This window comes from Salvelinus fontinalis, chromosome 6, assembly GCF_029448725.1.
Source record: "Salvelinus fontinalis isolate EN_2023a chromosome 6, ASM2944872v1, whole genome shotgun sequence".
In the NCBI taxonomy this organism is placed as follows: Eukaryota; Metazoa; Chordata; class Actinopteri; order Salmoniformes; family Salmonidae; genus Salvelinus; species Salvelinus fontinalis.
Window position 1 is genome coordinate 9,885,732 of NC_074670.1, and position 72,089 is coordinate 9,957,820.

At 44.2% G+C, this 72,089-nt stretch overlaps 2 protein-coding genes across 2 annotated transcripts; one reads left to right on the top strand and one right to left on the bottom strand.

Moving 5' to 3' along the window:
- Positions 1-7,723: 7,723 nt before the first annotated feature.
- LOC129856785 (platelet-activating factor acetylhydrolase IB subunit alpha1-like) lies at positions 7,724-8,275 on the top strand (the record flags this gene model as incomplete). The annotated part of the gene is made up of 1 exon (XM_055924498.1): positions 7,724-8,275. A coding segment is annotated over one exon (333 nt), but the record flags the coding sequence as incomplete, so codon positions are not given.
- An 8,849-nt stretch (positions 8,276-17,124) lies between these two features.
- Positions 17,125-31,373, bottom strand: LOC129856988 (hemicentin-1-like). The gene is made up of 17 exons (XM_055924825.1): positions 31,157-31,373; positions 30,468-30,767; positions 29,449-29,730; positions 28,918-29,193; positions 28,504-28,779; positions 27,241-27,492; positions 26,860-27,135; positions 26,362-26,613; positions 25,925-26,200; positions 25,212-25,463; positions 24,816-25,091; positions 24,318-24,569; positions 23,880-24,155; positions 23,166-23,417; positions 18,720-18,998; positions 18,224-18,481; positions 17,125-17,834 (listed from the first exon to the last, which is right to left on the bottom strand). Exons 1-17 carry the CDS (start codon positions 31,209-31,211, stop codon positions 17,755-17,757), a joined length of 4,170 nt encoding a protein of 1,389 aa, XP_055780800.1. The 5' UTR covers positions 31,212-31,373; the 3' UTR covers positions 17,125-17,754.
- Positions 31,374-72,089: the final 40,716 nt, after the last annotated feature.

Here is a 72,089-nt window from a genome sequence, read left to right on the forward strand (position 1 = left end):
AGCGGTGTCGTTTGACTTAGCAAACGAGGATCGGATGTCGTCGACCTTCTTTTCAAAATGGTTGACGAAGTCGTCTGCAGAGAGGGAGGAGGGGGGGGGAGGGGGAGGAGGATTCAGGAGGGAGGAGAAGGTGGCAAAGAGCTTCCTAGGGTTAGAGGCAGATGCTTGGAATTTAGAGTGGTAGAAAGTGGCTTTAGCAGCAGAGACAGAAGAGGAAAATGTAGAGAGGAGGGAGTGAAAGGATGCCAGGTCCGCAGGGAGGCGAGTTTTCCTCCATTTCCGCTCGGCTGCCCGGAGCCCTGTTCTCCCCTAGGTACACTCCAAGATACGTAAACCCTCCTTTATACCATTCCAGCCCCTCTGGCAAAGCAATGATCCCTTCAGAACATTTTCCAATCTGTCAAGCACAACCTTTTCCCCAATTTACCTTTGAAGTGGATATTCCCCTAAACCGATCAACCACGAGACTCAAACTATCCACCTCTGCTTGATTTTTCACTAAAATAACTACATCAGCATAAGCTGAGAGACGAATAGGAGGAATATCCTCTGAAAGGTACGCCCCTTCAATGTGACTTCTAATGCTATTTAGTAGTGGCTCTATAGCGATGGCATATAACATTCCTGTCAGAGAACACCACTGCCTAATACCTCTACACACTTTAAATGGAGCACTCAAGCCACCGTTACCTTCCAGTACACTTTCAATGTCACCATATATATCACCCTGATCATGGCAATAAAACCAGAGCTGAAACCAAACGCCTCAAAAGTGTGCCATAAGTATTGATGTTCAACTCGGTCAAATGCCTTTTCCTGATCAATTGAAATTAGACCAGCATCCAACCCAATAGCCTTAGAGACGTCCAAAAACTCCTGAATCAGGAAAATGTTATCCCCTATCTGCCTGCTAGGTCTTATAATCAGTGCACAATAAAGCCACCGTTACCTTCCAGTACACTTTCAATGTCACCATATATATCACCCTGATCATGGCAATAAAACCAGAGCTGAAACCAAACGCCTCAAAAGTGTGCCATAAGTATTGATGTTCAACTCGGTCAAATGCCTTTTCCTGATCAATTGAAATTAGACCAGCATCCAACCCAATAGCCTTAGAGACGTCCAAAAACTCCTGAATCAGGAAAATGTTATCCCCTATCTGCCTGCTAGGTCTTATAATCAGTGCACAATAAAGCCACCGGCCTCCAGTTATTCACCTCCCTAGAGTCACCCTTTTTTGGCAGTAGGGTGAGGACAGCCCTCCTGCAGCTTATCGGTAGTAACCCTCCGGTCAAACTATTGTTAACTACTGTTAGCCAATCCTCTCCCAACATGGCCCAAAAAGACCCAAAACAGTCAATGGGAAGCCCATCAATGCCTGGTGCCCTTCCATTTTCCATGCCTTTTAATGCAGTGTATAGCTCCTGGAAAAACAATGGTTGCTCTAGCTCAACCTGAGCTAATGCAGCCAGCAGTGGGAGTCCATCAAGGAACTGTTGTGTCACTGTTTTATCCTCTTTGTACTCACACTTGTAGAGCTCAGCATAGAACTCTACTGTCCTCTTTCTAATTTCACTAGGGCTAGTGAGCTCTTGTCCAACAGCTGATTTGAGGCAACGAATAATTCTTCTTGGTCCATTCTTTTTCTCTAAACCGAAGAAAAATTTGGATTAGGCATCCATTTCAGAGATTCCCTGAAACGTACTTCTCACCAATTGTCACGTTCCTGACCTATTTATGTTAGTTGTTATGTGTGTTAGTTGGTCAGGACGTGAGGTTGGGTGGGCATTCTATGTTTTCTGTTTCTGTGTTGGTTTTGGGTTACCTGGTATGGCTCTTAATTAGAGGCAGGTGTTTGGCGTTCCTCTAATTAAGAGTCATATTTAGGTAGGCGTTGTCACAGTGTTCGTTGTGGGTGATTGTCTTCCGTGTCAGTATGTTTGTTCGTACCACACTGGACTGTAGCGTTTGTTTGTTTCGTTTCATTTCGATGTCGTCTGTTTCCTGTACGTGAGTTTATGTTTAGTTATGTAGTTTATGTTCAGGTTTCGTTCGACGTCGTTTTCTTGTTTTGTAGTTTGAAAGTGTTTTGTATTTGTTTTCGTGTTGCCATCATCGTTGTTAAATAAAAGATGGCTTATTTCCCTGAAGCTGCGTTTTGGTCTGAGGATCCTTCTCTCCTCACCTCATCTGAGGATGAGGAGAGCACAAGCCGTTACAGAATCACCCACCACGCTAAGACCAAGCGGCCAGGAAAAAATAAACGGAGTAAGGGACAGAAGAAGGAGCAATGGACATGGGAGGATTTATTGGATGGAAAAGGTGTCTACACATGGGAGGAGATCCTAGCTGGTAGAGATCGCCTCCCATGGGAACAGCTGGAGGCACTGAGGAGAGCGGAGGCTACCGGAGAGAGGAACCGGAGCTATGAGGGAACGCGTCTGGCACGGAAGCCCGAAAAGCCCGTAAGTAATTCCCAAAAATTTATTGGGGCGGGGCTAGGAGGTAGTGGGCCAAGGGCAGGTAGGAGACCTGCGCCCACTTCCCAGGCTTACCGTGGAGAGCGGGAGTACGGGCAGGCGCCGTGTTACGCAGTAGAGCGCACGGTGTCTCCTGTACGAGTGCATAGCCCAGTGCGGGTTATTCCACCTCCCCGCACTGGTAGGGCTAGATTGAGTATTGAGCCAGGTGTCATGAGGCCGGCTCAACGCGTCTGGTCTCCAGTGCGTCTCCTCGGGCCGGCATACATGGCACCTGCCTTACGCATGGTTTCCCCGGTTCGCCTACATAGGCCGGTGCGGGTTATTCCACCTCCCCGTACTGGTTGGGCAACCGGGAGTATTCAACCAGGTAAGGTTGGGCAAGCTCAATGCTCAAGAGTGCCAGTACGCCTCCACGGTCCGGTATTTCCGGCACCACCTCCCCGCCCCAGCCTAGTACCTACAGTGTCTACACTATGCACTAGGCTACCAGTGCGTATCCTGAGCCCTGTTCCTCCTCCACGCACTCTCCCTGTAGTGCGTGTATCTAGCCCGGTGCCTCCAGTTCCGGCACCACGCACTAAGCCACCTGTGCGTCTCCAGAGCCCTGAACACACTGTATCTTCTCCCCCTACTAATCCTGATGTGCTTGTCCTCAGCCCGGCGTCACCAGTGCCGGTACCTCGCATCAGGGATAGAGTAGGCTTTGAGAGTACAGTGTGCCCTGTTCCTGCTCCCCGCACTAGTAGGAAGGTGCTTGTCATTAGCACGGTGCCTCCAGTTCCGGCACCACGCACCAGGTCTACAGTGCACCGTATCCGGCCAGAGCCATCCGTCTCCCCAGCGCCATCTGAGCCATCCGTCTCCCCAGCGCCATCTGAGCCATCCGTCTCCCCAGCGCCATCTGAGCCATCCGTCTCCCCAGCGCCATCTGAGCCATCCGTCTCCCCAGCGCCATCTGAGCCATCCGTCTCCCCAGCGCCGTCTGAGCCATCCGTCTGCCATGAGCCTGCAAAGCCGCCCGTCTGCCATGAGCCTGCAAAGCCGCCCGTCTGCCATGAGCCTACAGAGCCATCCGCCAGACAGGAGCCGCTAGAGCCGTCAGCCAGACAGGAGCCGCTAGAGCTGTCAGCCAGACAGGATCTGCCAGAGCCGCCAACCAGACAGGATCTGCCAGAGCCGCCAACCAGACAGGATCTGCCAGAGCCGCCAACCAGACAGGATCTGCCAGAGCCGCCAACCAGACAGGATCTGCCAGAGCCGCCAACCAGACAGGATCTGCCAGAGCCGCCAGCGAGCCATGAGCAGCCAGAGCCGTCAGAGAGCCATGAGCAGCCAGAGCCGTCAGAGAGCCATGAGCAGCCAGAGCCGTCAGAGAGCCATGAGCAGCCAGAGCCGTCAGAGAGCCATGAGCAGCCAGAGCCGTCAGAGCGCCATGAGCAGCCAGAGCCGTCAGAGCGCCATGAGCAGCCAGAGCCGTCAGAGCGCCATGAGCGTCGAGAGCCGTCAGCCTGCCATGAGCGTCGAGAGCCGTCAGCCTGCCATGAGCGTCGAGAGCCGTCAGCCTGCCATGAGCGTCGAGAGCCGTCAGCCTGCCATGAGCGTCGAGAGCCGTCAGCCTGCCATGAGCGTCGAGAGCCGTCAGCCTGCCATGAGCGTCGAGAGCCGTCAGCCAGCCATGAGCGTCGAGATTCGTCAGTCAGCCATGAGCTGCCCTTCAGCCTAAAAAGGCTAGATACCCAGAACTGCCCATCAGTCCAGAGCTGTCTCTCTGTCCGGAGCTGCCTTTCAGTCCGGAGTTGCCCCTCTATCCTGATCTCCCTCTCTATCTTTATCTACCTCTATATTCTTATCTATCCCTCTGTATTGATTTATCTCTCTGTCCCGGTGTTGTCCTTATTGGGTATGTTATTAAGAGGATTTTGTGGGGGAGAAAAGAGGGTGGACATTCTTGGAGGGAGGAAGCTAGGATGGATTATGGTGGGGTGGGAACCGCGCCCGGAGCCTGAGCCACCACCGTGGTTAGATGCCCACCCAGACCCTGCCCTAGTCCTTGTGCTGGTGCGTCCGGAGTTCGCACCTTGTGGGGGGGGTACTGTCACGTTCCTGACCTATTTATGTTAGTTGTTATGTGTGTTAGTTGGTCAGGACGTGAGGTTGGGTGGGCATTCTATGTTTTCTGTTTCTGTGTTGGTTTTGGGTTACCTGGTATGGCTCTTAATTAGAGGCAGGTGTTTGGCTTTCCTCTAATTAAGAGTCATATTTAGGTAGGCGTTGTCACAGTGTTCGTTGTGGGTGATTGTCTTCCGTGTCAGTATGTTTGTTCGTACCACACTGGACTGTAGCGTTTGTTTGTTTCGTTTCATTTCGATGTCGTCTGTTTCCTGTACGTGAGTTTATGTTTAGTTATGTAGTTTATGTTCAGGTTTCGTTCGACGTCGTTTTCTTGTTTTGTAGTTTGAAAGTGTTTTGTATTTGTTTTCGTGTTGCCATCATCGTTGTTAAATAAAAGATGGCTTATTTCCCTGAAGCTGCGTTTTGGTCTGAGGATCCTTCTCTCCTCACCTCATCTGAGGATGAGGAGAGCACAAGCCGTTATACCAATGCCCCCTGTGCTCTGATACCCAGCAGGTCTGCCAACGCCCCCTGTGCTCTGATACCCAGCAGGTCTGCCAACGCCCCCTGTGCTCTGATACCCAGCAGGTCTGCCAACGCCCCCTGTGCTCTGATACCCAGCAGGTCTGCCAACGCCCCCTGTGCTCTGATACCCAGCAGGTCTGCCAACGCCCCCTGTGCTCTGATACCCAGCAGGTCTGCCAACGCCCCCTGTGCTCTGATACCCAGCAGGTCTGCCAACGCCCCCTGTGCTCTGATACCCAGCAGGTCTGCCAACGCCCCCTGTGCTCTGATACCCAGCAGGTCTGCCAACGCCCCCTGTGCTCTGATACCCAGCAGGTCTGCCAACGCCCCCTGTGCTCTGATACCCAGCAGGTCTGCCAACGCCCCCTGTGCTCTGATACCCAGCAGGTCTGCCAACGCCCCCTGTGCTCTGATACCCAGCAGGTCTGCCAATGTGGCTTTTTTTTCTCTTGAGGGCCTAAATATGGCCTCGATTTCCTGTGGTCTCAACCAACGTCAGGAGTTCCGTTATTTCAAACACTAGGGCGTTCATTGATCTGGTGATGTCTCTGGTGACATTCATCGTGTACTGATTACAGAATTGTTGAATCTGGATTTTCCTTATATCCCACTACTGTTGACGGGATACAAAACTGGCCTTTTGAGATCTCCACCTCTTCCAGAAAAAACATTTCCTGAAGTGAGCATCACTCAATAAATGTATATTAAAATGCCAGTATGCACTTTTGGGTTTTACAGCATTAATGAACATCACCTCTGTTATTTAACAATGATCAGAAGATCCAACTGGGGTTATCACACTTGATTTACAGACCTGAGATTGATGCTCAAAACAATAAAACCTATCTAATCTTGCCAGAGAGATGGTGTTCTCCCTCACATGGGCCCATGTGTACTGCCTCCATGTTGACTCTGTCAAATATCACACAGTTCTTGTGTTTTTATTTATTTATTTAACCTTTATTTAACCAGGTAGGCAAGTTGAGAACAAGTTCTCATTTACAATTGCGACCTGGCCAAGATAAAGCATAGCAGTTCGACACATACAACAACACAGTTACACATGGAATAAACAAAACATACAGTCAATAATACAGTAGAAAAATAAGTCTATATACAATGTGAGCAAATGAGGTGAGATAAGGGAGGTAAAGGCAAAAAAGGCCATGGCGGCGAGGTAAATACAATATAGCAAGTAAAACACTGGAATGTTAGATTTGCAGTGGAAGAATGTGCAAAGTAGAATTATGGGGTGCAAAGGAGCAAAATAAATCAATAAATACAGTAGGGGAAGAGGTAGTTGTTTGGGCTAAATTTTAGATGGGCTATGTATAGGTGCAGTAATCTGTGAGCTGCTCTGACAGCTGGTGCTTAAAGCCAGTGAGGGAGATAATTGTTTCCAGTTTCAGAGATTTTTGTAGTTCGTTCCAGTCATTGGCAGCAGAGAACTGGAAGGAGCGGCGGCCAAAGGAAGAATTGGCTTTGGGGGTGACCTGAGAGATATACCTGCTGGAGCGTGTGCTGTAGGTGGGTGCTGCTATGGTGACCAGCGAGCTGAGATAAGGGGGGACTTTACCTAGCAGGGTCTTGTAGATGACCTGGAGCCAGTGGGTCTGGCGACGAGTATGAAGCGAGGGCCAGCCGACGAGAGCATACAGGTCGCAGTGGTGGGTGGTATAAGGAGCTTTGGTTACAAAATGGATGGCACTGTGATAGACTGCATCCAGTTTGCTGAGTAGGTGACGCAACACAGCATGCCTTGTGGAGATTGAGCAATGGAGAGTTGACCCACATCAGCGGCAAAGGTATGTATACACGAAGACAACACTTTAGTACATTACATTAGAGTTGATAGTACACTACTCCTTGTTCAGATTTAAACCCTAATGGCTGCACAGACCCATGGTCCCAAGCCTGTTCCTGGGCCAAAAAGCACTTTCAGTATCAATCATTCAACATGCTTTTAAATCAAGTGGTATGAATGAAACTGCCCACCAAGTTGATGTTTGTGTCTCTGCCTCCACCAGGTTGTGGTGCTGTGGGTGGGCACCAATAATCATGGTCACACTGCAGAACAGATCTGTGGAGGCATCATGGCCATAGTCCAACTCAAAGACAAGCTGACTTTGCAGAGGACACACTGATTCTGTAGCCGCTGATGTTGTGACTTGTTTATTCAACACTCGTTGCTGTAGGATTAATATATAAGTGCCCTCTCAGAGAAGCTTGTTAGACATTTCTCTTGGCTTCTGTTCTGGAGATGTTCTCCTTGAATTCTTGTAATAAACTGAAAGGATTTAGATTAATATGATTGACTGCGCTCCGTTTTGTTCACCTGGAAAATCCCCTTTACAACCATTAACCTTTTTGATAGCACAAACTTAAATTATGAACTGCATACTTTATGGACTCCATTATCATTGCTAACCATATTGGCACATTTGTCCTTTCTAGCATGGGAATCTAGTGACTACAATGCACAGGAGGTTGGTGGGACCTTTAATTTGGGAGAACGGAGTTGTGGTAATGGCTGGAGCTGAATCAGTGGAATGCTATCACACACATGGTTTTCAGGTGTTTGATGCCATTCCATTTGCTCCATTCCGGACATTATTGTGAGCTCTTCGCCTCTCAGCAGCCTCCTGTGCTATCATGTATGTTTCCAACCACAGGGAGTGCTACCCAGGGGTAAGATGCCCAACTCCCTGCGGGAGAGGAATGCCCAGGTTAACAAGCTGGTTCAGGAGGCTGTGTCCTCTCTCCCCCACGCCTCCCTCCTCAATGTGGACCCCGGCTTGGTGCACTCGGACGGCAGCATCTCCCACCAGGACCTGTATGACTACCTCCACCTCACCCCGCAGGGCTACCAGGCTGTGTGCCAGCCGCTACACGCCCACCTCAAGGGCCTGCTGGAGAAACAGGCTGATAACTGAAGGCCAAAGACCAACTGATGGAGAACTGATGGCCAATGACCAAATGACTCACTACATCAGAGGTAAAAACACTGGTCCTGGAGAGCCACAAGAGTACAGGCTTTTAGCACATTCACTACTTTAATAAGAACACTTAGTATTTTAGTACAGCCTTTTGTTCCATCCCATGATTCAAATAATATCTAGTCCTTGATTGGTTGAATCACGTTTTATGTTTTAAATACTAGGTTGGAAGTGTAAGTAACCGACGCTGGTGATGAGAAGCAGGTACGGAGAGCCAACATATAATCAGGAACAAACGGGTAACAATACAGGCACAGCTTCAGCACACAGGTGAACAAGGACATGCGACAAGCAATGCTGCAGTAGGGAACAGAGTGGGAAATCAGACAGATATAAAGGAGGTAATGACAGAGGTGATTGAGTCCAATCGCTGACGCACGTGACGGGGAAAAGCAGGTGTGCGTACTGTTGGTGGCAGGAGTGCGTAATCCTGGGGAGGGAGAGCGGGAGCAGGCGTGACAGGAAAAAATCCTGCTCTAAAAAGGCTTTCCTGAACCAGGGTTGGTAACCACTGCACAACTCTATTCTATGGGACGATACTGTAACTTACCACCAAAATGGCTGAGTAGAAGACCACTAAGCACTAATAGGATCAAACATCTGTGTTGCTAGTCAGATTTCACTGCTTATCACCAACTGAGATTTGATTGAGCTGATTTGAGAGATTATCCTTCGCTTTAGTTTCATGCTGTATGGTGGATATGATGAATAATATGCCAGGATCTCTCCTCTGGTTGATAGATACATTATAAGAGCTTCCCCACAAAGGTTAGGAGAATCTGAAAAGCTACCATACTAAAGGTTTGTTTTGTTTCCTCTGTCAAATAACCACATTTCCTGTCTTTTTCTCTTAACTTTGAAAACATGTACAGTCCTATTGATCTGATTTGGTTACTAATAATATAATTTAAAATCCCTTTAATGGTGTCATGTGTTTAAACACGTAGACCATTCACGGAGACGGTGCAATAAGGCATCAGTTCGCTCTACTGTTAAAGCATTACTAATTTCCTGTATCTGTTTACCACCGTTGCTATTTATTTGTGAAGATTTACCCTGAATGTCTTATTTTGGCTGCACACATATGGGGAAGGGTATGGTGAATGATGAGGGCATTACAATGTAGCGCTGAGACTGGTGGGTATTTGGCTTGGATATAATACTATAGTCAGTGTGTATGGATGTCTTGTACAGTAGCTGGCTTATACTTGTCTTGCACTCTTTATTCAAAGGCAGTCACCCCACGAGACCCAAGACTCCCTATAAAAGGCTGCTTTGACTGTTTGTATATGTACTGTGTATGTAGGCCTACCAGCCTCTGCACTTGACCATGTTTGTGTTGTTGATCTTGAATGGTGATTGTCAAAATGCAGTGCATTAAAAACAATGAAAGCTTGCAGTGTGTGTGGACATTGCTTTGTTTGCAGCTTCCAACCACTGAATTGTGTCTGCATGATGGCTCTGCTAAGAAGTTTTTTTTAAACCAAAATAATTGGTTTAAACCAAAATAATTTTTAAACCAAAATAATTGACTTTTAGCTGTAGCTTGTCAAAACATCCAGTGTGTTTGATTAATGTACTCAAACTAATGGGTGCAGCAAGAGTACACTTAAACACAACAATGGAGTGATGCATTGGATTGGGATGACCAAACAGTTCTATACCTGCATGTGATGTCCTGAGCACATCCAAGATACGGTACCTGTACGAATTCATTTATGCCTGAGCAGAGAACCACAAGAGAGATGTCTAGTGACACACTGTACTGTGATGAGACATTGGGCCCACTTCTTCGTATGGTTAGTTGGCGTTGTCAGTTGTTAAAAAGTATTTATTTACCCGTTCCACCATATAGCTTCTAACATGCTCAAGAGACCAAGTGCAAATATCTGTTTTTAAGTTGGTCTTCAGAGAATCAGAGATATCATCGACATGGGGGTGAATGATCCAGCCAATCCAGCGTAGCGGTGTGGATCCCAATACCGTGACTGATTAATGGAATCCAGCAAGCATCAAACCATTATGCCGTGAAAGAATGTTCATGTCCTGTAATAGTCAATGTGAGATTTGACTAGGTGCAAACAGAACTTCTCTAACCCTTTCACACAAACTGTCATTTTAGTTTGTCCTAATCGCTTGAATGATGATCTGGGCAGCAAATTGACCGATCAGATCAATGATACTTTTATTTCCTCATTACTTTGCTAGAGGAATATTTGATCATTGTCTTAATGTTTGCCAAGGAAACGCAATCAGTGTCTGGCTGAGAGTTTCAAGCGGCCTTCAAGTCTTCAGGTGAACATTCAACCTTAAGAATGTTATTTGTTTGCTCTGATAAAGTATATTTATTGAACATAAGCCATGAAGAGTCATGAAGAGTGTTTTGCTATAGACACTTTGACAGGTCAGTATCATAAAGGGCCCTCATCCACCTGTCAGGCTGACTTCACTCATCAGTAGCAGTATGTGTAGGTAGGTGTTGTTTTGGCCAACGTCCACTCTTTCCAAAACGCTTGGCGTATATAACACAAGCCACAAGGCAGGTGTTGGTTTAGTTAGAGGCACGCGCTTCACACAACATGGCCCTTTCATCTCAGACTGAGACACACGTCTATATAAAGGGCTGAGGTAACTGCAGAGGTTAGTTGTTCATTCAGTAGTAGCTGCAGAGGTTATATTGCACATTCACAAGGATATTGTGGCCATAGGAATGGGATTAAAGATGCTAATGCTGTTCTGTGTATTGGCATTCACCGGTCAAGGACAAGGTAAAGTATGGAATATTCTGTTTGATTTACTGTTGAATGTATTTGGCTTCATCATGTACAGTGAGTTAGGTTACACATAATACAACTGCTACTGGTGTGCATTATTTGAAGTGTCTGTGAAAGCACTACATTTAACTCTTAACTCATAGGGAGTCTTATAGACAAATTGACATGTGAATTTGATTGTTTCTTTCTGATGTTTTGAGTGTTTCATGAAGCGTTGCAGACAGACATAGCCATCTCATAGTAGTTGCATACAGACATCCATCATACATTAATATTCACCATACAGACATATCCATCATACAGAAATATCCATCATACAGACATATTTATCATACAGACATATCCATCATACAGAAATATCCATCATACAGACATATTTATCATACAGACATATCCATCATACAGAAACATCAATCATGCAGAATAATCCATGCATTCGGAAAGTATTCAGACCCCTTGACGTTTTCCAGTTTTTGTTATGTTACAGCAGTATTCTAAAATGTATTAAAATGTTTTTCCCCCTCATCAATCATAAAGACAAAGCGAAAACAGGTTTAGACATTTTTGCAAATAAAATACAAATTAAAAACAGATACCTTATTTACATAAGTATTCAGACCCATTGCTATGAGACTCAAAATTGAGCTCAGGTGCAATAATGGCGCCAGAGGGGATGGCTGCTATTTTACGGGCTCCTAACCAACTGTGCTATTTTGTTAGTTTTTTCGCATTGTTTGTAACTCATTTTGTACATAATGTTGCTGCTACCTTCTCTTATGACCGAAAATAGCTTCTGGACATCAGAACATCATGACAATGATGAGACAGCCTATAGGGGGGAGGTTAGAGACCTGGCCGTGTGGTGCCAGGACAACGACCTCTCCCTCAGTGTAAGCAAGACAAAGGAGCTGATCGTGGACTATAGGAAAAGGAGGCCCGAACAGGTCCCCATAAACATTGACGGGGCTGAATAGGAGCGGGTCAAGAGTTTCAAGTTCCTTGGTGTCCACTTCACATCACAAACTATCATGGTCCAAACACACCAAGACAGTTGTGATGAGGGCACGACAACACCTTTTCCCCCTCAGCAGACTGAAAAGATTTGGCATGGGTCCCCAGAACCTCAAAAAGTTATACAGCTGCACCATTGAGAACATCCTGACCGGTTGCATCACTGCCTGGTATGGCAACTGCTCGGCATCTAACCGTGAGGTGCTACAGAGGGTAATGCATATGGCACAGTACATTACTGGGGCCAAGCTTCCTGACATCCAGGACCTACTGTATATACTAGGCTGTGTCAGAGGAAGGCCCAAAAAAGTGTCAAAGACTCCAGTCACCCAAGTCAAAGACTGTTCTCTCTGCTACCGCACAGCAAGTGGTAGCAGAGCACCAAGTTTAGGACCAAAAAGGCTCCGTAACAGCTTCTACCCCCAAGCCATAAGACTACTGAACAATTAATCAAATGGCCACCAGGACTATTTACATTGACCCCCGGCCCTTTTGTTTTTACAGTACTGCTACTCGCTGTTTATTATCTATGCATAGTCCCTTTACATATTACCTTGACTAACCTGTACCCCAGCATATATACTCGGTACCGCTAACCTCTGTATATAGCCTCGTTATTGTACGGAATTGTCTTGTGTTACTTTTTCATATACAGTTGAAGTCGGAAGTTTACATACATTTAGGTTGGAGTCATTAAAACTCGTTTTTCAACCACTTTCCAAATTTCTTGTTAATAACAAACTACAGTTTTGGCAAGACGGTTAGGACATCTACTTTGTGCATGACACAAGTAATTTTTCCAACAATTGTTTACAGACAGATTATTTCACTTATAACTCACTGCATCACAATTCCAGTGGGTCAGAAGTTTACATAGACTAAGTTGACTATGCCTTTAAACAGCTTGGAAAATTCCAGAAAATTATGTCATGGCTTTAGAAGCTTCTGATATGCTAATTGACATCATTTGAGTCAATTGGAGGTGTACCTGTGGATGTATTTCAAGGCCTACCTTCAAACTCAGTGCCTCTTTTCTTGACATCATGGAAAAATCAAAAGAAATCAGCCAAGACCTCAGAAAAAAAGTCTGGTTCATCCTTGGGAGCAATTTCCAAATGCCTGAAGGTACCACAATCATCTGTACAAACAATAGCATACAAGTATAAACACCATGGGACCATGCAGCCATCATACCGCTCAGGAAGGAGACACATTCTGTCTCCTAGAGATGAACGTACTTTGGTGCGAAAAGTGCAAATCAATCCCAGAACAACAGCAAAGGACCTTGTGAAGATGCTGGAGGAAACTGGTACAAAAGTATCTATATCCACAGTAAAACAAGTGATATATCGACATAAACTGAAAGGCCGCTCAGCAGGGAAGAATCCACTGCTCCAAAATTGCCATAAAAAAGCCAGACTACGGTTTGCAACTGCACATGGGGTCAATGATCGTACTTTTTGGAGAAATGTCCACTAGTCTGATGAAACAAAAACAGAACTGTTTGCCCATAATGACCATCGTTATGTTTGGAGAAAAAAGGGGACGCTTGCAAGCCGAAGAACACCATCCCAACCATGAAGCATGGCGGTGGCAGCATCATGTTGTGGGGGTGCTTTGCTGCAGGAGGGACTTGTGCACTTCACAAAATAGGTGGCATCATGAGAAGGGAAATTATGTGGATATATTGAAGCAACATCTCAAAACATTAGTCAGGAAACTAAAGCTTGGTCGCAAATGGGTCTTCCAAATGGACAATGACCCCAAGCATACTTCCAAAGTTGTGGCAAAATGGCTTAAGGACAATAAAGTCAAGGTATTGGAGTGGCCATCACAAAGCCTTGACCTCAATCCCATGTAAAATGTGTGGGCAGAACTGAAAAAGCATGTGCGAGCAAGCAGGCCTACAAACCTGACTCAGTTACACCAGCTCTGTCAGGAGGAATGGGCCAAAATTCCCCAAACTTATTGTGGGAAGCTTGTGGAAGGCTACCTGAAATGTTTTACTCAAGTTAAACAATTTAAAGGCAATGCTACCAAATACTAATTGAGTGTATGTAAACTTCGGACGCACTAGGAATGTGATGAAAGAAATAAAAGCTGAAAAAAATAATTCTCTCTACTGTTATTCTGACATTTCACATTCTTAAAATAAAGTGGTGATCCTCACTGACCTAAGACAGGGAATTTTTACTTGGAATAAATGTCAGGAATTGTGAAAAACTGAGTATAAATGTATTTGGCTAAGGTATATGTAAACTTCCGACTTCAACTGTATATTTTTTTAACTTTAGTTTATTTTGGAAATATTATGTTATCTCTATTTCTCAAAATACATTGTTGGTTAAGGACTTGTTAGTATGCATCTCACGGTGAGGTCTACACCTGTTGTATTCAGCATGTGACAAATTACATTTGATTTGATCCTGTTTCCATTGATCATTGTTGAGATGTTTCTACAACATGATTGGAGTACACCTATGGTAAATTCAATTGATTGGACATGATTTGGAAAGGCATACGCCAGTCCATATAACGTCCCACATTTGACAGCGCATATCAGAGCAAAAACCATCCCATGAGGTTGAAGGAATTGTCCGTAGAGCTCAGAGAGAGGATTCTGTCAATGCAGAGATCTGGGGAAGGGTACCAATAAATGTCTGCAGCATTGAAGGTCCCCAAGAACACCGTGTCCTCCATCATTCTTAAATTGAAAAAGTTTGGAACCACCAAGACACTTCCTAGAGCTGGCCGCCCGGCCAAACTGAGCAATCAGGGGAAAATTGCCTTGGTCAGGGATGTGACCAAGAACCCGATGGTCACTCTGACAGAGCTCCAGAGTTCCTCTGTGGAGATCGGAGAACCTTCCAGAAGGACAACCATCTCTGCAGCACTCCACCAATCAGGCCCATATGGTAGAGTGGCCAGACAGAAGCCACTCCTCAGTAAAATGCACATGGCAGCCCACATGGAGTTTGCCAAAAGGCACCCAAAGGACTCTCAGACCATGAGAAACAAGATTCTCTGCTCTCATGAAACCAAGATTGAAATCTTTGGCCTGCATGCCTTGTGTCACATGTGGAGAAAACCTGGCACAATCCCTAAAGTGAAGCATGGTGGTGGCAGCATCATGCTGTGGGGATGTTTTCAGTGGCAGGGACTGGTTGACTAGTCAGGATCAAGGGAAAGATGAACGGAGCAAGGTACAGAGAGATCCTTGATGAAAACCTGCTCCAGAGTGCTCAGGACCTTAGAATGGGGCCAAGGTTCACGTTCCAACAGGACACCGACCCTAAGCACACAGCCAAGATAACGCAGAAGTTGCTTTGGGACAAGTCTCTGAATGTCCTTGAATGGCCCGGACTTGAACCCGATCAATCATCTCTGGAGAGACCTGAAAATAGCTGTGCAGTGCCCCTCCCCATCCAACCTGACAGCGCTTGAGAGGATCTGCAGAAAAGAATGGGAGAAACTCCCCAAGTACAAGTGTGCCAACCTTGTAGCGTCATACCCAAGAAGACTCAAGGCTGTAATCACTGCCAAAGGTGCTATAACAAATGACTGAGTAAATGGTTTGAATACTTATGTAAATGTGATATTTCTTCTTTTTTTTTTTATACATTTGCAAAAAAAAAAAAAAAACAGTTTTGTCATTATGGGGTATTGTGTGTAGATTGATGATGGGGAAATTTTTTTTTAATCAATTTTAGAATACGGCTGTAACGTAAAAACAAAATGTTGAAAAAAATCAAGGGGTCTGAATACTTTCCAAATGCACTGTACATATCCATTCTGATCAACCTTTCTCTCTCTCATCCTCTCTACCAAGGGATTCCTGAAACTGATGAACAACGTTACGGTGTCAGTGCCGCTACAGGTATAGTGTAGTACCCAGGGAGAGTTGGAGACCAGATCAACCCCCCCAGACACCATGACAGACTGTGTGACTGTAAGGGTGAGTGATTAGGAACTCAGTGCTATTTGTCCAGTAAGTGGATACAATCCTAGCCTGCTTGTCACTCTGTTTCTGACAGCCCATGATAGTAATGTTTTTGGATGTCAAATGGTTGGCAGAAACTGAATGGTACTCAGACTAATACAGCAGTTTGCTTTGTGTCACTCAGGGAGGAGGAGAGAGGGTTTGAGTGGAGGCTGCCTCTGCCAGGAATCCTACCGCAAGCCCAGGAAGGCTTGTGAGTAGTCCTGTGTTTCTGTAACACTAACAGCAGTACATTGAAGAGTTTCTACAACACTTGTTACCATGGACGCTCCCAAAGTCACCAATCTGTGTATCTCTCTCCCATCCTCTCTGACCTATACGCAATCCAGTTGTGGCAATGTGCCTAAGGAAAGGATTCCAGAATCATTGGAAATGCCAGAAGATCATGGAAATGGTAGAGATGTCAAAGGGTGATCAAGGCAAAAACTTAATGAGTATCCCAATTTAAAGAGTTGACCTTTAATAACTACTTTATAAACCTTGTAACCATGTTTCGTAATCTCATGTTGCTTTCTCAAGAAATATGACTAGTTTAAAAAATATATATATATTATATAATTATAGTCCTTTGTAATACCTTTTTTTAATGTGTATGTGGAGTGATTTCCAATGTATTATTTTAGCATTTTATCATTAGATTTTATATTTCCTTTTGCGTGTATCATGCAACTCTAAATCCCTCTGTTGCTACTTCATTAGATCCACATTATTTCTGTGTTTTACCCCCTTTTCTACCCGATTTCGATCTTGTCTCACGCTGCAATTCCCCAACGTGCTCGGGAGGGTAACGTCGAGTCATGCGTCCTCCGAAACATGACCCGCCAGTCCGCACTTCTTAACTGCTTAACAAGGAAGCCAGCTGCACCAATGTCTCGGGGGAAACACCGTTCACCTGACAACCAAGTTCAGACTGCAGGCACCCGGCCCGCCACAAGGAGTTGCTAGAGCGCGACGAGCCAAGTAAAGCCCCCCCCCCCCCCCCCCCCCCCTCCGGCAAAACCCTCCCCTAACCCAGTCGACGTTGGGACAATTGTGCGCCGCCCTATGGGACTCCCAATCACGGCCAGTTATGATACTGCCCGGGATCAAAAGTGTGTCTGTGGTGAAGCCTCTAGCGCCTGCGATGCAGTGACTTAGACCGCTGCGCCACTCAGGAGGCCCAAGATCCACATTTCCTCACAGCAATTCTGCCGATAAAGAAATCAACCAAGATTGCACCATTCAGTAGGACAGGTGTGAAAAGACAACACTTTATTTAAGACAATAATTACTGAAGAGGAAATATAAACATAAGACAAGAGCACAAGCCTTCCTCTCCTCCGAGAATTTACAAGCTTATGCAAAAACAAGCCATATTTTACATAAACACCAGTTAACTGTACTATCAATTGAAATGTTTACCTTTAAGGTATTTACAAGTTAAATACACCTGAATTTGTACTTAAATAACAGAGTTTACATACATGATCAAACACAGAACAACACAGAAAGGGACTTAGTGAATGGACTCCAGGGCAACAGTCAGTCACAAGGGCAGTGAATATCTAAGAACTTGTAGAAACAGAACTGCTGCTGCTGAGCAGTGGATGTTTGCCCCTTCAATTACCTTGTTGAAGACCAGTTTTTAAAAAGAATATCAGTTTATAGAGATGATTGACATAAAAACACACAAAACCCAGCCCTATAGTGGCAAGATGGGGCAATTACAATATCAACAAAACCACTTATTTCTATCCAGTCCTTTTTCAGATCAGTGAGGGGAGTCAGTGAGGGTAGATGGAAGGGAGTGATTGGCTCCCAGCCAGCAGACAGACATGCAGTGTGCTTACTGTGGTGGTCTCAGTGGTTGCTCAGAGGCAGAGAGAGAGGGCTAGCAGGGCCGTCAGCATCAGACCAACTCTGGACAGGAATGGAGGGGCGGGCGAGTGGCCTGGGGGAGAAAGAAGAAAGGGAGATAAGGGGAACAAAGAGATTGGGAGAGGGGGGGACAAAGATAATGGGAGAGGAAGGGGACGAAGATAATGGGAGAGGAGGGGGACGAAAAATGGGAGAGGAGGGGACGAAAAATGGGAGAGGAGGGGGACAAAGCGAATGAGTGAGTACGTTTTTTGAAAAACTGTATTTGTTTTTATTCCTGTCTGTACCCCCCAGTTCAGAAAATTTCTGTATTGCATTTCCATGATGTATGAAAATTATCCCTGCACAAGCACGTACGAAAACTAGAACCAAATTAAAACCAACATAATAAAAACAACTTTGTGACATTTAATTACTCAGTACGTCCCACCTAGGTCTTACTGCAATAGCCCACCCACTTACCAGTGACATCCAGACTAATGGTCTTGGACATTGAGATGTTGGTCACAGGGTTCTTGGCCACACAAGTGTAGTCCCCTGCATTCTCCAAGGAGGCGATAACAGCCATCAAAGGACCAGTCCCTAGCACTGATTGGTTGTTGAATATCCACCCGTACTCGCTGGTTGGCCGGGAGTCGGCAGAGCACTTCAGCGTGACTGTGATTACTGAGCCAATCACCACTGAGACTGGGCCAGAGACGTTCACACTCAGAGGGCCATCTACGGAGAGAGAGGGGGGGTCATAATAGGGAAATGTCTAAAAAGGATACTTGGGACATCCAACTCTTACATCAACCCATAGATGTTGAAATTTAAAACAGTTAATGTCAGGGTTTAGGCTAGGGACATTCCAAGTATCCCAGATAGCACTAACCATCATACCAGTGGTGGGTTTCTGACTGTTTCTACATTATATAAACATGCTTATTTTAAATATGACTAAAACACCAGTACTTACAGTTCACCAGTAGCTGGTATTTAGGGCTGGTGTGTGGACCAAAGAGGTTGGTGGCAACGCACTGATAGTTTCCATCGTTAGACACCTTGACTGGACTGAAGTGCAGAGAGTTGTTAGAGATGGTGATGTCAGAGTTCAAGGTGTTGTTCAGGACCAGAGACCGGTTGTCCTTCATCCAGTAGATGGTGTCATAACGCCCGGTGACATCACAGGTCAGGGTTAGGTTGTCAGATGATATTGGTATTTTGTTTCGTTTCACCATCACTGACTTTATAGCCTCTGTGAGGACAGAGGAAGTGTATTGCTTTATGTACAGTATCAAGATTTGTCATTTGATCAAATGTTTAGTTCCAGCGATGCAATAGTTGGATACATAAAACAAATATATATATATATATATGTGTGTGTGTGTGTAAACTCAGCAAAAAAAGAAACGTCCCTTTTTCAGGACCCTGTCTTACAAAGATAAATAACTTCACATATCTTCATTGTAAAGGGTTTAAACACTGTTTCCCATGCTTGTTCAATGAACCATGAACAATTAAAGAATATGCACCTGTGGAACGGTCATTAAGACACTAACAGCTCACAGACAGTAGGCAATTAAGGTCACAGTTGTGAAAACTTAGGACACTAAAGAGGCCTTTCTACTGACTCTGAAAAACACCAAGGAAAGATGCCCAGGGTCCCTGCTCATCTGCGTGAACGTGCCTTAGGCATGCTGCAAGGAGGCATGAGGACTACAGATGTGGCCAGGGCAATACATTGCAATGTCTGTACTGTGAGACGCCTAAGACAGCGCTACAGGGAGACAGGACGGACAGCTGATCAACCTCGCAGTGGCAGAGCACGTGTAACAACACCAGCACAGGGTCGGTACATCCGAACATCACAGGTACAGGATGGCAACAACAACTGCCCGAGTTACACCAGGAAAGCACAATCCCTCCATCAGTGCTCAGACTGTCCACAATAGGCTGAGAGAGGCTGGACTGAGGGCTTGTAGGCCTGTTGTAAGGCAGGTCCTCACCAGACATTATCGGCAACAATGTCGCCTATGGCCACAAATCCACCGTCGCTGGACCAGACAGGACTGGCAAAAAGTGCTCTTCACTGATGAGTAGCGGTTTTGTCTCACTAAGGGTACTGTTCGGATTTCGCGTTTATCTTCAAAGGAATGAGCATTACACCAAGGCCTGTACTCTGGAGCGGGAGATATAGGCCATTCATCGATCGATTTGGAGGTGGAGGGTCCGTCAAGGTCTGGGGCGGTGTGTCACAGCATCATCGGACTGAGCTTGTTGTCATTGCAGCCAATCTCAATGCTGTGCGTTATAGGGAAGACATCCTCATCATGTGGTACCCTTCCTACAGCCTCATCCTGACATGACCCTCCAGCATGACAATGCCACCAGCCATACTGCTCGTTCTGTGCGTGATTTCCTGCAAGACAGGAATGTCAGTGTTCTGCCATGGCCAGCAAAGTGCCCGGATCTCAATCCCATTGAGCATGTCTGGGACCTGTTGGATCGGAGAGTGAGGGCTAGGGCGATTCCCCCCAGAAATGTCCTAGAACTTGCAAGTGTCTTGGTGGAAGAGTGGGGTAACATCTCACAGCAAGAACTGGCAAATCTGGTGCAGTCCATGAGGAAGAGATGCACTGCAGTACTTAATGCAGCTGGTGGCCACACCAGATACTGACTGTTACTTTTGACCCCCCTTTTGTTCAGGGTAACATTATTTAATTTCTGTTAGTCACATGTCTGTGGAACTTGTTCAGTTTATGTCTCAGTTGTTGAATCTTGTTATGTTCATACAAATATTTACACATGTTAATTAAGTTTGCTGAAAATTAACGCAGTTGACAGTGAGAGGACGTTTCTATTTTTGCTGAGTTTATATATATATAAAACAAATGGTTGTACGATCTGATGGATTGTAAAATACTGTTTTATATTACTGTTTTATATATTTCCTGTTTTATATCATAATATCCTCTTAGTATGAGTTTTTATATCTTTAGAGATTAAAAGTAGTGTTGGGTTCAAACTCTGTGTATGAGAAGAGTTTAATTATTTAGTGGACTGCAGTGTACAGTAGGAATGTATACTCCCAAGGCCTCTCCTGACTGATGAGAAGTCCTGTGATATGCACGGAGGAGCACACATAAATCCTGACTGATGATATGCACGGAGGAGCACAGATAAATCCTGACTGATGATATGCACGGAGGAGCACAGATAAATCCTGGCTGATGATATGTGCACGGAGGAGCACAGACAAATCCTGACTGATGATATGCACGGAGGAGCACAGATAAATCCTGGCTGATGATATGCACGGAGGAGCACAGATAAATCCTGACTGATGATATGCACGGAGGAGCACAGATAAATCCTGGCTGATGATATGCACGGAGGAGCACAGATAAATCCTGGCTGATGATATGCACGGAGGAGCACAGATAAATCCTGGCGGATGATATGCACGGAGGAGCACAGATAAATCCTGGCTGATGATATGCACGGAGGAGCACAGATAAATCCTGGCTGATGATATGCACGGAGGAGCACAGATAAATCCTGGCTGATGATATGCACAGAGGAGCACAGATAAATCCTGACTGATGATATGCACGGAGGAGCACAGATAAATCCTGGCTGATGGAAAAGCACATCTTTGTGGAAGGAGGGGGTGAGAGCTCAAGGTATAAGTGAACACTGCACTGTACTGAATTGATGTACACTGCTCAAAAAAATAAAGGGAACACTTAAACAACACAATGTAACTCCAAGTCAATCACACTTCTGTGAAATCAAACTGTCCACTTAGGAAGCAACACTGATTGACAATAAATTTCACATGCTGTTGTGCAAATGGAATAGACAAAAGGTGGAAATTATAGGCAATTAGCAAGACACCCCCAAAAACGGAATGGTTCTGCAGGTGGTGACCACAGACCACTTCTCAGTTCCTATGCTTCCTGGCTGATGTTTTGGTCACTTTTGAATGCTGGCAGTGCTTTCACTCTAGTGGTAGCATGAGACGGAGTCTACAACCCACACAAGTGGCTCAGGTAGTGCAGTTCATCCAAGATGGCACATCAATGCGAGCTGTGGCAAAAAGGTTTGCTGTGTCTGTCAGCGTAGTGTCCAGAGCATGGAGGCGCTACCAGGAGACAGGCCAGTACATCAGGAGACGTGGAGGAGGCCGTAGGAGGGCGACAACCCAGCAGCAGTACCGCTACCTCCGCCTTAGTGCAAGGAGGTGCACTGCCAGAGCCCTGCAAAATGACCTCCAGCAGGCCACAAATGTGCATGAGTCAGCATATGGTTTCACAAGGGGTATGAGGATCTCATCTCGGTACCTAATGGCAGTCAGGCTACCTCTGGCGAGCACATGGAGGGCTGTGCGGCCCCACAAAGAAATGCCACCCCACACCATGACTGACCCACCGCCAAACCGGTCATACTGGAGGATGTTGCAGGCAGCAGAACGTTCTCCACGGCGTCTCCAGACTCTGTCACGTCTGTCACATGTGCTCATGTGCTCAGTGTGAACCTGCTTTCATCTGTGAAGACCAAAGGGCGCCAGTGGCGAATTTGCCAATCTTGGTGTTCTCTGGCAAATGCCAAACGTCCTGCACGGTGTTGGGCTGTAAGCACAACCCCCATCTGTGGACGTCGGGCCCTCATACCACCCTCATGGAGTCTGTTTCTGACCGTTTGAGCAGACACATGCACATTTGTGGCCTGCTGGAGGTCATTTTGCAGGGCTCTGGCAGTGCACCTCCTTGCACTAAGGCGGAGGTAGCGGTACTGCTGCTGGGTTGTTGCCCTCCTACGGCCTCCTCCACGTCTCCTGATGTACTGGCCTGTCTCCTGGTAGCGCCTCCATGCTCTGGACACTACGCTGACAGACACAGCAAACCTTTTTGCCACAGCTCGCATTGATGTGCCATCTTGGATGAACTGCACTACCTGAGCCACTTGTGTGGGTTGTAGACTCCGTCTCATGCTACCACTAGAGTGAAAGCACTGCCAGCATTCAAAAGTGACCAAAACATCAGCCAGGAAGCATAGGAACTGAGAAGTGGTCTGTGGTCACCACCTGCAGAACCATTCCGTTTTTGGGGGTGTCTTGCTAATTGCCTATAATTTCCACCTTTTGTCTATTCCATTTGCACAACAGCATGTGAAATTTATTGTCAATCAGTGTTGCTTCCTAAGTGGACAGTTTGATTTCACAGAAGTGTGATTGACTTGGAGTTACATTGTGTTGTTTAAGTGTTCCCTTTATTTTTTTGAGCAGTGTATTTTGCTGTACATCTTCACTGAGTAAAGATTTGAAATGTTTGGGCTCTTTTGTATAATAAGTATGTTTATTGTAATTCTTATCAGATTGTAAATGAACACAACAAAGCAAAGAATCTGAAGTCTAGCTTACCAATGACGGTGAGCATCTTGGAAGCAGTGCTGTTCCTGCCATTGATGTTGTTGAAGGCCACACAGGTGTACTCCCCATGACTGGCTAAGGTCAGTGGGCCAGTCTCGTACACTGAGCCAGTTGCTACCTGGGAGCCGTTGAAGAACCAGCTGAACTGGCTGGGAGGCTGAGAGGAGGCCAAGCAGTTTAAGGTCAAGTTGTGTCCTGTTTCTCCTATTGCTGGTCCCGTTATAACAGGCATCTCTGGTCCATCTATAATACAAAAGACAGTCAGCTAGACCCAACTTCTGACTGTCACTCAATAGAGGTTATTGGCCAGAAGGTCAAGGGTCATCAAAATATTTGAATGATGTTAAAGGTGGGATCTAAACATTTACATTGACTTTACTACAATATTTATTAAGGAAGTTCTCAAAGATTCCACCTTAAGCCGTGGGGTTAAAGTTGAACTTTATAGGACTTGTTAACTACGCTCTTGGAAAAAAAAGGTGCTATCTAGAACCAAAAAAGGGTTCTTTGGCTGTCCCCACAGAATAACCCTTTGAAAAAACCCTTTTGGTTCCAGTTAGAATCGTTTTGGCTTCCATGTTGCACCCTTTCCACAGAGGGTTATACATGGAACCAAAAAGAGTTCTACCTGGAACCAAAAAGGGTTCTCTTATAGGGGCAGCAGCAAAACCATTTTGGAACCCATTTTTCTAAGGGTGTACTCACAGTTCACGATCAGTCTATAGTTTGGGCTGGTCATGTTACTAAGGGGGTTGGAAGCAGAACACTGATAGTCTCCGTTGTCAGAATGCTGGACAGAGTTGAAGGTCAGTGTTTTGTTGTCCATAGAGAAGTCTGTTCTGTTGTCAGCATACAGAGGCCAGCCGTTCCTCATCCAGTGAATGGAGTAAACCGTTCCAGCTGTGTCGCAGGTCAGAGAGAATCTCTCATTCAGTATTGGCTGGGCTCCAATGACTTTCACCACGGTCATGGTCACAGGTGCTGTGGAAAGTAGGTCAAATGGTTTTTCAGCACTTTATATCTCAACTTCCATCTAATTATACTGTAGGTTCAACAGCACATATACTGTCTAAAACCAAATGAACACAAACAAAGTAAAGGAAGTTTTAGTCCCTTGATTTTAAGTAGCAGTTACTGACTCACCAATGACGGTGAGCATCTTGGAGACAGTGCTGTTTCTGACAGTGACGTTGTTAAAGGCCACACAGGTATATTCCTCACGACTGGCTAAGGTCAGTGGGCCAGTCTCGTACACTGAGCCAGCCGCCACCTGGGAGCCGTTGAAGAACCAGCTGAACTGGCTGGGAGGCTGAGAGGAGGCTGAGCAGTTGAAGGTCACGATGTATCCTGTCATCGCTATATCCGGACTCATGATAACAAGTCTCTCTGGACCATCTGGGAAACACAAAATAATGAAGATAGAAGTATTATATTAGCTATTGGAACTGCCATTAGTGCATTGGCTTGGTCTGACCCCAGCAATACCCAACCATCCCCTTGACTTTATTATATTGGTGTCAGAAGTGGCATCCAAACTTACCCCAACTCCATTACTATGAATTCCATCTTGCGCTCATTATAGGTCAAATGTAGAATTTAATTTGCAGATAAGTTTGGTTTTGGGCAATAATAACTACTCACAGTTGACGATCAGTCTATAGTTTGGGCTGGTCATGTTGCTGAGGGGGTTGGAGGCAGAACACTGATAGTCTCCGTTGTCAGAATGCTGGATGGAGTTGAATGTCAGTGTATTGTTGTTCATAGAGAAGTCTGTTCTGTTGTCAGCATACAGAGGCCAGCCGTTCTTCATCCAGTGAATGGAGTAAATGGTTCCAGTGGTCTCACAGGTCAGAGTAAACATGTAGTCTGCTACTGGCTGGGCACCCATGACTTTCACCATGGCCATGGTTACTGGGACTGTGAAGAAAACATCAGTGTCACAATAATATTGACTACATTCACAATCACTGTATGTATGTTGGAAGGCCTATATCTACATGTACAAGTTAAACAGTTTGGATGTCTCTTCTGTCTTACCAATGATGGTGAGCATCTTGGAGACAGTGCTGTTTCTGCCAGTGACGTTGTTGAAGGCCACACAGGTGTATTCCCCATGACTGGCTAAGGTCAGTGGGCCAGTCTCGTACACTGAGCCAGTCGCCACCTGGGAGCCGTTGAAGAACCAGCTGAACTGGCTGGGAGGCTGAGAGGAGGCCAAGCAGTTTAAGGTCAAGTTGTGTCCTGTTTCTCCTATTGCTGGTCCCGTTATAACAGGCATCTCTGGTCCATCTATAATACAAAAGACAGTCAGCTAGACCCAACTTCTGACTGTCACTCAATAGAGGTTATTGGCAAGAAGGTCAAGGGTCATCAAAATATTTGAATGATGTTAGAGGTGGGATCTAAACATTTACATTGACTTTACTACAATATTTATTAAGGAAGTTCTCAAAGATTCCACCTTAAGCCGTGGGGTTAAAGTTGAACTTTATAGCACTTGTTAGCACCTTTTTTTCCAAGAGCGTAGTTATCTAGAACCAAAAAAGGGTTCTTTGGCTGTCCCCACAGAATAACCCTTTGAAAAAACCCTTTTGGTTCCAGGTAGAACTGTTTTGGCTTCCATGTTGCACCCTTTCCACAGAGGGTTATACATGGAACCAAAAAGAGTTCTACCTGGAACCAAAAAGGGTTCTCTTATGGGGAAAGCAGCAAACCCATTTTAGAACCCATTTTTCTAAGAGTGTACTCACAGTTGACGATCAGTCTATAGTTTGGGCTGGTCATGTTGCTAAGGGGGTTGGAAGCAGAACACTGATAGTCTCCGTTGTCAGAATGCTGGATGAATTTGAATGTCAGTGTATTGTTGTTCATAGAGAAGTCTGTTCTGTTGTCAGCATACAGAGGCCAGCCGTTCCTCATCCAGTGAATGGAGTAAACCGTTCCAGCTGTGTCGCAGGTCAGAGAGAATCTCTCATTCAGTATTGGCTGGGCTCCAATGACTTTCACCACGGTCATGGTCACAGGTGCTGTGGAAAGTAGGTCAAATGGTTTTTCAGCACTTTTATCTCAACTTCCATTTTATTATTCTGTAGGTTCAACAGCACATATACTGTCTAAAACCAAATTAACACAAACAAAGTAAAAGAAGTTTTAGTCCCTTGATTTTAAGTAGCAGTTACTGACTCACAAATGACGGTGAGCATCTTGGAGACAGTGCTGTTTCTGACAGTGATGTTGTTGAAGGCCACACAGGTGTATTCCCCATGACTGGCTAAGGTCAGTGGGCCAGTCTTGTATACTGAGCCAGTCGCCACCTGGGAGCCATTGAAGAACCAGCTGAAGTGGCTGGGAGGCTGAGAGGAGGCTGAGCAGTTGAAGGTCACAATGTATCCTGTCATTGCTATATCCGGACTCATGATAACAGGTCTCTCTGGACCATCTGGAAACACAAGGTAATGAAGATATTGATAGAGATTAGCTATTGGAACTGCCATTAGTGCATTGGCTTGGTCTGACCCCAGCAATACCCAACCATCCCCTTGGCTTTATTACATTGGTGTCAGAAGTGGCATCAAAACTTACCCCAACTCCATTACTATGAATTCCATCTAGCCTTCATTACAGGTCAAAATTAGAATTAAATGGCAGATATCAAGTTTGGTTTTGTGCCATAATAACTACTCACAGTTCACGATCAGTCTATAGTTTGGGCTGGTCATGTTACTAAGGGGGTTGGAAGCAGAACACTGATAGTCTCCGTTGTCAGAATGCTGGACAGAGTTGAAGGTCAGTGTTTTGTTGTCCATAGAGAAGTCTGTTCTGTTATCAGCTAACAGAGGCCAGCCGTTCCTCATCCAATGAATGGAGTAAATTGTTCCAGTGGTCTCACAGGTCAGAGAGAATGTCTGGTTCAGTATTGGCTGGGATCCCATGGCTTTCACCATGGTCATAGTGACTGGATCTGTGAAGAAAACGTTAGAGTATCACAAGATATTGACTTCAACCACTGTATGTTGAATGGCCTATATCTACAAGTTAAACAGTTTAGATGTCTCTTCCGTCTTACCAACAACAGTGAGCATCTTGGAGACAGTTCTGTTTCTGCCAGTGACGCTGTTGAAGGCCACACAGGTGTATTCCCCATGACTGGCTAAGGTCAGTGGGCCAGTCTCATACACTGAGTCAGTCTCCACCTGTGAGCCATTGAAGAACCAGCTGAACTGGCTGGGAGGCTGAGAGGAGGCTGAGCAGTTGAAGGTCACGATGTGTCCTGTCATTGCTATATCCGGACTAGTTACAGCAGGTCTCTCTGGTCCAACTATTAATAAACACAAGACAGTATGGTTAATCTTATGGTTTTACTATTTTGACAAAGTTTAGTAAATAAGTAGTCTTCCACAATCCTTGGCTTGTGCAAGTCGGAACAGCTGTTAGGAGCAGGAGCCTTCAGTATCTCCTGTTTCTTTAGCGTGTTGCAGCTTGATTTACAAGTACATCCCCTGGACAGGTCGCTAGTCAATCACAGGCCTTTACCCCCAAACTATATCCTTAATGCTGAGCGCCAAGTAAAGACATATTGGATCCTATTTTTACAGTCACTGGTATGACTCATCCAGGGATCAAGCTCCTAGTGGTGGAAAAAGTACCCAATTGTCATACTTGAGTTAAAGTAAAGATACCTTCATAAAACATGACTCAAGTAAAAGTGAAAGTCAGCCAGTAAAAAACGACTTGAGTAAAGGTCTAAAAGTATTTGGTTTGAAATCTACTTAAGTATCAAAGTAAATGTAATTCCTAAAATATACTTAAGTATCAAAAGTTAAAGTTAAAGTATAAATCATTTCAATTTCCTTATATTAAACAAATTTGACTGCATCATTTTCTTGTTTTAAAATTTTACGGATAGCCAGGGGAACACTCAAACACCATATACAAATCAAGCATTTGTGTTTAGTGAGTCCGCCTAATCAGAGGCAGTAGGGATGACCAGGCATGTTCTCTTGATAAGTGCATTAATTGGACCATTTTTCTGTCCTGCTAAGCATTCAGAATGTAACAAGTACTCTTGGGGTCAGGGAAAATGTAAGGAGTAAAAAGTACATCATTTTATTTAGGAATGTAATGGAGTAAAGGTTGTCCAAAATATAAATAGTAAAGTAAAGTACAGATACCCCCAAAAACTACTTAAGTAGTACTTTAAAGTATTTTACTTAAGGACTTTACACCACTTCAAGCTCCCAACCTTCTAATCTCAGGGTGGACACTCTTAACTACAAGGCCATTGAATTGGTTTTATCAGACAAAGACTACCAGCTCTTGTAATACTCACAGTTCACCACAAGCTTGTATGTCATGCTGGTCAGGTTGCTAACATCATTAAAGGCCTCACAGAGATAATCTCCATTGTCAGAAAACTGGATTGGGTTGATAACCATTGTGTTGTTGTCCGTAGAGAAGAATGTTCTGTTGTTTAGGGAGATGAGCTGGCCGTTCATCAGCCAGTGAATGTAGTCTACAGGTCCAGTCACCTCACACCGCAGAGTGAAGGACTGATCCAGTATCGGTAGATTCCCATCACGGTTCAACGACACCGCTGATATCGGCTCTATGGTAAAAAGAAGAGGAGAACTTCACTCGATTGGTGGTAAAAAATACCATGATATAACATTGTATTCATAACCATCAATAATCAAATATTCACTACCAACTATATGACATTTCGTAACGATGAATGTTGCCTTACCCACAATCTTTATCATTGTGCTCATGGTGGCGTATCGGAGTGTGACATTGTTGTAGGCTAAGCAGGTGTAACTTCCTGTCTGGTTCTCTCTGGTGTTCTGCAGGCTGAGCTTCGGGCTTTGCTCATTGAGGAACGTCCCATTAAACCTCCACTTGAAGGACTCAGCGGGTTTGGACTGAGCGGAGCAGGACAGAGTGATGACAGAGCCCGTCTTGTAGGCTGTATGTCCTATGGTCATCTCAGGAACTACCATCATGGTGAGGTTACTTGGGCCATCTATGGGAGGAACAAATAACAATGAAGTGTTGGGTAAACATTACCTAGAATATGTTTCTGTCCTGCTCTACTGAATACAGTCTACTAATGATCTCTCCAAATAATGACCTGGATCATGTGATCACAGAGGAATGGTTTGAGATGAAAATAGGCATATTACATCATTACATGGAATGCTGGATGTCAATGACAAGGTACAATCCATGTCTGTTGTGTATGATTAATGTACAGTATACTGCATACTCTGATACTCACATCTAACATTGAGGCCAATGGGCTGGCTGGTGCCATCGCTGATTCCATTGATGACCTCACATCTGAAAGGCCCTTCATCGTATCGTGTCACACTGACTATGGTAAGAGTGTTGTACCCAACACCAAGCCAAACTCTGTCACTGGCTGTGACCTCTGAGCTGCCATTCAGCCAGCGGTAGGAGAGGGAGGTGCCAGAGGAGACAGAGCAGGTGAAAATTGCAGTGTCGTTTAATTCCACTAGATCAGTGGCATTGGCCCTTAGAGTCACGTTTGAAATGGGCTCTGTGGGTGAGAGAGTAGATGGCAGTCAAGATAAGATGGATGTGTCTCAAGAAAGTTTTTTTTGTGTCTTACTGAATTACAACCATATAGTTGATATTGCTTTCACACTGTAAAACTTGTTTTGGAAATCAATCTAAATATGCTATTTTGTTTACTTATCATGGAGACTAAGTTTCAGGATTGAGCCTTGTAGAGCCCTTAGTCTCTTTGCACACACATAAAAAGTATTGTGTATGTCTTGAAAAGAACAGTTTGCTCTGTGATCTGTTCAGGTTCATTCTTTTCAAAGGTATTATTTTGGCCAACTTCGCTATAGGTTCAGAAAACATTGACACATTTAAGTGTTAGCTTTCCATGTCAGGAAAATGACTTTTATTATTGTGACAGAGATGAATCACTGATAGATAATGTATGCCCATCAGTGGAGGCTGGTGAGGGGAGGACGGCTCATAATAATGTCTGGAATGGAGTAAATGGAATGGTATCAAAACATGGTTTTCATGTGTTTGATACCATTCAATTCACTCCATTACACTCAATTCCAGCCATTATTATTAGCTGTCCTTCCCTCAACAGCCTCCTCTGATGTGCAAGTATGTTTGCATGTGAACCTGCTTGCAATAAAGTATGTGAATGGGTAAGTAAGTGTGCGGGTGAGCATGTGTGCGCATAAGTGACGATGTGTGCCAGTGAGTGAGAGTCTACAATCATAGAAAGATAAACAGACAGTTCCTTACCCTGGACAGACAAAGTCACCACAGCTGTCAGGGCTGGCTCCATTCCCTGCACGGTATATCGTCCTGAGTCGTTGAGTTGGAGAGAGCTTATGGACAGCTCTGAGGAGGAGCTGTTGAATGAGACTCTGCCTCGATAACTTGTACTCACACTAATGCCACCGGGATAGAAAAGTACGATGACTGTAGTTTCATATGACCAGGTCCCTATGTTGATGTGGCTTTGAGGAACTAGGTTCAGTGTGACATTACTGCCCACAGCTAAGGGGTTCATAGAGGGAACCACCACCTGGCCAGAGACACCTAGAAGAGGATGGATTGATGAGTTTAGTTCATGTTTTGAGATATTATTAATCAGTACAAATGTCTTTAAAGTTCTTTAAAATATTTTAATTGAGATTAATCAAATCTTTAGACTATGGCAATTTAACAGAAATACAAGCTTTTGTTTAAATTATTGCCTTCAAGTTGAACACACAATTTACAACATGACCTACTATCTATTTCTAATGTCTACTCTAGACATTGTTGTCAATGGCAGATAAATAGAAATCTCCACCTTTCTGACTTGATACTGTTTGACTGATGTGCATCAACCAAACAGAGACATTTGAACAACCTGTTACTTATTTAATCAAGTGTTTGTACCATAAAGCACAAATAGGCATCAATGTATTTCCAGAACACTTTACCTGTAGTGAAGTTGAGCAGCACCAGGATGAGAACCCACACCAGAGGATACTCCATAGTTCTGCCACTTATCAACACCACGGATCAGAAGTGAACGGGACACTTTCCTATTAAACAAATGACTGTCCAGACTTCTTGGTAAATCCGAAAATGTCGATACTGCTCAGTCACAGTCTCCTCTCAATCAGCAAATATTTATTCAGGATCATGTAATGTTGATGGAGTCAGGTGATGCAAATGTACCTATCCACCCTACCTGTAGCCAGAACACACTCACACACACCTACCCAACTACCCACGCCCTGTTTTGCCCACACACATTTTTCCCACTGTGTTTTCTGTTGACACACAGGGGTGTTTTCAAGTTGATTATGGTTTACTGTAAATCTGATCAACTCTGTCTGTACTATACGGATCCTGGGAGAAGGCTGGATGGTACATGGCCAATGAGGCCGGGGATAGGTTCTCTGACCCTGTCGAAACTCATGATCTATCAACAGTGGCTAAGGCAAAGTGGGCTCATAAGACACTGTTCACATTGAACCTGTCAAGAAAACACTTACAGCGCCGTGAAAAAGTATTTGCCGCCTTTCTGACTTTCTATATTTTTGCATAGTTTTGATACTGAATGTTATCAGATCTTCAACCAAAACCCAATTTTAGAAAAAGGGAGCCTGCGTTTACAAATAACAAAATAAATTGATACTTATTTTATTTATTTAATTTAAAAAGTTACGCAACACACAATTCCTCTGTGTGAAAAAGTAATTGCTCCTTTACACCCAATACCTGGTTGTGCCACTTTTAGCTGCAATGACTGCAACCAAACGCAATCAGTCTCTCACCTCAATGTGGAGGAATTTTGGCCCACTCTTCCTACTCAGATATTTTTTGGGGTTTCAAGCATGAACTGCTCATTTCAAGTCCTGGCACAGCATCTCAATTGGGATTAGGTCTGGACTTTGACTAGGCCATTCCAAAACATCAGGTTGTGTTCTGCATAATTTCCTTGCTGCATGACTCAGCTGCGCTTCAGCTTCAGCTCACAGCTAGATGACATTCTCCTGTGGAATTCTCTGAAATGGAGCAGAATTCCTGGTTCCTTCTGTTAAGGTACGTTGTCCAGATCCTGAGGCACCAAAGTATCCCCAAACCATCACACTAACACCACCATGCTTGACCATTGGTATGAGGTTCTTATTGTGGAATGCAGTGTTTGGTTTTCGCCAGGCATAATGGGACCCATCTCATCCAAAAAGGTATACTTTCGAATCATCTGTCCATAGAACATTCTTCCAAAAGTCTTGATGATCATCCAGGTGCATCCAGATGATTTTTGCCAAACTTGAATCAACGTTTTGGATGACATGGGTCCCATTATGCCTGGCAAACCATCAAGACTCTTCCTGGAGCTGGCCCCCTGGCCAAACTGAGCAATCGGGGAAGAAGGTCCTTGGTCAGGGAGGTTACTAAGTACACAATGGTCACTCTGACAGAGCTCCAGAGTTCCTCTGTGGAGATTGGTAGAACCTTCTAGAAGGAAAACCATGTCTGCAGCACTCCCGCAATCAGGCCTTTATGGTAGGGTGGCCATTTGGAAGCCACTCCTCAGCCCGCTTGGAGTTTGCAAAAGGAACCTAAAAAGTCTCAGACCATGAGATACAAGATTCTCTGGTCTGATAAAACCAAGATTGAACTCGCGTCACGTCTGGAGGAAACCTGGCAACATCCTTTGGTGAAACATGGTGGTGGTAGCATCATGGTGTGGGGATGTTTTTCAGCGGCAGGGACTGGGAGACTAGTCAGGATGGAGGGAAAGATGAACAGAGAAAAGTACAGAGTGATCCTTGATGAAAACCTGCTCCAGAGTGCTCAGGACCTCAGACTGGGGTGACAGTTTACCTTCCAACAGGACAACGACCCTAAGCACACAGTGAAGACAACACCGGAGTGGCTTAGGAACAAGTCTCTAAATGTCCTTGAGTGGCCCAGCCAGAGGCCAGACTTGAACCCAATCGAACATCTCTGGAGAGACCTGAAAATAGCTGTGCAGCGACACTCCCCATCCAACCTGACAGAGCTTGATAGGATCTGCAGAGAAAAGCGGGAGAAACTCCCCAAGTACAGGTGTGCCAGGCTTGTAGCATCATACCCAAGAAGAATCGAGGCTGAAATCGCTGCAAAAGGTGCTTCAACAACGTTTTGAGTAAAGTGTCTGAATACTTATGTAAATGTGATATTTCAGTTTTTTATTTTTAATACATTTGCAAAAGATTCTAAAAACCTGTTTTTGCTGTACATGTACAAATATTCCCATATAGGTACAATTTCCATATAGATATAGATATTTAGGTAAACAGTAATGCTCAGGCACTATTCAATTAAATTCAAAGGGACTTTATTTAAACAGCCACATTAAGTTAAATAAACAATCAACAATAGTGAGAAGACACAAAACAACATCAACAAAAAACTATTTGAATTTAACTTTAAATATTGCACTCACAAAAGTTTTATTTCACTATTTAATAGAAATACAAAAATACTATAAAATAGCTTATTCATCTAGAACCCTTCTTGACTTCCAAAGAACCATCAAAGAACCCTTTCTTAGATGGATGGTAAAAAGGTTTTAGGTAGAACCCTTTCTTTAGAAGGATGGTAAAAAGATTTTAGGTAGACCCCTTTCTTAGAAGGATGGTAAAAAGGTTTTAGGTAGAAACCTTTCTTAGAAGGATGGCAAAAGGTTTTAGGTAGAAGCCTTTGCCTTACAAAGAACCCTCGTCTTCGAAAAAGGGTTCTTCAGATGAAAATGGTTATTGGCAGAACCCTATCCCTTAGCAAAGAACCCTTTTGGAATCCTTTTGTCTAAGAGTGAATATGCCATCTACATCAAAGCCTTTTGCTGTTCCTTTATTATTGCATGTTTGCTCATGGACTGCTTCGCACTCAGTAATATTGACTGGGATTTAATAGAGACATGAATCCGTCTGTCTCTCTGTTTACCCTTTATTATACAAACCCACTAACCACAGGTTCTGCCTCCACACACAGCACTCTAGTCACTGTTTACTGTATCTACACGGTCCAGCTGTAAATAACTCTAAGGTCAGACATAAATACCGTAACCATCCAGGTCTGGAGAGATGAACAGGGTTGCGATAGGAAGGAAGTTCGAAATTTACCAAATGGTAAAATGTATTTTCAAAAAATGCCACCTACAGTGGGGCAAAAAAGTATTTAGTCAGCCACCAATTGTGCAAGTTCTCCCACTTAAAAAGATGAGAGAGGCCTGTAATCTTCATCATAGGTACACTTCAACTACGACAGACAAAATGAGAAAAATAAATCTAGAAAATAACATTGTAGGATTTTTTATGAATTTATTTGCAAATTATGGTGGAAAATAAGTATACTTTTTTGCCCCACTGTATATAGCCCTTCGTACATCAGCTGATATCTCAAAGTGCTGTACAGAAACCCAGCCTAAAACCCCAAATAGCAAGCAATACAGGTGTAGAAGCAAGGTGACTAGGAAAAACTCCCTAGAAAGGACAAAACCTAGGAAGAAACCTAGAGAGGAACCAGGCTATGAGGGGTGGCCAGTCCTCTTCTGGCTGTGCCGGGTGGAGATTATAACAGAACACGGCCAAGATGTTCAAATGTTCATAAATGACCAGCATGGTCAAATAATAATAATCACAGTAGTTGTCGAGGGTGCAGCAAGTCAGCACCTCAGGAGTAAATGTCAGTTGGCTTTTCATAGCCGATCATTAAGAGTATCTCTACCACTCCTGCGGTCTCTAGAGAGTTGAAAACAGCAGGTCTGGGACAGGTAGCACGTCCGGTGAACAGGTCAGGGTTCCATAGCCGCAGGCAGAACAGTTGAAACTGGAGCAACAGCACGGCCAGGTGGACTGGGGACAGCAAGGAGTCATCATGCAAGGTCGTCCTGAGGCATGGTCCTAGGGCTCAGGTCCTCCGAGAGAGAGAAAGAAAGAGAGAAAGAGAGAATTAGAGAGAGCATACTTAAATTCACACAGGACACCGGATAAGACAGGAGAAATACTCCAGATATAACAGACCCTAGCCCCCCGACACATAAACTACTGCAGCATAAATACTGGAGGCTGAGACAGAAGGGGTCAGGAGACACTGTGGCCCCATCCGATGATACCCCCGGACAGGGCCAAACAGGAAGGATATAACCCCACCCACTTTACCAAAGCACAGCCCCCACACCACTAGAGGGATATCTTCAACCTCCAACTTACCATCCTGAGACAAGGCATTGTATAGCCCACAAAGATCTCCGCCACGGCACAACCTAAGGGGGGGCGCCAACCCAGACAGGAAGATCACGTCATTGACTCAACCCACTCAAGTGACGCACCCCTCATAGGGATGGCATGAAAGAGCACCAATAAGCCAGTGACTCAGCCCCTGTAATAGGGTTAGAGGCAGAGAATCCCAGTGGAGAGAGGGGAACCGGCCAGGCAGAGACAGCAAGGGCGGTTCGTTGCTCCAGAGCCTTTCCGTTCACCTTCACACTCCTGGGCCAGACTACACTCAATCATATGACCCACTGAAGAGATAAGTCTTCAGTAAAGACTTAAAGGTTGAGACCGAGTCTGCGTCTCTCACATGGGTAGGCAGACCATTCCATAAAAATGGAGATCTATAGGAGAAAGCCCTGCCTCCAGCTGTTTGCTTAGAAATTCTAGGGACAATTAGGAGGCCTGCGTCTTGTGACCATAGCGTATGTGTAGGTATGTACGGCAGGACCAACTCGGAAAGATAGGTAGGAGCAAACCCATGTAACGCTTTGTAGGTTAACACTAAAACCTTGAAATCAGCCCTTGCCTTAACACTGGAGTAATATGATCAAATTTTAACTAACTGAAGTTTATTTAGTGCTTTATCCGGGTAGCCGGAAAGTTGAGCATTGCAGTAGTCTAACCTAGAAGTAACAAAAGCATGGAATAATGTTTCTACATCATTTTTGGACAGAATTTGTCAGATTTTTGCAATGTTACGTAGATGGAAAAAAGCTGTCCTTGAAACATTCTTGATATGTTCGTCAAAAGAGAGATCAGGGTCCAGAGTAACGCCGAGGTCCTTCACAGTTTTATTTCAGACGACTTAACAACCATCAAGATTAATTGTCAGATTCAACAGAAGATCTCTTTGTTTCTTGGGACCTAGAACAAGCATCTCTGTTTTGTCCGAGTTTAAAAGTAGAGTTTCACAAAGTAAGTTTTCAGCCATCCACTTCCTTATGTCTGAAACACAGGCTTCTAGCGAGGGCAATTTTGGGGCTTCACCATGTTTCATTGAAATGTACAGCTGTGTGTCATCCGCATAGCAGTGAAAGTTAACATTATGTTTTCGAATGACATCCCCAAGAGGTAAAATATATAGTGAAAACAATAGTGGTCCTAAAACGGAACCTTGAGGAACACCGAAATGTACAGTATCTGGGACTAGAACCCACAACGAGACCTGTAATCATCTGCACAATACAAGCGGCACGAAAGCCAAAACAACAAGGCACAGGTACTCACACAACCAACGGACATCGGAACAGTAATCAACAGCCCAATGGAGAACAAAGGGCAAATTTATACCAATCCAATCAGTGGGAAAAAGGAACTAGGTGTGCATAATTAGACAGTTCAGTGCCTAGAGGCCGGTGACGTAGACCGCCAAAACTGGTGCACGGAATGAGCAACAGTACCGGAGGGTTCCGTGACGTTGAGGGTCTTTTCATCTACTGTATATTGGGTAAACCATTTAGAAATTACAGCACTTTTTGCATATGATTAAATGTAGAAATGTTTAGAAACATACTCTATTCTTATTTACAATAAAAGTGACTCCAAAATGACACAATACATTATTTACCATTCATTTCTATTGGGCACAAAATAATAGAAAACACAACCAAAACAAACAGCAAATGCATCCAACAAGTTTGTAGAGTCACACGATTGATGTAGTCATTGCATGCTAGGAATATGGGAACAAATACTCAACTTTTGACTTCTTTAATACTCATAAGTGAATTTGTCCCAATACTTTTGGTCCCCTAAAATGGGGGGGACTATTTAAAAAAAGTGCTGTAATTTCTAAACAATGTGTCACGACTTCCGCTGAAGTCGGTCCCTCTCCTTGTTCGGGCGGCGTTCGGCGGTCAAAGTCACCGACCTTCTAGCCATCGCTGATCCTCTTTTCATTTTCCTTTGGTTTTATCTCATCTTCCATCACACCTGGTTCCAATCCAATCAATTACATGTTGTGTATTCAACCCTCTGTTCCCCCTCATGTCCTTGTCGGTGATTGTTTATTGGAAGTGCTTGTGCGTCCGTTTTTTTGTTTTTAAACTGCGCCGTTTGGAAACACAGTTTTTGCTCTCCTGCGTCTGACTTCTCTGCCGCCAGTACGCACTCCTTACACGATGTACCCTATATGGAAAAGTGCTGGAGTACAGAGCCAATACAACAACAGTGTCGTTGTCCCAATACTTTTGGAGCTCACTGTATATCTCACTATCTAACCAAACACGCAGACTATATTTAGGAGTAGTAGTATCAGGTGTCTGGGTGTTACTGCTGGGCATGAGGGCCAAGAACAAGATAACTACCACATAGAATTATTGTAATTCTGTCGATAATCTTTAGAGCTAAAGTTATAATTTGAAAGTATTTAATAGTTTCTTCCAAGAACACTATGTCATGAGTTTTGTTTGTAAAGCTAAAAACATCCAGAACTTTGTGACCATCTTCGTGTTCCTGACAGGTAAATGACATTCGTCTGAATAATGGTATAGTGGTCCTACCCAGCAGATTCAGCTCACATGTTGTGTTGCTGTGAAGAGTCATTCCTTATGAATGTCACCAACATGTTGACAGATGTAAACACTGAACAGGGTCAAGGGCATATAACACACTGCTTTATAACTATGGTTAAGGTTTTGAAGTGTGTGATGCTTGGAACTTTTTTTAGCATCATCTATACTGTCTCAAATGAGGCATGCTTTTTGACTAGTTTTCAGTCAGCACAAAATAATAAGGAGTATTAGTGATGTGTTAGTATTGTTCTGTTAAATAAACACATACCTTTCCCTTCCATATGCTGTAAGAATATGTCGAATGAATATACTGTGTACCATTTTGGAACATTTCGATTTATTTAAAATAATAATTTGTTTAAAACAACTTTTATCAAAACAATTAAGAACTTTATATTCAAGTCAGAGTCCTATTCCAACAAGAATGCTTGATATATTTTGGTTATTCCACCAGGTCTCTAGAAAATGACAGTACTGAGGGGTGTTGAAATACTGTACATGATATATGACTCCTCATTGTGATACTAATCTGGAAGAATAAACCTTCAATAAAGAAAAAAGAAAAAAAGTTTTGCTAAAATGTTCTGAGAAATAATTCCATTGACAGCATGCTAGTGGAATTAGAGAGATATTCTGTATCAGGATGCAATTACAGCAGAAATGTTCCTTCTCAGGATGACAGGTCCAGAAATCAGTGGAAAATATTTGTAAGAGATTGCGAAAGAGTCATGAGTCAGTTTCCCTAAGTTTTGCTCCTGTAAATACCATGGTATTATTCTCTGTTAATATTTGACAAAATATATATTTAAATAGTTGAATATGGTGCAATGTATTTTCTCTTTCTATATATTTCAAGCCAGTGGGAACACACACCCTCCCGATAACATAGCCATTCTACTTTCATCACAGCAAGTACACTGTAGCATAGAATTAAACAAGAGTGACCATGTTCGGTTTTATCAATATCTATGACATTATTTCACCATAATATAAAACTCAAATTGTTTTGTTTGAGTCAATTACCTAATGTATTCACATTGCCCTGGACCATGGCACTACGTACAGGAAATGAGTGTTTAAATAAATATATTTTATGGGTTCACTTAACTGAATGCATTTCTTGGCATTGATCTCCAACTGTACTGACCCTGACCCACTGCTGATGGTGATCTGTCTGGTGACGTTGATGTATCTCATGGTTCTGTTGTTGAAGACCTTGAAGGACACACTGTCTGGACCATCTGTGTATGGAGATATGCATTACTATCATAACTCAACAGACAGTGTTGGTACACTACATGACCATAAGTATGTGGACACCGGCTTGTCAAACATCTCATTCCAAAATCATGGGATTTAATATGGAGTTGGTCCCCCCTTTGCTGCTATAACAGCCTCCCTCTTCTGGGAAGGTTTTCCACTAGATGTTGGAACATTGCTGCGCGGACTTGCTTCCTTTCAGCCACAAGAGCATTAGTGATGTCGGGCACTGATGCTGGGCAATTAGGCCTGTCTCGCAGTCGGCATTCCAATTCATCCCAAAGGTGTTCGATGGGGTTGAGGTCAGGGCTCTGTGCAGGCCAGTCAAGTTCTTCCACGCCGATCTCAACAAACAATTTTTGTATGGACCTCGCTTTGTGCACAGGAACATTGTCATGCTGAAGAGGAGAGACGATTTTTTCACGCTACGTGCTTCTGCACTCGGCGGTCCCGCTCTGTGAGGTTTTGTGTCCTACCACTACACGACCGAGCCGCTGTTGCTCCTAGACGTTTCTACTTTACATTAACAGCCCTTACAGTTGACTAGGGCAGCTCTAGCAGGACAGACACTTAACCAACTGACTTTGTTGGAAAGGTGGCATCCTATGGCGGTGCCACGTTGAAAGTCACTGAGCTCTTCAGTAAGGCCATTATACTGCCAATGTTTGTCTATGGAGATTGCATGGCTGTGTGCTCGATTTTAAACACCTGTCAGTAATGGGTGCGGCTGAAATAGCCGAATCCACCAATTTGAAGGGGTGTCCACATACTTTTGTATATACAGTGGGGAGAACAAGTATTTGATACACTGCCGATTTTGCACGTTTTCCTACTTACAAAGCATGTAGAGGTCTGTAATTTTTATCATAGTTACACTTCAACTGTGAGAGACGGAATCTAAAACAAAAATCCAGAAAATCACATTGTATGATTTTTAAGTAATTAATTTGCATTTTATTGCATGACATAAGTATTTGATCACCTACCAACCAGTAAGAATTCCGGCTCTCACAGACCTGTTCGTTTTTCTTTAAGAAGCCCTCCTGTTCTCCACTCATTACCTGTATTAACTGCACCTGTTTGAACTCGATACCTATATAAAAGACACCTGTCCACACACTCAATCAAACAGACTCCAACCTCTCCACAATGGCCAAGACCAGAGAGCTGTGTAAGGACATCAGGGATAAAATTGTAGACCTGCACAAGGCTAGGATGGACTACAGGACAATAGGTAAGCAGCTTGGTGAGAAGGCAACAACTGTTGGCGCAATTATTAGAAAATGAAAGAAGTTCAAGATGACGGTCAATCACCCTTGGTCTGGGGCTCCATGCAAGATCTCACCTCGTGGGGCATCAATGATCATGAGGAAGGTGAGGGATCAGCCCAGAACTACACGGCAGGACCTGGTCAATGACCTGAAGAGAGCTGGGACCACAGTCTCAAAGAAAACCATTAGTAACACACTACGCCGTCATGGATTAAAATCCTGCAGCGCACGCAAGGTCCCCCTGCTCAAGCCAGCGCATGTCCAGGCCCTTCTGAAGTTTGCCAATGACCATCTGGATGATCCAGAGGAGGAATGGGAGAAGGTCATGTGGTCTGATGAGACAAAAATATAGCTTTTTGGTCTAAACTCCACTCGCCGTGTTTGGAGGAAGAAGAAGGATGAGTACAACCCCAAGAACACCATCTCAACCGTGAAGCATGGAGGTGGAAACATCATTCTTTGGGGATGCTTTTCTGCAAAGGGGACAGGGCGACTGCACCGTATTGAGGGTAGGATGGATGGGGCCATGTATCACGAGATCTTGGCCAACAATCTCCTTCCCTCAGTAAGAGCATTGAAGATGGGTCGTGGCTGGGTCTTCCAGCATGACAACGACCCGAAACACACAGCCAGGGCAACTAAGGAGTGGCTCTGTAAGAAGCATCTCAAGGTCCTGGAGTGGCCTAGCCAGTCTCCAGACCTGAACCCAATAGAAAATCTTTGGAGGGAGCTGAAAGTCCGTATTGCCCAGCGACAGCCCCCAAACCTGAAGGATCTGGAGAAGGTCTGTATGGAGGAGTGGGCCAAAATCCCTGCTGCAGTGTGTGCAAACCTGGTCAAGAACTACAGGAAATGTATGATCTCTGTAATTGCAAACAAAGGTTTCTGTACCAAATATTAAGTTCTGCTTTTCTGATGTATCAAATAATTATTTCATGCAATAAAATGCAAATTAATTACTTAAAAATCATACAATGTGATTTTCTGGATATTTGTTTTAGATTCTGTCTCTCACAGTTGAAGTGTACCTATGATAAAAATTACAGACCTCTACATGCTTTGTAAGTAGGAAAACCTGCAAAATCGGCAGTGTATCAAATACTTGTTCTCCCCACTGTACGGTGTATCTACTATGGAAATGTAGTAGATACCCAATGAGGCCTGGTGGTTGAGAGGAACCAGTTGCTTAAAGAGATATTCAGGGAAACTATGTGTTTTTGAGCAAAATCAATTGATCATGATAAATCATACATCATTGGCTATATGATTGTAGCTGTGTTATTGTGTCACTCCCAAATCACTGTAAAGAGTCAGTCAAAGCTCGTCATACTCACTGCTGATATTGAGATGTAGAGGCTCAGCGGTTCCATTGAACTCCACTAAGTCTCCTGTGTTGTTGGCAACAGTCTCACAGCAGAAACAGGTTCTCTGGGTGAGATAGAGAGGGAGAGAGAGAGAGAGGGAAACACTTAACAGAAACCAGAGGGAACACAATTCTGGGAAAGGACAGAGACAACCAGTTTTGATTACAAACGTGTCTATAACAATGGTGACTTGCAGAATTATACCGATACACGCCATGAGTATGGCTGACCTTCAAACAACCATACTCAATTCACACAGCTTGATGTAGATGATTAAGGCCAACAGCCAAGTCATCAGTCACCTGGCCCTGACAAAATGCCAACACAGACATGGTCATCAATTAAGTCAGCATTTCTATGCACACACACACAAAAGTACAAACAGAGACAAGGACACACACAGGTGCACACTCAAATGAAACCAGTATCTCTACGTCATATCAGACAGGCAGAATTGTTGTATTACACTGCAAGTCATGGTACAAGCCAGGCTATCTTAACAGTAGTTACAGTATAGACCCACAGGGCCTGCAGGATATTACTAATCTAACTAATCTAATAGTAAGATCAGCTGATGTGTCTGATGTGTCAGCTGATGTGACTCACCTATCACAGTGAGGGTGGAAGTGGCTGTGAGCTGTGGGCTGGTGCTCTGGACCACATAGACCCCCGAGTTGACCTCTTTAATGGAGGTTAGGGTCAATGTGTTGTCCCCACTGCCTGGGTTCTCAGAGGGAAGCACCTCCACAGTGCTGGAGCTCAGCACACCAGGTGAAGAGGGGAAAGATGGGTCTTTAGCATCCAGTGGTCAACAATCCTGGTCCTGGAACACAACAGGGTGTACCCACTTTTGTTCCTCTGCCAGCCATCAGTTGCTGATCAAGAGATCAATTGCTGCAACCCCTATTACTAGCCTGTTCAAACTCTCTTTCATATCGAATGAGATCCCCAAAGATTGGAAATCTGCCGCGGTCATCCCCTTCTTCAAAGGGGGAGGTGGTTCACCAACTACTTCTCAGACAGAGTTCAGTGTGTCAAATCGGAGGCCCTGTTGTCCGGAGCTCTGGCAGTCTCTATGGGTGTGCCACAGGGTTCAATTCTCGGGCCGACTCTTCTCTGTATACATCAATGATGTCGCGCTTGCTGCTGGTGATTCTCTGATCCACCTCTACAGAGACGACATCATTGTGTATACTTCTGGCCCTTCTTTGGACAATGTGTTGACTAACCTCCAGACGAGCTTCAATGCCATACAACTCACCTTCCGTGGCCTCCAACTGCTCTTAAATGCAAGTAAAACTAAATGCATGCTCTTCAACCGATCGCTGCCTGCACCCGCCCGCCCGTCTAGCATCACTACTCTGGACGGTTCTGACTTAGAATATGTGGACAACTACAAATACCTAGGTGTCTGGTTAGACTGTAAACTCTCCTTCCAGACTCACATTAAGCAACTCCAATCCAAAATTAAATCTAGAATTGGCTTCCTATTTCGCAACAAAGCATCCTTCGCTCATGCTGCCAAACATACCCTCGTAAAACTGACTATCCTACCGATCCTTGACTTCGGCGATGCCATTTCCAAAATAGCCTCCAACACTTTACTCAGCAAATTGGATGTAGTCTATCACAGTGCCATCCGTTTTGTCACCAAAGCCCCATATGCTACTAACCACTGCGACCTGTATACTCTCGTTGGCTGTATCTCATTTCATATTTGTCGCCATATCCACTGGCTCCAGGTCATCTATAAGTCTTTGCTAGGTAAAGCCCCGCCTTATCTCAGCTCACTGGTCACCATAGCAGTACCCACTCGTAGCACGTTCTCCAGCAGGTATATTTCACTGGTCACCCCCAAAGCCAATTCCTACTTTGGCTGCCTTTCCTTTCAGTTCTCTGCTGCCAATCACTGGTCATCCCCATACTGTTATTTATTTATGATATTTTTTTGCTCCTTTGCACCACAGTATCTCTACTTGCATATTCATCTTCTGCGCATCTATCACTCCAGTGTTTAATTGCTAAATTGTAATTATTTCGCCACTATGGCCTATTTATTACCTTACCTCCCTTGTCTCCACCTCATTTGCACACACTGTATATAGACTTTTTTCTATTGTGTTATTGACTGTATGTTTTGTTTATTCCATGTGTAACTCTGTGTTGTTGTTTGTGTTGCACTGCTTTGCTTTATCTTGGCCAGGTCACAGTTGTAAATGAGAACATGTTCTCAACTAGCCTACCTGGTTAAATAAAGGTGAAATAAAAATAAATACAAATTAACATGTATATCTATGGTCAAGGGTTTGAAGTGCGTGATGAGTGGAACTTTTTTAGCAGCAACTCTCGAATGAATCATAATTTATGACATGTTTTCAGTGAGCACAATAGAAAAAGGAGTATTAGTGATTGTTGGTATTGTTCTGTTAAAACATGTAACTTAGGGGGTTTAACAGTAACCTATTCCTGTAACCATACTACACAGCTTCTATATGTGAGGTGAGGTCCTCAGGACTGAGCTAAAGGTTCTTTGCATGAAGGAGTGGAGCTTGGGAATCAGACAACAATATTAGGATGCAACAATTTATTGTCGTTTTCAGCGTCACAAGAAAGGTACAATCTCAATAGGACTTTATCATTTCAATGCATCTTCAGCTCCATGAGCTCCGTACAGTTGTCCAAAAAGACAGACTTCAACAGAGCAATTTCAGATTTCTCACAACCAAATACCACTAGGTTTATACGTTTTATTTACATACTCAAGCAGACAATGTTTTGGAACACTCATGGAGGGAGTGCCCAGGGAGAAGCAGAGCAGATCGAGGTGGAAGATGGGTGCCAATGCCTAAAAGCACTACATTCACAATGATTCCTATTTCTTATATTAACTTTTTTTTAAACACCATCTCTGCTCCCGTCCTCTCAGTTAGAGGATCCCCTGATTGACACAAACAGGAAGGCTTCTATACAAAAGGCCACTCAAATACACCTGGCACAGGTAGACTAACAAGGGTGTGTTAGAAACACATTTCTGTGTTGGTCACAGAAATGGATTCCTTTGGGTGGTGGACCATTCTTGATTCATATTTGGACCTGTCATAGAAACACATACCTTTCCTTTCTACACTGAACAAAAATATAAACGCAACATGTAAAGTGTTGGTCACAGAAATGTATTTCTGTAAAATGTTTACAGTTTTCTGTAAAATTTGTTTACTTCCCTGTTAGTGAGCATTTTAGCATTTTTCAAGATAATCCATCCACCTGACAGGTGTGGCGTATCAAGAAAATGATTAAACAGCATTATCATTACATTGTGTAATAAAAGGCCATTCTAAAATGTGCAGTAAGTCGGACCGGCCTCACAACCACAGATCACGTGTAACCAAGCCAGCCCAGGACCTACAAGTCTGGCTTCTTCACCTGCAGGATCAACTCAGGGGAGGGGAGGCGGGTGGGGTGCTGAGGAGGATTTATTTCTGTCAAAAAGCCCTTTTGTGGTGGAAAACTCATTCTAATTGGCTGGGCCTGGCTCCTCATTGACTGCGCCTCTGCCCAGTCATGTGAAAACTTAGGGAAACTGGCTAATTACCATTCTTTCCCAATCTTTTAGAGGGTATTTTCCACAGATTTTTGGACCTGTCATCCTGAGAAGGAACATTTCTGCTGTAATTGCAAAGGAATGATTTATCTGAAAACAGTTTGTATTGTATTTTTTCTTTATTCAAGTTCTATTTATCCAGATTAGTATCACTGAGAGAAATCATATAACATGTATTTCAACACCCCTCAGTACTGTAATTATCTTAAGACCTGGTGGAATAACAAAAATATGTCAAACATTCTTGTTGTAATATGACTTGAACATACAGTAAATATCTTAATTGCCTATATGAAAGCAGATGTTTGTGGTTGTTATTGAATAAATCCAAACGTTCCGTAAGGGTACACAGTGCATTCATGATTTGCAGACAAATTTGACATGTTCTATTATTTCTACTGCTTTTTTATTCTTCTCTGTTAATATTTGGCAAAACACTAGGAACACCTTCTTAATAATTAATTGCACCCTGTTTTGGCCTCAGAACTGCCTTATTCGTTGGGGCATGGACTACAAGGTGTCAAAAGCGTTCCACAGGGATGCTGGCCCATGTTGACTCCAATGCTTCCCACAGTTGTGTCAAGTTAGCTGGATTCCTTTGGCTGGTGGACCATTCTTGATTCACATGGGAAACTGTTGAGCGTGAAAACCCCAGAATCATTGCAGTTCTTGACACTCAAACTGTTGGACTGGGACCTACTACCATACCCCTGTTGTGTCTTTGGCTATGCCGGATTAAGTGATATGACATGCTATTCTATAAAATCCTTTCTTCGTAATTAATATTACCTGATTGAGCTAATCATGTAAATGTAATTAACTAGAGAGGCGGGGCACCACAAAATAATATTTATAGAGCTATTATCTTCCGAATAAACTCTTAAAGACCTAGTAATATTTTACATCAATAGCAGTCAATATTAATCATCACCTTATTTCAGTCTCATCTGAAAGTTGTAAATTCTTGGTTATCTTCACGGACCCTGGCTAACAAGTTGAATCAGCAATGCAAAATTGGGTTTAATTATTTACTTACTAAATACCTAACTAATCACACAGAATTACATATACACAGAATGAATCATACCTTGATTACACATTTCGTCATAAAGGAAAACGTCCCTAGCGGGCGTAACAGATATGACAGCTGGTACACAAAAGAAAAGGGGGCTGGGTTTGAGTGAAAGAGCGGGAAGACTTGAGGAACCAAGGGAGAAGCCATGCTATCGTAAATACAGTATCCTATGCATTCTATATTAGCGCCCATTTGGAAAAAGAAAATGCAATAAATATTTACTCTGAGCTGCGCTTCGGTAGGTTGGTTGGTGGTAGATGGAAGGCCGTGTTGCCCAACCGAGTCCTTTGTCCTTTGAAGAATGTCTCTGCTGGTAAATGGGATACGTTGTAGTAACGTCGTTGTGTGGTAGAGGGGATACTCTGTTCTTTCCTAATTTACTTTTGTAGCTGCTGTTGCTAACTCAACGTCTAGGCGGTATCACTTCTGTAGTGAATAAAAGTTCAAAGTTCATACCATTCGCAACCAAAGCTCATGCTGATGTTGGCTTAGTTCTGTAGTTGACATGTTAGTCCTTTTCAACGTAGGGACCGTCGTCCTCACATCCTTGGAACAGGAGGTTAAATTTTCGTCAAGGGCTTAAATAGTGGAGGGAGAAAAGGGGTGTGTTTCATAATTTACAACCTATGTCTCTTTACGTGGGCAGGCCACTGAGTCGGGCCTAATTCACTCATGAAAACCCAGTTCTTACATTTTAGAAGCTAAAATCACATTTAATCCCATCACGAATAATTTCATATTCAAACATTTAAATTGAACAACAATTCCATGTGAATCCGATAACTCTGATGTGTAGACCTTCCACTGTAGAGTTTATGTCACCCTATCATTGATGGGAATGTCCCAGATGACAACCGAACTGACATCCTATTCATTAAGTACCACCGCATATGTTCAATTGGTCGGATTACCAGAATATAGTTCATTTCCCCCCACCTTCTGATGTTCCCAGAATCTCTATGTCAACCAAGGGGTTTTCAAATTTCACATCAGTAGGGTAGAGAGAGGAAAAAGGGGGGAAGAGGTATTTATGACTGTCATAAACCTACCCCCAGGCCAACGTCATGACACCCCATTCAAATATTTTGTCTTACCCATTCACCCTCTGAATGGCACACATACACAATCCATGTCTCAATTGTCTCAAGGATTAAAAATCCTTCTTTAATTTGTCTCCTCCCCTTCATCTACACTGATTGAAGTGGATGTACTGTAACAAGTGACATCAATAAGAGATCATTGCACAAGAGTGACCATGTTCGGTTATAGCAATATCTATGACATTATTTCACCATATTATAAAACCATTTTTTTGTCAATTGCATAATTTATTCACATTGCCCTGGCCTATGGCACTACGTAAATTAAATTCATGTTTGAATAAATATATTTTATGGGTTCACTTAACTGAAAGCATTTTTTGGTCTGTGTGTTATTTTTCAGTCAGTGAGACTTGCTTTCCCATTGGCGTTCAGAAGAGGACCCCAGAAAATGAGGAGAGGAGAAGGAGCCAGACACTGACCCCCAGCTGTTCTGACACTGACCCACTGCTGATGGTGATCTGTCTGGTGACGTTGATGTAGCTCATGGTCCTGTTGTTGAAGGCCAGGCAGGAGCATAGGCCACTCTGGCTCTCCACAGCACTGTATAGCTTCAGATCTAGACTCGTCCAATTCAGATGCTTCCCATTGAAAGTCCATTGAAACTCAGCCTGAGGGTTGGACTGGGCAGAGCAGGACATGGTCAGAGTAGACCCGATCAGGAAAGAGGTAGTGGTGTTCAGCCCGTTGACTGTGAAGGACACACCGTCTGAACTGTCTGTGTAGGGAGATAGGAATTACTGTCATGATACCCAAGTAGGCCTGGTGGTAGAGAGGAACCCGTGGCTTGAAGGGATATACAGGGAACCGATGTGTTATAGTACAAAATCAATTGATCATGATAGATCATACATCACTGGCCGTATGATTGTAGCTATGTTATTGTGTCATTACCAAATCACTGTAAAGAGTCAGTCAAAGCTTGACGTGGACTGCAGCCAAAATATGTGAATTCATCAAGTTGAGTTAGTGTGCATACTCACAGCTGATACTGAGATGTAGAGGCTCAGTGGTTCCATTACTGACGCGTTGAAAGCATTACAGCTAAACGGCCCACCATTGTATCGAGTCACATTGACTATGGTGAGAGTGCTGTTCCCATCACTAAGCTGAATTCCATTACTGGCTGTGACTCAGAGTCGCGGTAAGAGGTAAGAGAGGGAGGAGCCAGAGGAAGAGCAAAACAGACTGACATAGCTTTGAATTCCAATAAATCGCCTTTGTTGTTGGCCACCAGTCTCACAGTAGAAACAGGTTCTGTGGGTGAAAGAGAGAGAGAGAGAGAGAGAGAGAGAGAGAGAGAGAGAGAGAGAGAGAGAGAGAGAGAGAGAGAGAGAGAGAGAGAGAGAGAGAGAGAGAGAGAGAGAGAGAGAGAGAGAGAGAGAGAGAGAGAGAGAGAGAGAGAGAGAGAGAGAGAGAGAGAGAGAGATTGTTACAGGGAAAGAAAGAGAGGGAAAACACATAACAGAAACCAGTAGGAACACCATGCGGGAAAAGGGACAAAGACCAGCTGTTTCCATTACGCCCATTGTTTTAGTGGAGTTTGTTGGTGTCAGCCCATCTTTAGGCCATACTTGTCTGTAGCCATGATGACTTGCAGAATCATATCTAAATATGTTATAGCCCTTTCAGCAGTAGTGAAAAAAGTACCCAATTGTCATACTTGAGTAAAAGTAAAGATACATTCTTAGAAAATGACTCAAGTAAAAGTAAAAGTAACCCAGTAAAATTCTACTTGAGTAAAAGTCTAAAAGTATCTGGTTTTAAATATACTTCAGTATCAAAAGTATATGTAATTTCAAAAATATACTTAAGTATAAAAAGTCAAATTATAAATAATTTAAAATGCCTTATATTAAGCATACCAGACGGCACCACTTTCTTGTTTTTTTTAAAACTTACGGATAGCCAGGGGCACACTCCAACATTCAGACATCATTTACAAATGAAGCCTGTGTGTTTAATGAGTCTACCAAATCAGAGGCAGGGGGGATGACCAGGGATGTTCTGTTGATAAGTGCGTGAATTGGACCCTTATCCTGTCCTGCTAAGCATTCAAAATGTAACAAGTACTTTTGGGAGTCAAGGAAAATATATGGACTAAAAAGTACATTATTTTCTTAAGGAATGTAGTGAAGTAAAAGTAAAAGTAGTTACAAATATAGAGTAAAGTACAGATACCAAAAAAACGACTTAAGTAGTACTTGAAAGTATTTTTACTTAAGAACTTTACACCACTGCGTTTCAGTATGATTGTCTTTTAGTTAAATTAAAACCGCTTGAGGTAATTTTATGAAGGCTACTAGTTGTTTGTGAGCCTTGTATTTTTTATAATAGTATGAGAAAGTCAATGTTATGCTTGATCAAAGACCAACAGCCAAATCATCAGTCACCTGGCCCAGAGAAAATGCCAACACAGACATTGTCAACAGTGTAGTCAGCATTTCCATGCATACTATTGATGCGCGGGTTGACTCATAACCCGCAGTCCCCGCAGTTATATCCGTGGGGTGGGTTCAGGGTCATTAAGTATTGTGTGGCTGAAGGGACGGTGGGTTCAGGGTCATTAAGTATTATGTGGATGAAGGGACGGTGGGTTCAGGGTCATTAAGTATTGTGTGGCTGAAGGGACGGTGGGTTCAGGGTCATTAAGTATTGTGTGGATGAAGGGACGGTGGGTTCAGGGTCATTATGTATTGTGTGGATGAAGGGACGGTGGGTTCAGGGTCATTAAGTATTGTGTGGGTGAAGGGACGGTGGGTTCAGGGTCATTAAGTATTGTGTGGGTGAAGGGACGGTGGGTTCAGGGTCATTAAGTATTGTGTGGATGAAGGGACGGTGGGTTCAGGGTCATTATGTATTGTGTGGCTGAAGGGACGGTGGGTTCAGGGTCATTAAGTATTGTGTGGATGATGGGACGGTGGGTTCAGGGTCATTAAGTATTGTGTGGCTGAAGGGACGGTGGGTTCAGGGTCATTAAGTATTGTGTGGCTGAAGGGACGGTGGGTTCAGGGTCATTAAGTATTGTGTGGCTGAAGGGACGGTGGGTTCAGGGTCATTAAGTATTGTGTGGCTGAAGGGACGGTGGGTTCAGGGTCATTAAGTATTGTGTGGCTGAAGGGACGGTGGGTTCAGGGTCATTATGTATTGTGTGGATGAAGGGACGGTGGGTTCAGGGTCATTAAGTATTGTGTGGATGATGGGACGGTGGGTTCAGGGTCATTAAGTATTGTGTGGCTGAAGGGACGGTGGGTTCAGGGTCATTAAGTATTGTGTGGATGATGGGACGGTGGGTTCAGGGTCATTAAGTATTGTGTGGCTGAAGGGACGGTGGGTTCAGGGTCATTAAGTATTGTGTGGCTGAAGGGACGGTGGGTTCAGGGTCATTAAGTATTGTGTGGATGAAGGGACGGTGGGTTCAGGGTCATTATGTATTGTGTGGATGAAGGGACGGTGGGTTCAGGGTCATTATGTATTGTGTGGCTGAAGGGACGGTGGGTTCAGGGTCATTATGTATTGTGTGGCTGAAGGGACGGTGGGTTCAGGGTCATTATGTATTGTGTGGATGAAGGGACGGTGGGTTCAGGGTCATTAAGTATTGTGTGGGTGAAGGGACGGTGGGTTCAGGGTCATTAAGTATTGTGTGGATGAAGGGACGGTGGGTTCAGGGTCATTATGTATTGTGTGGATGAAGGGACGGTGGGTTCATGGTCATTATGTATTGTGTGGATGAAGGGACGGTGGGTTCAGGGTCATTAAGTATTGTGTGGCTGAAGGGACGGTGGGTTCAGGGTCATTAAGTATTGTGTGGATGAAGGGACGGTGGGTTCAGGGTCATTATGTATTGTGTGGCTGAAGGGACGGTGGGTTCAGGGTCATTATGTATTGTGTGGATGAAGGGACGATGGGTTCAGGGTCATTAAGTATTGTGTGGGTGAAGGGACGGTGGGTTCAGGGTCATTATGTATTGTGTGGATGAAGGGACGGTGGGTTCAGGGTCATTAAGTATTGTGTGGCTGAAGGGACGGTGGGTTCAGGGTCATTATGTATTGTGTGGATGAAGGGACGGTGGGTTCAGGGTCATTAAGTATTGTGTGGGTGAAGGGACGGTGGGTTCAGGGTCATTATGTATTGTGTGGCTGAAGGGACGGTGGGTTCAGGGTCATTATGTATTGTGTGGATGAAGGGACGGTGGGTTCAGGGTCATTAAGTATTGTGTGGATGAAGGGACGGTGGGTTCAGGGTCATTATGTATTGTGTGGCTGAAGGGACGGTGGGTTCAGGGTCATTATGTATTGTGTGGATGAAGGGACGGTGGGTTCAGGGTCATTAAGTATTGTGTGGATGAAGGGACGGTGGGTTCAGGGTCATTAAGTATTGTGTGGCTGAAGGGACGGTGGGTTCAGGGTCATTAAGTATTGTGTGGATGAAGGGACGGTGGGTTCAGGGTCATTAAGTATTGTGTGGCTGAAGGGACAGTGGGTTCAGGGTCATTAAGTATTGTGTGGCTGAAGGGGCGGTGGGTTCAGGGTCATTATGTATTGTGTGGCTGAAGGGACGGTGGGTTCAGGGTCATTAAGTATTGTGTGGATGAAGGGACGGTGGGTTCAGGGTCATTATGTATTGTGTGGATGAAGGGACGGTGGGTTCAGGGTCATTAAGTATTGTGTGGCTGAAGGGACGGTGGGTTCAGGGTCATTAAGTATTGTGTGGATGAAGGGACGGTGGGTTCAGGGTCATTATGTATTGTGTGGATGAAGGGACGGTGGGTTCAGGGTCATTAAGTATTGTGTGGATGAAGGGACGGTGGGTTCAGGGTCATTATGTATTGTGTGGATGAAGGGACGGTGGGTTCAGGTCATTAAGTATTGTGTGGCTGAAGGGACGGTGGGTTCAGGGTCATTATGTATTGTGTGGATGAAGGGACGGTGGGTTCAGGGTCATTATGTATTGTGTGGCTGAAGGGACGGTGGGTTCAGGTCATTAAGTATTGTGTGGATGAAGGGACGGTGGGTTCAGGGTCATTATGTATTGTGTGGCTGAAGGGACGGTGGGTTCAGGGTCATTAAGTATTGTGTGGATGAAGGGACGGTGGGTTCAGGGTCATTAAGTATTGTGTGGCTGAAGGGACGGTGGGTTCAGGGTCATTAAGTATTGTGTGGATGAAGGGACGGTGGGTTCAGGGTCATTAAGTATTGTGTGGCTGAAGGGACGGTGGGTTCAGGGTCATTATGTATTGTGTGGATGAAGGGACGGTGGGTTCAGGGTCATTAAGTATTGTGTGGCTGAAGGGACGGTGGGTTCAGGGTCATTAAGTATTGTGTGGATGAAGGGACGGTGGGTTCAGGGTCATTAAGTATTGTGTGGCTGAAGGGACGGTGGGTTCAGGGTCATTAAGTATTGTGTGGCTGAAGGGGCGGTGGGTTCAGGGTCATTAAGTATTGTGTGGCTGAAGGGACGGTGGGTTCAGGGTCATTAAGTATTGTGTGGATGAAGGGACGGTGGGTTCAGGGTCATTAAGTATTGTGTGGCTGAAGGGACGGTGGGTTCAGGGTCATTAAGTATTGTGTGGGTGAAGGGACGGTGGGTTCAGGGTCATTATGTATTGTGTGGATGAAGGGACGGTGGGTTCAGGGTCATTAAGTATTGTGTGGGTGAAGGGACGGTGGGTTCAGGGTCATTATGTATTGTGTGGCTGAAGGGACGGTGGGTTCAGGGTCATTAAGTATTGTGTGGCTGAAGGGACGGTGGGTTCAGGGTCATTAAGTATTGTGTGGGTGAAGGGACGGTGGGTTCAGGGTCATTATGTATTGTGTGGATGAAGGGACGGTGGGTTCAGGGTCATTAAGTATTGTGTGGGTGAAGGGACGGTGGGTTCAGGGTCATTATGTATTGTGTGGATGAAGGGACGGTGGGTTCAGGGTCATTAAGTATTGTGTGGCTGAAGGGACGGTGGGTTCAGGGTCATTACGTATTGTGTGGATGAAGGGACGGTGGGTTCAGGGTCATTAAGTATTGTGTGGGTGAAGGGACGGTGGGTTCAGGGTCATTATGTATTGTGTGGCTGAAGGGACGGTGGGTTCAGGGTCATTATGTATTGTGTGGATGAAGGGACGGTGGGTTCAGGGTCATTAAGTATTGTGTGGATGAAGGGACGGTGGGTTCAGGGTCATTATGTATTGTGTGGCTGAAGGGACGGTGGGTTCAGGGTCATTATGTATTGTGTGGATGAAGGGACGGTGGGTTCAGGGTCATTAAGTATTGTGTGGATGAAGGGACGGTGGGTTCAGGGTCATTAAGTATTGTGTGGCTGAAGGGACGGTGGGTTCAGGGTCATTAAGTATTGTGTGGATGAAGGGACGGTGGGTTCAGGGTCATTAAGTATTGTGTGGCTGAAGGGACGGTGGGTTCAGGGTCATTAAGTATTGTGTGGCTGAAGGGGCGGTGGGTTCAGGGTCATTATGTATTGTGTGGCTGAAGGGACGGTGGGTTCAGGGTCATTAAGTATTGTGTGGATGAAGGGACGGTGGGTTCAGGGTCATTATGTATTGTGTGGATGAAGGGACGGTGGGTTCAGGGTCATTAAGTATTGTGTGGCTGAAGGGACGGTGGGTTCAGGGTCATTAAGTATTGTGTGGATGAAGGGACGGTGGGTTCAGGGTCATTATGTATTGTGTGGATGAAGGGACGGTGGGTTCAGGGTCATTAAGTATTGTGTGGATGAAGGGACGGTGGGTTCAGGGTCATTATGTATTGTGTGGATGAAGGGACGGTGGGTTCAGGTCATTAAGTATTGTGTGGCTGAAGGGACGGTGGGTTCAGGGTCATTATGTATTGTGTGGATGAAGGGACGGTGGGTTCAGGGTCATTATGTATTGTGTGGCTGAAGGGACGGTGGGTTCAGGTCATTAAGTATTGTGTGGATGAAGGGACGGTGGGTTCAGGGTCATTATGTATTGTGTGGCTGAAGGGACGGTGGGTTCAGGGTCATTAAGTATTGTGTGGATGAAGGGACGGTGGGTTCAGGGTCATTAAGTATTGTGTGGCTGAAGGGACGGTGGGTTCAGGGTCATTAAGTATTGTGTGGATGAAGGGACGGTGGGTTCAGGGTCATTAAGTATTGTGTGGCTGAAGGGACGGTGGGTTCAGGGTCATTATGTATTGTGTGGATGAAGGGACGGTGGGTTCAGGGTCATTAAGTATTGTGTGGCTGAAGGGACGGTGGGTTCAGGGTCATTAAGTATTGTGTGGATGAAGGGACGGTGGGTTCAGGGTCATTAAGTATTGTGTGGCTGAAGGGACGGTGGGTTCAGGGTCATTAAGTATTGTGTGGCTGAAGGGACGGTGGGTTCAGGGTCATTAAGTATTGTGTGGCTGAAGGGACGGTGGGTTCAGGGTCATTAAGTATTGTGTGGATGAAGGGACGGTGGGTTCAGGGTCATTAAGTATTGTGTGGCTGAAGGGACGGTGGGTTCAGGGTCATTAAGTATTGTGTGGGTGAAGCGACGGTGGGTTCAGGGTCATTATGTATTGTGTGGATGAAGGGACGGTGGGTTCAGGGTCATTAAGTATTGTGTGGGTGAAGGGACGGTGGGTTCAGGGTCATTATGTATTGTGTGGCTGAAGGGACGGTGGGTTCAGGGTCATTAAGTATTGTGTGGCTGAAGGGACGGTGGGTTCAGGGTCATTAAGTATTGTGTGGGTGAAGGGACGGTGGGTTCAGGGTCATTATGTATTGTGTGGATGAAGGGACGGTGGGTTCAGGGTCATTAAGTATTGTGTGGCTGAAGGGACGGTGGGTTCAGGGTCATTAAGTATTGTGTGGGTGAAGGGACGGTGGGTTCAGGGTCATTATGTATTGTGTGGATGAAGGGACGGTGGGTTCAGGGTCATTATGTATTGTGTGGATGAAGGGACGGTGGGTTCAGGGTCATTAAGTATTGTGTGGCTGAAGGGACGGTGGGTTCAGGGTCATTAAGTATTATGTGGATGAAGGGACGGTGGGTTCAGGGTCATTATGTATTGTGTGGATGAAGGGACATTGGGTTCAGGGTCATTAAGTATTGTGTGGCTGAAGGGACGGTGGGTTCAGAGTCATTAAGTATTGTGTGGCTGAAGGGACGGTGGGTTCAGGGTCATTAAGTATTGTGTGGATGAAGGGACGGTGGGTTCAGGGTCATTAAGTATTGTGTGGCTGAAGGGACGGTGGGTTCAGGGTCATTATGTATTGTGTGGATGAAGGGACGGTGGGTTCAGGGTCATTAAGTATTGTGTGGCTGAAGGGACGGTGGGTTCAGGGTCATTATGTATTGTGTGGCTGAAGGGACGGTGGGTTCAGGGTCATTAAGTATTGTGTGGATGAAGGGACGGTGGGTTCAGGGTCATTATGTATTGTGTGGATGAAGGGACGGTGGGTTCAGGGTCATTAAGTATTGTGTGGCTGAAGGGACGGTGGGTTCAGGGTCATTAAGTATTGTGTGGGTGAAGGGACGGTGGTTTTCAGGGTCATTAAGTATTGTGTGGCTGAAGGGACGGTGGGTTCAGGGTCATTATGTATTGTGTGGATGAAGGGACGGTGGGTTCAGGGTCATTATGTATTGTGTGGCTGAAGGGACGGTGGGTTCAGGGTCATTATGTATTGTGTGGATGAAGGGACGGTGGGTTCAGGGTCATTATGTATTGTGTGGATGAAGGGACGGTGGGTTCAGGGTCATTAAGTATTGTGTGGATGAAGGGACGGTGGGTTCAGGGTCATTATGTATTGTGTGGATGAAGGGACGGTGGGTTCAGGGTCATTATGTATTGCGTGGCTGAAGGGACGGTGGGTTCAGGGTCATTATGTATTGTGTGGATGAAGGGACGGTGGGTTCAGGGTCATTAAGTATTGTGTGGCTGAAGGGACGGTGGGTTCAGGGTCATTATGTATTGTGTGGATGAAGGGACGGTGGGTTCAGGGTCATTATGTATTGTGTGGCTGAAGGGACGGTGGGTTCAGGGTCATTAAGTATTGTGTTGATGAAGGGACGGTGGGTTCAGGGTCATTATGTATTGTGTGGATGAAGGGACGGTGGGTTCAGGGTCATTATGTATTGTGTGGCTGAAGGGACGGTGGGTTCAGGGTCATTATGTATTGTGTTGATGAAGGGACGGTGGGTTCAGGGTCATTATGTATTGTGTGGATGAAGGGACGGTGGGTTCAGGGTCATTATGTATTGTGTGGCTGAAGGGACGGTGGGTTCAGGGTCATTATGTATTGTGTTGATGAAGGGACGGTGGGTTCAGGGTCATTATGTATTGTGTGGCTGAAGGGACGGTGGGTTCAGGGTCATTATGTATTGTGTGGCTGAAGGGACGGTGGGTTCAGGGTCATTAAGTATTGTGTGGCTGAAGGGACGGTGGGTTCAGGGTCATTATGTATTGTGTGGCTGAAGGGACGGTGGGTTCAGGGTCATTAAGTATTGTGTGGATGAAGGGACTGTGGGTTCAGGGTCATTAAGTATTGTGTGGCTGAAGGGACGGTGGGTTCAGGGTCATTAAGTATTGTGTTGCTGAAGGGACGGTGGGTTCAGGGTCATTAAGTATTGTGTTGCTGAAACGGACGGTGGGTTCAGGGTCATTAAGTATTGTGTGGCTGAAGGGACGGTGGGTTCAGGGTCATTATGTATTGTGTGGCTGAAGGGACGGTGGGTTCAGGGTCATTATGTATTGTGTGGATGAAGGGACGGTGGGTTCAGGGTCATTAAGTATTGTGTGGCTGAAGGGACGGTGGGTTCAGGGTCATTATGTATTGTGTGGATGAAGGGACGGTGGGTTCAGGGTCATTATGTATTGTGTGGATGAAGGGACGGTGGGTTCAGGGTCATTAAGTATTGTGTGGATGAAGGGACGGTGGGTTCAGGGTCATTATGTATTGTGTGGATGAAGGGACGGTGGGTTCAGGGTCATTATGTATTGTGTGGCTGAAGGGACGGTGGGTTCAGGGTCATTATGTATTGTGTGGATGAAGGGACGGTGGGTTCAGGGTCATTAAGTATTGTGTGGCTGAAGGGACGGTGGGTTCAGGGTCATTATGTATTGTGTGGATGAAGGGACGGTGGGTTCAGGGTCATTATGTATTGTGTGGCTGAAGGGACGGTGGGTTCAGGGTCATTAAGTATTGTGTTGATGAAGGGACGGTGGGTTCAGGGTCATTATGTATTGTGTGGATGAAGGGACGGTGGGTTCAGGGTCATTATGTATTGTGTGGCTGAAGGGACGGTGGGTTCAGGGTCATTATGTATTGTGTTGATGAAGGGACGGTGGGTTCAGGGTCATTATGTATTGTGTGGATGAAGGGACGGTGGGTTCAGGGTCATTATGTATTGTGTGGCTGAAGGGACGGTGGGTTCAGGGTCATTATGTATTGTGTTGATGAAGGGACGGTGGGTTCAGGGTCATTATGTATTGTGTGGCTGAAGGGACGGTGGGTTCAGGGTCATTATGTATTGTGTGGCTGAAGGGACGGTGGGTTCAGGGTCATTAAGTATTGTGTGGCTGAAGGGACGGTGGGTTCAGGGTCATTATGTATTGTGTGGCTGAAGGGACGGTGGGTTCAGGGTCATTAAGTATTGTGTGGATGAAGGGACTGTGGGTTCAGGGTCATTAAGTATTGTGTGGCTGAAGGGACGGTGGGTTCAGGGTCATTAAGTATTGTGTTGCTGAAGGGACGGTGGGTTCAGGGTCATTAAGTATTGTGTTGCTGAAACGGACGGTGGGTTCAGGGTCATTAAGTATTGTGTGGCTGAAGGGACGGTGGGTTCAGGGTCATTATGTATTGTGTGGCTGAAGGGACGGTGGGTTCAGGGTCATTATGTATTGTGTGGATGAAGGGACGGTGGGTTCAGGGTCATTAAGTATTGTGTGGCTGAAGGGACGGTGGGTTCAGGGTCATTATGTAGTGTGTGGATGAAGGGACGGTGGGTTCAGGGTCATTAAGTATTGTGTGGCTGAAGGGACGGTGGGTTCAGGGTCATTAAGTATTGTGTGGATGAAGGGACGGTGGGTTCAGGGTCATTATGTATTGTGTGGATGAAGGGACGGTGGGTTCAGGGTCATTATGTATTGTGTGGCTGAAGGGACGGTGGGTTCAGGGTCATTATGTATTGTGTGGATGAAGGGACGGTGGGTTCAGGGTCATTAAGTATTGTGTGGCTGAAGGGACGGTGGGTTCAGGGTCATTATGTATTGTGTGGATGAAGGGACGGTGGGTTCAGGGTCATTATGTATTGTGTGGCTGAAGGGACGGTGGGTTCAGGGTCATTAAGTATTGTGTTGATGAAGGGACGGTGGGTTCAGGGTCATTATGTATTGTGTGGATGAAGGGACGGTGGGTTCAGGGTCATTATGTATTGTGTGGCTGAAGGGACGGTGGGTTCAGGGTCATTATGTATTGTGTTGATGAAGGGACGGTGGGTTCAGGGTCATTATGTATTGTGTGGATGAAGGGACGGTGGGTTCAGGGTCATTATGTATTGTGTGGCTGAAGGGACGGTGGGTTCAGGGTCATTATGTATTGTGTTGATGAAGGGACGGTGGGTTCAGGGTCATTATGTATTGTGTGGCTGAAGGGACGGTGGGTTCAGGGTCATTATGTATTGTGTGGCTGAAGGGACGGTGGGTTCAGGGTCATTAAGTATTGTGTGGCTGAAGGGACGGTGGGTTCAGGGTCATTATGTATTGTGTGGCTGAAGGGACGGTGGGTTCAGGGTCATTAAGTATTGTGTGGATGAAGGGACGGTGGGTTCAGGGTCATTAAGTATTGTGTGGCTGAAGGGACGGTGGGTTCAGGGTCATTAAGTATTGTGTTGCTGAAGGGACGGTGGGTTCAGGGTCATTAAGTATTGTGTTGCTGAAACGGACGGTGGGTTCAGGGTCATTAAGTATTGTGTGGCTGAAGGGACGGTGGGTTCAGGGTCATTATGTATTGTGTGGCTGAAGGGACGGTGGGTTCAGGGTCATTATGTATTGTGTGGATGAAGGGACGGTGGGTTCAGGGTCATTAAGTATTGTGTGGCTGAAGGGACGGTGGGTTCAGGGTCATTATGTAGTGTGTGGATGAAGGGACGGTGGGTTCAGGGTCATTAAGTATTGTGTGGCTGAAGGGACGGTGGGTTCAGGGTCATTAAGTATTGTGTGGATGAAGGGACGGTGGGTTCAGGGTCATTATGTATTGTGTGGATGAAGGGACGGTGGGTTCAGGGTCATTAAGTATTGTGTGGGTGAAGGGACGGTGGGTTCAGGGTCATTAAGTATTGTGTGGCTGAAGGGACGGTGGGTTCAGGGTCATTAAGTATTGTGTGGATGAAGGGACGGTGGGTTCAGGGTCATTAAGTATTGTGTGGATGAAGGGACGGTGGGTTCAGGGTCATTAAGTATTGTGTGGATGAAGGGACGGTGGGTTCAGGGTCATTAAGTATTGTGTGGATGAAGGGACGGTGGGTTCAGGGTCATTAAGTATTGTGTGGATGAAGGGACGGTGGGTTCAGGGTCATTATGTATTGTGTGGCTGAAGGGACGGTAGGTTCAGGGTCATTAAGTATTGTGTGGCTGAAGGGACGGTGGGTTCAGGGTCATTATGTATTGTGTGGATGAAGGGACGGTGGGTTCAGGGTCATTATGTATTGTGTGGCTGAAGGGACGGTGGGTTCAGGGTCATTAAGTATTGTGTGGATGAAGGGACGGTGGGTTCAGGGTCATTATGTATTGTGTGGGTGAAGGGACGGTGGGTTCAGGGTCATTATGTATTGTGTGGCTGAAGGGACGGTGGGTTTAGGGTCATTATGTATTGTGTGGGTGAAGGGACGGTGGGTTCAGGGTCATTATGTATTGTGTGGCTGAAGGGACGGTGGGTTCAGGGTCATTATGTATTGTGTGGGTGAAGGGACGGTGGGTTCAGGGTCATTATGTATTGTGTGGATGAAGGGACGGTGGGTTCAGGGTCATTAAGTATTGTATGGCTGAAGGGACGGTGGGTTCAGGGTCATTAAGTATTGTGTGGGTGAAGGGACGGTGGGTTCAGGGTCATTATGTATTGTGTGGGTGAAGGGACGGTGGGTTCAGGGTCATTATGTATTGTGTGGCTGAAGGGACGGTGGGTTCAGGGTCATTAAGTATTGTGTGGCTGAAGGGACGGTGGGTTCAGGGTCATTAAGTATTGTGTGGATGAAGGGACGGTGGGTTCAGGGTCATTATGTATTGTGTGGCTGAAGGGACGGTGGGTTCAGGGTCATTAAGTATTGTGTGGCTGAAGGGACGGTGGGTTCAGGGTCATTATGTATTGTGTGGATGAAGGGACGGTGGGTTCAGGGTCATTAAGTATTGTGTGGGTGAAGGGACGGTGGGTTCAGGGTCATTAAGTATTGTGTGGCTGAAGGGACGGTGGGTTCAGGGTCATTAAGTATTGTGTGGATGAAGGGACGGTGGGTTCAGGGTCATTAAGTATTGTGTGGCTGAAGGGACGGTGGGTTCAGGGTCATTAAGTATTGTGTGGATGAAGGGACGGTGGGTTCAGGGTCATTAAGTATTGTGTGGCTGAAGGGACGGTGGGTTCAGGGTCATTAAGTATTGTGTGGCTGAAGGGACGGTGGGTTCAGGGTCATTAAGTATTGTGTGGATGAAGGGACGGTGGGTTCAGGGTCATTATGTATTGTGTGGATGAAGGGACGGTGGGTTCAGGGTCATTAAGTATTGTGTGGCTGAAGGGACGGTGGGTTCAGGGTCATTAAGTATTGTGTGGATGAAGGGACGGTGGGTTCAGGGTCATTAAGTATTGTGTGGCTGAAGGGACGGTGGATTCAGGGTCATTAAGTATTGTGTGGATGAAGGGACGGTGGGTTCAGGGTCATTAAGTATTGTGTGGCTGAAGGGACGGTGGGTTCAGGGTCACCATAATTTGCAAATAAATTCATAAAAAATCCTACAATGTGATTTTCTGGATTTTTTTTTCTCATTTTGTCTGTCATAGTTGAAGTGTACCTATGATGAAAATTACAGGCCTCTCTCATCTTTTTAAGTGGGAGAACTTGCACAATTGGTGGCTGACTAAATACTTTTTTGCCCCACTGTATGTCTGTGTAGGGTCCCACAGTTGAAAGTACATGTCAGAGCAAAAACCAAGCGATGAGGTCGAAGGAATTGTCCGTAGATCTCAGAGAATGGATTGTGCCGAGAAACAGATCGGGGGAAGGGTACCAAAAAATGTCTGCAGCATTGAAGATCCCTAAGAACACAGTGGCCTCCATCATTCTAAAATGGAAGAAGTTTGGAACCACCAAGACTCTTCCTAGAGCTGGCCGCCCGGCCAAACTGAGCAATCAGGGGAAAAGTGCCTTGGTCAGGGATGTCACTCTGACAGAGCTCCAGAGTTCCTCTGTGGAGATGGGAGAACCTTCGAGAAGGACAACCAAGATTGAACTCTTTGGCCTGAATACCAAGCATTGCTCCCCATCCAACCTGACAGAGTTTGAGAGGATCTGCAGAGAAGAATGGCAGAAACTCCCCAAATACAGGTGTGCTAAGATTGTAGAGCCATCCCCAAGAAAACTTAAGGCTGTAATCGCTCCAAAGGTGCTTCAACAAAGTGCTGAGTAAAGGGTCTGAATACTTATGCAAATGTTATATTTTTAATACATTTGCAAAGGTTTCTTCAAACCTGTTTTTGCTTTGTCATTATGTGGTATTGTGTGTAGATTGATGAAATTTGTATTGAAGATTTTATGAATAAGGCTGTAACGTAACAAAATGTGGAAAAAGTCAAGGGGTCTGAATACTTCCCGAACACGCAGGTGCACACTCAAACTAAACCAGTATCTCTACGCCATAGCAGACTGGCAGAATTGTTGTATTACACTAGGTTATCTTAATAGCAGTTACATTATGGACCCACAGGGCCTTCAGGATATTACTTGTCTAATCTAACTAATCTAATAGTGAGCTGGGCTGATGTCTCTGACTCACCTATCACAGTGAGGGTGGAGGTGGCTGTGAGCCTGGACCACATAGACCCCTGAGTCGACCACTGTGATGGAGGCCAGGGTCAGAGTCCCCATGCTGACGTCCACCGAGGCACTGCCATTGTGGCTCGGGAACACAGCCTGCTGGCCCCCCGACCAGGTCAGGATCTGAATGTCGCCCACAGCCCAGCTGCCGCTCTGCAGCTGAGTGGCCGGAGACAGCGTCAAGGTCACCGTGTTGCCCCCACTGCCCGGGTTCTCAGAGAGAAGCACATTCTCAGTGCTGGAGCTCAGCACACCTGGAGAAGAGTGGAAAGATGGATCTTTAGCATCCAGTGGTCAACAATCCTGGTCCTGGAACACAACAGGATGTACCCACTTTTGTTCCTCTTCCAGCTAATCAGTTGCCGAATAAGACATACATTACTCGAATTCACAGATTTTTGTTATTTTGAAGTGATATCATGATGGTCAAATATGAACTTGAGGTCACTAGTCTTTAACATGCAATATTTTGGGGACATTTGGTGGAGTCTACCTGGTAAATACAACTTTGTAATTTCTTAGGTAATGATATAATACAAATACAATAAACAGGTACTCAATCAAATAAAGTTTTCACAAACTATCTAGTCTAAAACTGTATCCACTTTAGTACAAGATGTAATTAATGAATTCACATTTTACTGTAAACGTCTCTATTTTACACTTTCATTTCTCCATCTTCTGGACTTGTGAATTCACAGTAAATGAAACTGAAACTTACCTCCCTGAGTTACTTGTATTATTGAAAAATAAGACATGTTACCTTGTATCAAAGCCAGTAGAAGAACATGTGGGACCCTTCCTCTTGTCTCCCCCATTGTGTTTTGGTGGTCTATGAGTGCACCTACTCTTTTATATTGGTATTTTGGGGTCCAGCCCCCTACACAAACTCCTCAGGAAACACGTTAATATCATATCTTTATATGCCAGTGTCCATCATATAGTACTCGTTCTTGTCAAACTATAAAAGAGGGCTCACATATTATCGTTTTTTATTTCTACAAATATTTTCCTTGGTGGCATGGTTTGAATGACAAATTAGGGGAATCTGATTGACAATGGTGACAGAGAGTGTGTGTCATCTCTGAGTCGCCTATCCCCCTTCATCCCTCCTGTCTGCCTCCTTCACACTTTGATACAGCATGTAGCTTTATTGTGGCAATGGCATTGTAGTAAAGAATCATTACAAATATTTTCACTGATCAATTAGACATAAAAAAAACATATAAATTGGATTATTTCTATAGTATTTAATTGTGTGTAGTTTAAGTCTATATTTTCTGACGACAGCTTTACTGGTTTGGAACAGGGCTAAAGTCTCACAAAAACACCATGACAACAAAATGTGTTAAATGTTTATAATGTAGTCAACAATTACAGAATAGAACGGTCCACACTGTAAATCAAGTATCATATATCGTGTCTGTGATATTGTAACGTAAAACTTTAACATACAGTACCTATATCATTGACATTCCCATTTCACAATTTTCCCAAATATTGAGAAATCTCCCTCTGTTATTCCTGGCAGTGTTTGTGTAACAAGGCAACAACACCTGTAGAATTGTGTAATCTGTGGGGACAGGTCCCTATCAGGGAACACCTGAGCACACCTATGTGTGTCTATGCCAGATCAGGTTTGATTTATGAACAGTGGAGGAAAAGGTATGCTGCCTGTCATTATCTCACTGTCCAACCAAGGAGCATGAATAGAGGAGCAAACTGGTCATGCGAAAGACATTCAGCTATTCTATGAAACCAACATAAGTACCCACATGCTGTATTACAAAGCTCTCAGGTTGAGGGTAAGAGGTTATATTAACCAACATAAAGCCCTGAGAAAGAGAACAGGCACCCAATGATAACAACATCAAAACATGAGAGCTGAGTTGAACAGTGGGATTTTGTACTAATCTCTATTCAGAGCCTGAATGTTCTGCCTGCTCATGTAACAAGTGTTGTATTTCATGTCATATATTTACACAACATCAGAACAGTTCCCATGCCTGATATTAGTGTACATTCCTTTTGGTGGTGTAAGTGCCCTTTTCAATGTTGCACACTTCCTTCTCCTTCTGTGTTCCCCCCCATTAACATGCCCTGCCTTCTTACATCTTCCCTGTCTACGCTGTCTACTCTAGACATGTAGAAGAGGTAAGTCGCAGTGAAATTGTCCCATGGAAATCATAAACAATCCTTCCTAATATTGAGTTGCACCCTGTTTTGCCCTCAGAACAGTCTCAATTCGTCAGGCATGGACTCTACAAGGTCTCGAAAGCATTCCACAGGGATGCTGGCCCATGTTGACTCCAATGTGTCCAACAGTTGTGTCAAGTTGGCACAATGTCCTTTAGGTGGTGGACTTTTCTTGATACACACAGGAAACTGTTGCGCAGGAAAAACCCAGCAGCGTTGCAGTTCTTGACACACTCAAACCGGTGCGCCTGGCAGCTACTACCATACCCCGTTCAAAGGCATTTAAATATTTTCTTCTGCTCATTCACCCCCTGAATGGCACTCATACACAATCCATGTATTAATTGACTCAAGGCTTAAAAACCCTTCTTTATCCTGTCTCCCACCGTGCATCTCTACTGATTGAAGTGGATTTAATAAGTTACATCAATAAGGAACCATAGCTTTCACCTGGATTCACCTAGTCAGTCTATGTTATTAAAGGACTTTTGTACACTCAGTATGTATGTAAAAGCACCATTAATTAATGTATATGGTCCTGACATATTATTATTATGTCATCCTACCATTATATTGGGAGATTCATGCATTTCATGTATTTATATATATTTTTTTATCTTGTAATCTATGAATACTGTTCATGTTAGCTAGATACTGTACTTTTTGCTGTACATGGCGTCATTGGACTAGCATGTGTATTCATGTCCCCTTTCCTTGTTAATTTATACTTTCCAGAGGAATTAGTGTACTGTATACGGGCAGCACAGCATTTGTTTATGGATGTTTTTCCTTTCCTTATCAGGTATGTCATGTGCTATGCTTGTTAAAGGTCCGAAGCAGACGTTTTATCTCAATATCAAAACAATTCTGAGTAACAATTCATTACTTTATTGTGATTGTTTTCAATTAAAATGGTCAAAAAGAAACAGCGATAGCATCTTAGCAAAAGGGCATTTCTCAAGCAAGATTTTTGCTAGAACTGTTTGGGAGTGGTAGTGTGGAAATATATATAAAACACAGTAGAATCTAGTTTTTGACTGCACTGGGCCTTTAGGATATGTGGAACATATATTTACTGTCCAAGGCTAGCTATGTTCACAAGTGCATGGCACTACTGTACTGTACGTAACGCCTGGCTGTCATTGGGAAAGTTGGATAGCCTAGGTCCATATGCTACTGTACATTTACATTTCATACTGTACATTGTGTTTCATTATATTGCACTGCTTTGTGAAAGGAGATTATTGTTATATTGCCCTGCCCTGTCTACTGTACTCAGGTGGAAGAGAGGAGTTGGTGTAGAAGGGAAGCACAGCATTTTTTTAAGGAAGTTTTTCCTTTCCTTTTCAGAGAATTAAAGATCAACACCAACCCTGATCCTTTGGTCAAATGTAAGCCAATCAAACACAATGCAGAGGCAATCTACACCGGTCACACCCACAATTTGGCCTGATTTACAGTATGTCTGAATAATTCATATCACTATTACTCAATGTAATAAAGGGGGTGATCATAAATTCCCCTAATATAATGTAATAATAAACCTAACCCTAACTACATGTCCACAGCCCTGCTCAACGCTATTCCCTGATAGAATCCCTAATGGGTGAATATGGTGGCAGACAGGTGCTTAGGATTAGGGTTGAGCTGGGGTGTGAACATGAAGCTAGGGTTAGGGTTAGTCAGGGTCATGGTTAGGGATAGGCACACTAACTACCAGATACTGTTTGAATAATGCTTTGACTTCCAAAAGAAGGCAAGTGATGTGGTCATAGATAAAGGAGTATATCTAAACAGATGCTGGAGTATGATGCATCCAGTATAGGTTACCCTGTAAATGATAAATAACCAATGGCTTTGTGCCAGTTGTATTGAGAAATGAACGCCTCCTCATGTGCCATTTCCAGGTTTGAGGTTAGCTCAGTATCTAGTTTGTGGTATTCTGGGTCCATGACAAATGGTGTCCATTGTTCAATTTCACCATGTCATGCCCTGACCAAACAGGGTAGGCAAACATGGCCTGAGGTTGACAATACCTTATCACACAGAAAGGGATTTGCCAACAGACATTTGAATGTGTGTGATTGTGTTGGACACGGGGCTAGGACTGAGGTAAAGACTTGTTCAACTTGTACATCAGGTTAGCCTTTGCAATAAGTAGGATACTGTAGCTATATGAGCCTACACACTGACAGCCTACAGTATACTATCATGTTATGAAACAACTTCTGTGTATGTAGGTCAGGCTAGTCTCATAATACCACTCTCACATAAACAAGTGATGTTATGGTGTGAAGATGGTGTGATTATTACAGCAGCTTTTCATAGGACTATTTCCTTGAAACTCAACACCCTGGGGAGACAGCAGGTTTGTCTCTGCTCCCTAGTGAGGGGAAGGACAGTACAGTGTACTCTACTGGTATGTCTGGGAGTGGATCTGGAGGTATGGTGGGTCCTTCTTTTAATATAATGTGCCACTGTACAGTAGTTGGCCACTTACCCCTGTCAATCAAAGACCAAAAGTGACAACTCTATACAGAGACAGGTATCCACAGTTGAAGACAGAAGTTTACATACACTTAGGTTGGAGTCATTAAAACTCGTTTTTCAACCACTCCACACATTTCTTGTTAACAAGCTATAGCTTTGGCAAGTCGGTTAGGACATCTACTTTGTGCATGACAAGTAATTTTTCCAACAATTGTTTACAGACAGATTATTTCACTTATAATTCACTGTATCACAATTCCAGCGGGTCAGACGTTTACATACACTAAGATGACTGTACCTTTAAACATTTTGGAAAATTCCAGAAAATTATGTCATGGCTTTAGAAGCTTCTGATCATTTGAATCAGTTGGAGGTGTACCTGTGGATGTATTTCAAGGCCTACCTTCAAACTCAGTGCCTCTTTGCTTGACATCATGGGAAAATCAAAAGAAATCAGCCAAGACCTCAGAAAAAAAATTGTAGGCCTCAACAAGTCTGGTTCATCCTTGGGAGCAATTTCCAAATGCCTGACGGTACCACGTTCATCTGTAGAACAACAGTACGCAAGTATAAACACCATGGGAACACGCAGCCGTCATACCGCTCAGGAAGGAGATGCATTCTGCCTTCTAGAGATGAACGTACTTTGGTGCGAAAAGTGCAAATCAATCCCAGAACAACAGCAATGGACCTTGTGAAGATGCTGGAGGAAGGTTCAAAAGTATCTATATCCACAGAAAAACGAGTCCTATATCGACACAACCTGAAAGGCCGTTCAGCAAGGACGAAGCCACTGCTCCAAAACCGCCATAAAAAAGCCAGACTACGGTTTGCAACTGCACATGGGGACAAAGATTGTACTTTTTGGGGAAATGTCCTCTGGTCTGATGAAACAAAATAAAACTGTTTGGCGATAATGACCATCGTTATGTTTGGAGGAAAAAGGGAGAGGCTTGCAAGCCAAAGAACACCATCCCAACCATGAAGCATGGGGGTGGCAGCATCATGTTGTGGGGTCGCTTTGCTGCAGTAGGGACTGGTGCACTTCACAAAATAGATGGCATCATGAGAAGGAAAATTGTGAATATTTTTTTATTTATTTTATTTAACCTTTATTTAACCAGGAAGGGCTATTTGAGATTTAAAATCTATTTTTCAAGAGCGCCCTGGCCAAGATAGGCAGCATCAAGTCATTACAAAAATTACAGACAAACAACATGAAAAACTACAAGTCATCTAGTAAAAACCATAGAATTCACAAGAGTATAACAAAATCAAAAACAGCAAATTAAAAACATTGACACGTCAGGGAATCAGTCTCAAGATCATTCATCAGTGATTTAAAAATACCAATCGGGACGAGTTCTTCCAGTTTAAAAGTATTTTGTAAGGCGTTCCAAGACGATGGCGCAGAGTACATAAAAGCCCTTTTATCAAATTCAGTTTGGACATTTGGAACAGTTAGCAGGATAAAGTCCAGCGAACGAAGAGAGTACCCACCACATTTCTGAACAATAAAAATGCCCAAATAAAAAGGTAGTAAACCCAAAACGGCTTTGTAAATAAAAGTATACCAGTGCCTGAGCCTACGAGTGACTAGAGAAGGCCACCCAACCCTGGTATACAAAGTGCAGTGGTGCGTAAAGGTTTTGCAGTTTAAAATAAATCTCAAAGTGCCATGGTAAAGGGTGTCAATTGATCTCAAACACCGAGCGGAAGCATTCATATATAAAATATCCCCATAGTCTAGTAAAGGCATAAATGTAGCTGATACTAGCCTCCTTCTGGCTTCAAAAGAATAACAGGCCTTATTCCTAAAATAAAATCCCAATTTCAGCTTCAATTTTTTTGTAAATTGTTGAATATGCAATTTAAAAGAGAGGCCGTCATCAATTAAAATTCCAAGATATTTACATGAGGTTACAACCTCAATCTCCTTGCCCTGACAGGTAGTAATAGGTGAAAGGTTCAGAGGTCTATTTCTTGCTTTAGAAAACACCATAAGTTTAGTTTTGTCAGTATTGAGGATAAGCTTCAATTGACACAACGTATGTTGAACAGAATAAAAAGCAGTTTGCAAGTTCTGGAAAGCTTTTGCAAGAGACGAGGCACAACAGTAAATAACAGTATCATCAGCATAAAAATTCAGTTGCGCATTTTGGACATTTTTGTCTAAATCATTTATATAAATAGTGAATAAGAGAGGACCAAGTACAGAGCCTTGGGGCACACCATTAAAGACAGACAATTTAACAGACATAAGCCCATCAAATTGAGTGCACTGAGTTCTATCAGACAGATAGTTAACAAACCATGCAACTGCATGCTCTGAAAGACCTACACTCGACAATCTCTGCCTTAGTATAGCATGATCAACTGTATCAAAAGCCTTAGAGAGATCAATAAAAAGTGAGACACAGTGCTGTTTTTTGTCAAGGGCTTCAGTGATATCATTTAAAACCTTCATGGCTGCTGTAATTGTGCTATGCTTCTTCCTGAAGCCCGATTGGTATATTGATAAAATAGAGTTAGTAAATAAAAACTCTTTTAGCTGTTCACTCACAATGGTTTCAAGTATTTTCACCAGGGGTGACAGCTTTGAGATTGGCCTATAATTACTTAAAAGAGTTGGATCTCCCCCTTTTAAAAGTGGTAGGACAAATGCTGATTTCCAGATTTTCAGAATCTCATTACATTCCATGGTTAGATTGAACAGATATGTAAGTGGTTCAGCTATGAAATCAGCTGCCAGATTTAAAAAGCAGGGATCCAAAAGATCAGGACCTGATCTAAGGATTTCAGGGCTTTATGTACCACCTGCACTGAGAATGGCAAAAAGCAAAAAGTTTGACCAGCTCTCACTGGTTCATCCACACAGGGTTGTACAGAGACAGAGGACACTGAATCAAACAGCCTACCAGAGGATGGAACGTGCTCATTGAAACAATTCAGGATTTCAGTTTTGTCATATACAGCAAGAGTCCTTCAAAACACATGACGGTAATTCATTAACATTACTGTTACCAGACATAGACTTAATAGCATTCCAAAACTTTCTAGGGTCATTCAGGTTATCAGTGGTAACAGACATAAAATATTCAGACTTGGCCTTCCTGAGAAGAAAAGAACACTTGTTTGCCTAAAAATAAGCCAATCAGCATCAGAACAAGATTTCCTTGCTTTAGCCCAGGCTAGATTACGGTCGTAAATAATACAAGACAGCTCAGAAGAAAACCATGGATTATCCCGTAGATTAACCCTGAACCTGCGGAATGGGGCATGTTTGTTTACTATTTGGAAAAAAACATAATGAAAGAATTTCCAGGCAGTTTCCACATCAGGGATAAACTCAATCTTGCACCATCAAAATAAAACAAATCATGAAAGAAAACCTGCTCATTAAAACACTTCAAATTTCTCTTACGAATAAAACGTGGGTTTGTCTTAGGAACCTTAGTATTTCTAACAGCAACAACAGCACAATGGTCACTTAAATCATTACAAAAAACACCAACCGCAGAATATTTATGTGGAACATTTGTCAATGTCAAATCAATCAGGGTAGATTTATCTGGGCTTTTAAGATTTGGGTGAGTGGGTGAGTTCATCAAATGGGTAAGATTCATAGAATTACAAAACATTTTTAAATCATCAGACACTGGCTTTAACCAACACCAGTTGAGATCACCAATCAAGATACTTTCACTGTAAAGACGTTTAGACATAAGGTGCGTCAAAGAAGAAAATGCATCACCGAGAGCAGAGGGGGGTCTATAACAGCCAATCACAGTTATAGAGAGACCCTTTGAAACCTCAATATTCAAAGCAATAAATTCCAACTGTTTACAAATAGTTTCAGACTTTGCCACACTTACAGGGAATTTAGTTTTTACATATATAGCCACACCTTTCTTAACTCGATCAGTGCGATAAACATTGTAACCACTTATACAAATATCCTTATCAAAAACAGACTTGCTGAGCCAGGTTTCAGAAAACACAATTACATCAGCATCAGTTGATTTAGCCCAAATCCTAACCCTATCAATTTTTGACAACAGGCTGCGTACATTTAAATGAAAAATACCAAAACCAGATCCTTGATTTAAAATCAGAGGGGGTTTGGAGACATTGCATACCAGGGCCAGGGTTAGGTTGCACGTTACCTGGTATCAACAAATATCAACAAAAGAAGAATAACTAGGCACCTCGGTTTAATAACCTTGCACGGCTTCTCTTTTTTAAGAGACCTACCGCAAGCGTGTGTGAGTTTCCAGACAATAAAAAACAGTCATTTAAAACCCTTAGACTTTGGTAGTGACACAAATTCGTACTGTTCACATCATGCCACAAATACATCGGCACATGGACGAGTGGACCGAGTGAAAAAGAACAAGTTCCTGCAAACAAAATGTCTAATGGGCGAGAGAGCACATTGTCAGATGCACTCACCCAGCAACAATGTTCGTTTTCTCCAGAGTTCAATAAAGTCAGTGCACTAAGCAATACCATGAAAATTGTAATTTTCTCTGACAAATGTAAAAAATAGAGGCCAACGAAGGTAAGGGGAGAGAGGGACAGCGTGTATGTATGAGTCTGTGTGTGCGCGTGTGAGTAGATTGGGTGTTGAGGTCGATTGAGAGAACGGGTTGAGGATTGTTGAGCTGCCACTGACAGCCAGGCGAAAAGCAAA

Bases quoted from the DNA above. Each gene is read 5' to 3' on its own strand.
- LOC129856988 (XM_055924825.1), bottom strand. From the start codon at position 31,211: ATGGAGTATCCTCTGGTGTGGGTTCTCATCCTGGTGCTGCTCAACTTC. The intron at 26,201-26,361 runs GTGAGTCAGTAA...TACTTTCCACAG, and splicing joins CAAGATGCTCACCGTCATTT to CACCTGTGACCATGACCGTG. The intron at 25,092-25,211 runs GTAAGACAGAAG...TTTTCTTCACAG, and splicing joins CAAGATGCTCACCATCATTG to TCCCAGTAACCATGGCCATG.